The 58,116-nt window shown below is 34.7% G+C and overlaps 1 protein-coding gene across 2 annotated transcripts; it reads left to right on the top strand.

Annotated features, from left to right (window-relative positions):
* Nucleotides 1-17,845: 17,845 nt before the first annotated feature.
* Nucleotides 17,846-46,576, top strand: LOC126968716 (proton-associated sugar transporter A). Of its 2 annotated transcripts, XM_050813816.1 has the most exons (9): nt 17,846-18,316; nt 21,515-21,777; nt 22,668-22,907; nt 26,570-26,671; nt 29,335-29,567; nt 30,339-30,551; nt 32,910-33,040; nt 39,333-39,507; nt 43,325-46,576. In XM_050813816.1, the coding sequence occupies exons 1-9, from the start codon at nt 18,111-18,113 to the stop codon at nt 43,541-43,543; spliced, it is 1,782 nt and encodes a 593-aa protein (XP_050669773.1). In that variant the 5' UTR covers nt 17,846-18,110; the 3' UTR covers nt 43,544-46,576. The 2 variants fall into 2 exon arrangements, with proteins under 2 accessions (XP_050669773.1, XP_050669782.1); XM_050813825.1 differs by lacking the exons at nt 17,846-18,316; nt 21,515-21,777; nt 22,668-22,907 and adding an exon at nt 23,586-23,633.
* Nucleotides 46,577-58,116: the final 11,540 nt, after the last annotated feature.

Raw genomic sequence — 58,116 nt, 5'->3', positions numbered from 1 at the left:
ATCATTTGGATTATTATGGATTTCCGCAAAGTAACGCCTACTTCAATAAAAACAGATCTTAATTACCAATTTTATTTTAGGTATGTATAAGTAAAGGTTCAACTTGCACTTTCCGCTTGTTTTTTTACTAAGCCTTATAAGGTTAAGGTGTAAAAATTGGACAATAAGCAATTCACGTAATGTGTGAGGAGGGTCGCGACGGTCGCGAGAGGAATACGTTAACGACGGAGGAAACAAACAACATGAACCTCGACCTCCTTACACCTTACGATACATTCATTCACTACTATATAATATCTCCTTAACTTAGATAATTTGTACGGCTAAATAGACTGTGACAGCTGTGAACACCTCGAAAATAATAGCGGTGAACTGTCAACCTCTATTAACGCGCGCACACTATAACAAAGTGACATATATATACAAACACTAAAGTAATAAACCTAGCCTGCTGTCGTGCGTTGCTGAAAACCATGAGGCTCTATCTAGACGTTAAAATTATCTAAGCTTAAATAATCTTTATTGAAGTAGGCGTTACTTTGCGGAAATCCATAATAATTATCCAAATGTTTTGAGTTTTCTTTAGTGTTAATTCTGCCAATATTTGTCTCGTGCCAGAGTTGGGAGAGTAAACATGTCCTTAGGATGCCTCGTGTAGAGGCGAAACACGTGTCGAATTGTTTAAAGAGAAATATAGTCGGAATTAACACTAAATAAAACTTAAAACTATTGATTTGGATTCAATAATTTTGTATAAAATTAATAGCAAATTTAAGGTCTTATTAAACCACGATGTAAGAGAAACAAATAACATTAATATTAGTATAATAAGCATTCGGGGGGCTCTGTAAAATTTTCTCGTCACCAAAATACCACAGTGTCTGAAGACGAAGGTTTTCAACCAGTGTCTGTTGCCAGTGATGACTTAAGGTACGCAGACGTGGTCGTTAATTATGGGCTTTACGTGAAAGCTTATGGTCGCTCAGTAAGCAATGGAGAGGGCTGATTTCCCTGCAAGATCGAATCAGAAATGAGGAGATTCTTAATTAAAGTTACCCACATAGCCCAAATGATTGCGAAACTGTAGTGGCAGTGGGTAGGGCACAAGGCCGTTGGAGCAGTTCTCGAATGGCGACCACGTACCGGAAGACACAGTTTTTAGAGGGCCCCCTCAAGGTGGAACGACGATCTGGTGAAGATCGCGGCTTGATGAGGGCAGCGCATAACCAATTGTCGTGGAAATCTTTGGGGGAGGCCTTTGTCCAGCAGTTGACGTCTTCCGGCTGATGATGAATCGAAACAAAAACAAAATATATGTATGTATATATATATAATATAAAAATAAAGTGTGATAACCTTGTTCAGAGTGTGGTTTTTATTTTCTCTTTCTCGTTCCAGCTCTTAGCCAGTGTAGATGCCTCGTGTAGAGGAAAAACATGTGTCCAAGTCATTTCATGAAACTCAGCGGAGTCAACTCTAATAATTATCGTTTAAAATAGTAATATTTTATTGATTAATTGTAGTTGTGTTATAACATAAAAACAATTATGAAAAGATTTTCATAATTAACATTAAAACCTGATTTTCTACATTCTAATAATGACCAAAGAAGCTCATAGTCGAAACATGGAGTTAGATTTATTTTAGACTTATTTTCAGGAGGCTCCTTTGCACAGGATGCCAGCTAGATTATGAATACCACAACGGCGCCTATTTCTGCCGTGAAGCAATAATGTGTAAACATGACTATATTTAGCACTGAAGGGCGTCGAAGCTAGTGAAATTACTGGATCAATGAGACTTAACATCTTATGTCTCAAGGTAACGAGCGCAAATGTAATGCCGCTCAGAATTTTCGGTTTTTCAAAAATCGTCATCGTCACTGCATTGTAATAGGCAGGGCGTATTAATTACCATCATCTGAATGTCCTGCTCGTCTCCTCCCTTATTATCATAAAAAAAATGGTTAGATACAATAGATAGCTTAATCGATTACTTAATATTAAATTATAGTCAAGTAGCTATTGACCTTAAAATCGACATTATATTGTGTCAAGTTTATCCCCGCGAACGATGTCCCATCTAATGAAGCCATAGCGAGGTAATCTTATTAAACGTATCGCTTACACAACTTCAAAAACCTTACGCGAGTATATTTCAATTATTTTGTTTGGTATCTCAAGGGTATTTGTTTGTATATTGCATAGGAAATCATGAAACTGTTTGGTCTTTCAGAGATAATGGATTTACAAATGTATTGTGTAATAGTACTATATGCCATTAATAATATACCACCTTATTCATAATGGTCCGCTAACTTTAAACAGCCGCTTAGGAGTGTTTTTTCTCATTCTGACTTAGGTCAATAGAAGAAGACAGAGTGAGAATTAGCAATGCTTTAAGTTAGCAGACTATTATGAATAAGGGGGATAATGTTTATCAATTAAAGTTAACAACTATTACACTTTAACGCAAATTATCTTGCCCTAAACTAGGCGTATGCTATGGGTCAGCAACGATATATTCAATACGATATCTTATATCTTTAAACGAGCAATTCTTGCATATATTCTGAATCTCGGAATCGGCTCTAACGATTTTAATGAAATTTAGTATACAGGTAGTTTCGGTGGCGAGAAATCTATATAGCTAGGTTTCAATTTAAAAAATGTAGTTTTATTCGTGTTTTAATGAGAAACAGCTACAATAACATTAGAATACAAGGGTACTACAAGGGTAAATTTCGCCACTATATACAAGACTATAATAGCTCAGATGGGACATTGGGTGAGCCGGAAAGCAGAAGACCCCGCTTCGAATCCAGATGTCCTATCAGTTTTTTTTTTTTCAAAAAATTCGACCAAGGCTCGGTCGTCCAGATATAACATACTTAAACATACAAATACGAATAAACATACATGATTCGAAAAAAAATGCGCATTCATCATATAAATGTTTGCAGGCATTATTGAAACTGGGACCTCTATCTCAGTAGGCAGGGTCACTAACCACAAGACTATATATATAATATGGCTTACGAGGGTGCATTTTGTGCAAATGTACAGTCCTTGACTGATACGTATTACTTCATACTACATTCAACTAAATTAAAATAAAAACAATTACAATCTTAACAAAGAAAAAGACGTATTCGTCTCGGGATGCCCGACAGTAGTGATAACTTACACTTATCTAAGTTTAACTATTAAATATTGAAATTGTTTAACTTGAGGGAAGCTTAGGTTATTACTGTATGTATATTAAAATGATAATGTAAGGAAAGGTTATTTATTAATAAAGGATTTTATTGATTATAAAAAAAATATTCTTGATCAATTAAAATCTGAAATTTCATATTCTTTAGTAAAAAAAAATTGTTAATTTCAATTTCCTTTCAAAACTTATATTCAATATTAATCAAATCTATACTAATCAAACAAAAAACACCATTTCAACAATGCACAGTATAAACACTTTGAACTTTTCACGAAATCCATTCAATTTCACTTGTAAGACATACAGACCTAGTATGGTTGCACAATACGTCAGCTGTATAGCTACAGATATACTGCTATAAGCATTTCGGTGACGCGAACTCACTAGATTCCACCCATTCAAAAAGTGTCTAACAATATTTATTTTTTTCATTAAATACTTATCAAGTTCAAATTCAAATATTTTTATTCAAAATAGGATTCAAAATCACTGATTGAACGTTAAAAACTTCCACCCAATCAAAAGAGGCTGCCTCAGACCTGAGAAGAATGGGCGCAAGAAACTCAGCGGGCTTTTTTTTAAATATAAAGTATGGATTACAATGTGATATCGTACAATAAACATTTATAATTAAAGAGCCTGAGGGTGTTCTCTTTATTCCCAGTCCGTGGTGTCATTAAGAAAATCGTTTATGCTATAGTAACCTTTCCCACACAAACGTTTTTTAACAATTCTTATAAATTTCGTTACACATCTGTTTTGTACATTTTCTGGGATCATATTGTAGAAACATATACATTGCCCAACAAAAGACTTACTAACTCGACCCAACCGAGTAGTAAGTATCACTTGTTCCAGTCATGAACGTGTCGGTCATATAAGATTTTCCCCAACCAAATGCTGTTAGGAGATTTCACTTCAAAAAACTACGCCGAAATTTCCCACAATTGTGACACAAATAATTGAATTAAAACATAACACAGCAACATTCAGATAAGAGTCGACATTGATCTCATTTCTACGATTATTTTCACATACACCGTAACCTACATACATATATAATTATCTATCGAAACAAACAGACAGACAGACTCACAGGAAGTATAATCCCTACGTCAATATTTGATCGATGCTATTGTTCTTTAGGAAGCTGTTTGTTGGTGATAAGACTGATGAATTTATCATCTGCGACTGCGAAGTTATTAATAAACTAAATAAATATAGACGAGTCAATAGTATTTATATAAAATAATTCAAATAATAACATTACTTTAAGTACTTAGTCCACGATGATGCCAAATAAATAATTGTTATAGTTAAATGTATATTTTGAATGTACTGGGTTCCCCATAATAGACTACCCATTTATTATTATTAATAAATTCCCTACGAGATAACTATATAATTCAAATGCAAATATTTTTATTCAAAATAGGATGTGACATCACTTATTGAAAGTCAAAAAAAAACTACCACCCATTCCAAAACTTTTTTTTCATCAATAAAAATGTTTACAAAGTAATATTGTACAATTAAACTTATTATTTAATAGCCTGAGGGCGGTCGCTCCATTCCTAATCTGTGGTATCATTAAGAAAGTCATTTATGTTATAGTAACCTTTACCACACAAACGCCCTTTAACAATTCTTTTGAATAACGTAATACTTTTGTTTTGAACATTTTCTGGGATCTTGTTGTATAAGCATATACATCGCCCCAAATAAGACTTACTAACTCGACTTAGCCGAGTAGTAGGCATTATAAGCTTATGTCTATTATAGGTTGTTCTTTGTGGGGTTATCTACTGTAGTCTTTGGGATTTAAGTAAATTATTAAGCAAAGTAGGTGTCTGTCACAAATAAAATTTAAATTAATAATTTCGTGTAACGTTAGTTTTTATCAATATTTATTTTTGGTTTGCGCCAAATCTGCACAATTTTGTACAGAACCATTTTCACGCCAATGACGAACCCATAACAGTTTTACAATTTGGCGAGTGACCCCGCTAACTTCTTCTATCGAATTGCTTCTTATGTTGGACTGAGTAATCTATGAAAGTTCAAATTGAAATGTCTCAGAACCCAGTATATTAATCAAACATACGTGAATATATAAATAGTTTATCCTCATTATCATGTATTTAAAATCCAATTAATCATCATCTCATCAGCCGGACGAGGTCCACTGCTGGACAAAGGCCCAAATATCTCCACGACGATCGGTCCTGCGCTGCCCTCATTCAACCTATTCCGGCGATCGTTACCAGATCATAGGTCCATATTTTGGGAGGACACCATTTGATGACTTTACTGGCCCAACGGCCATCTGTCATTCGAAATATGTGCCCTGTCCATTACCACTTCAGTTAATCGCAATCATTTGGGCTATGTCGGTGACTGGTTCTCCTACAAATCTCCTCCTGATTCGATTTCGCAACTCCGAGAATAGCCCTCTACATTGCAACCGTGAGCTTTCTCATCCGGCCCATAGTTAGCGACTATGTTTGCGTACTAATTCAATTATTATTACTAAAATAAGGTTTTCATTACCATGTCCCCTAATGGGTTAGACCACCCTAAATAAGAAAATTCTCGAATTCTCACTTTCTTCGGGCATGTATGGCGACGTCGAAGGGACTCCATAGAACGCTTAATAGTGCAGGGTAAAGTCGAGGGCACTAGACCACGAGGCAGGTCCCCGATGAGGTGGACGGACCAATTGAGGCAAGCTGTCGACGGTACTCTGCATGAATGCACGAGAAGAGCGGCAGTTCGCGACGAGTGGCGTCGCATTGTGAAACAGGCCACTAACCTCGACATGACGACCACGACCACTCTGACAAGAGTGTAACGCCGAAGAAGAAGAAGAAATAAGAAAAAGTGACTATAGGAAAAGATCTTCTACGTGATGGTAAAACATACGCCCTATCAGGATTCTCGATTGAACCCGAAATTTAGAGCGGTATTGCATTTGCACTCACTCTGAGAGATGTTAAGTCTGTGTACAGTACTGCTGTTATGTGTAATAATTATTGTGTTCGGTCTTCTGCTTTCCGGATCACCCAATGTCCCATCTGAACTCTTATTGTCTTATATAATATAGTGATGCAATTTACCTTTGTATTCTAATGTTATTGTAGCTGTTTCTCATTAAAACACGGAAAAAACTACATTTTTTATATTGAGTACAGTTATGTGTAATCATTATTGTGTTTCGGTCTGAAGAGCGATGTAGCTAGTGAAATTTCTTGGCAAATGAAACTTAACATCTCATGTTTCAAGATGACAAGCGCAATTGTAGTGCCGCTCAGAATTATGATCAGAATCAGGTTTATCAAGAATCCTAAGCGGTAATGCATTGTAATGGGCAAGGCTTATCAATTACCATCAGCTGAACGTCCTGCCAGTCTCGTCTCTTATTGTCATAAAAGTAAATTGGTAATAGTCGAAATCTGTTTTCTCCGTCAAGCTTAATAATAATTGGAGCATTTTATTTGGAAAATATTCTGAAACAAGAAACAGCCATGATAATAACTATCAGTTTGTCAAAGATAGTAGTGATACATAAACTTGAAAATGATAAAATTTGTGATAAGCATGATGAAATACCAAATGTTGTTGACAAGTAAATGCAAATTTACTGAATTTTTAAGATCTTACGTAATTTTTATCCTTGAAATACTAGGCATGGTATGGCATAACATCAGTGAAGACTTTAATCCATGAATAGCTAACTTGGGCGGGTCTAAATAGGACCATTTTCTCATATATAATTAATATTATATTTTAGGGTTGTTTGGGCACACTATTTCATGTCGTGCGGGCATTCACAATATGTATATATTTGCAATTGAGCCTGCACTAGTAATTTCATTTATATTACAGTAATTGTATAAATACTTTTTTTTTTCTTTATTTATTTAGGGGCTTTTATATGTATTGTACATGTCAGCTCCATTATAATCTAAGTACATTAACACTAAAATAAAATAAAAACATTTTTTTTAACTTGACAAACTAAAAAAAAGTTAATAAATGGAAAAGCAAGTTATACAGTCTTCAACGAATAAGACTTATGGATTCAAACAGACTTATGGCATCCTTAGATATCCAGGACGGGCAAGTATATTTACAAACATGCCCGTATCAAATCTGTTCAAACCCATAAGTCCTACGTACTAGAAGTGAAAAAGATTCACTATCGTTTTAATTTAAAGGAATGTACAGAAACGCCTAGTTGTTAGCGCTTATACGGTATGCGGCTTAAACAGTTATAAAAATGACGTTGATAACGAAAACAATCATTACTTTAGTCCTACTCTCATTCAGGGGCGTGTATATCATTGCAATTAGACAGTGCCTACCTCGTTATAAACCTTAACAAATATAGCACTAGTGTTAAAGTTACTTTAATTTGGTTCCGTTATTTTATAATCAAACTCTTATTGAACAACCACTCATAAAAAATTTTCCTAACGCTAGAAAATAACCCCCTTATTCATAATGTTCCGCTAACTTAAAAGTTTTAAGTTAGCGGACCATTATGCCGTTAAGGAGTGTTTTTCTCATTCTGACTTAGGTCAATAGAATAAGACATAGTGAGAATTAGCAATGCTTTAAGTTAGCAGACTATTATGAATGAGGGGGTAAATACCTACGGTAAGCAATCTTTTCATTCCAAACCTCAACAACGACTTGTTAGATCCACAGTGGATACCTTACTAGAAAACCAATGCACGCACCTGCTCTCATTTGACAGTTTGGTATATACTGATCTCAAACTTGTTTACGAAAATAAAGGAAGTAATAATCATTTAAACTACAATGTTACAAGTTATGACGAAAACAACCTTAAGTATTCTATAGTGCAGATTACACGCTTCTTAGTAAAATAATGTATAAAATATTAATTAGCTCAAGTAAAATGTGTCAAATAAAAGATTTTATTTTATAGTCAGTCACGATTTCATGTCGAGTTTCATCGTGCGGAAACAATTCTTGTTGTATTTGCGTTGTTAAGCATTTCTAAACTGAGTACTACTTTCATGTAAATACTGTCATATGATTTACAGTTCGTAGTAAATTATGTTCACTATTTATAAGTTTGATTATACATAAGCCTTTTATAACTCCATGTTACGGAACTATTTTATGAAATTCACGCTAAAGATAAGTTAGGCTGAAAGCAGGATTGTAAATAGAGGCGGGTTAAATGTTTTTTTTTTGTTTTATGATTAAATTAATACATACAGGATAAAGAAGTGTGAAAAATAGATGCTCCTGGTCCAACTAATAATAATTCTTTATAATATTAAGATTGTATGATCTTATGAATGTAACATGTATTTTTTTTTGTTTACATAAAATCTACTGTAATTGCATTATATAGAATCGCTTAGTGGTTTCTGAGCATTATTTTTGTATACATCACGGTTCGTCATGCTCACTAAAATAGCGTTGCTTGCCGAGGCTTCGGGTCCTTCATAATTTTGGCTTCAAGATAATTAGACGAATGTTAAATATCGGGAAGAGGATAACTGTAGGTTTTAGTAGTGATCATAGTGATACAAGATTTGATTATTATTTTACATTTTATTCGTAAAGATTACATATATTTATAGACTACTCATTCATAGCTTACATTTTCGATAAATGATACATGAGGCTTGTATGGTAACTAAAGTATGAAGTAAATACTTTGGTCCTGATATGTTCCATATATCTTTGAAATACTGCGCCAATCACTGTTTTTGATCTTGTTGTTAGTGTGAAAGCTCCACATTTTCAAAACTCAATCAACGGAATTGCTGTATCCGACGCAAAATTTATATTAAACCTCTAAACTGCATAATGTGAAGTCCTGGTACATGTTGCGAGGATCACACATGATTTCAACCGCTATGACATACATTACTATCACCGCTACCATATTTATGTTCTCCTCTTGTGTATGTAGTAATACGTCGTGCCCATGTCGTCAGAATATATTAAGGTATACTCGCGTCATACATAAGACAATCTCTTCGTCAACTATGATCGCCTGGTACCAAAACACTATTTATTATTGCACTATTATTCAAACAAAACAAACCTTATAACTATATTTACAATACTACGACTACATAAAATGAAAACTATCATTACGTGGAAGCGTACCAAGAATACTGGCAGCATTACCGCGTTCGATAGCAAGGCTGATCCGTTGACCGAAATATTATATTTAACTATTTATTATTAATTTAAACGTGTTACGTATTCTATCTCATTCTCTCGCCGGCTGAATACTATATATTTACCTGTTTGTTAATCTATCGTCTCGCTTTTTCGTTTCATAGAGTTTCAAATCACAACGATTCTGAAGAAGTGTCACTTCAATAACAAAAAAGTTATAACGATTGTGGTATTTCTGACTGGATAGAGATTTGTTTTGTTTTGTTTTATTTTATTAAGAAAACCAACAGCATATTACAGATTAGATAAATAACTAATAATATTTTACAATAATAATGCCAATAACAGGTTTCCCTTATATTATATTATATTAAATTACGGTTTCCGAAAAATTTCAACATGGTGCGATACCTACTAAACAAAAATGAGATTTATCTTGAGATTATATAGATCGTTTCATTACATAAAAAAAAACTGTTACTAAATATATACATAAAAGGTAATACATAAATATGTATACTATATGTGGTAAAATAAATAAACTATATTAATATATTATGTTAGTGCATCAGTTACTTAGATGTATCATTGAAAGTAGCTATGAGTTGAGATATCCATAATAATATGTGACGTCACATTTTAGTTTTGCTTGCTCCAAAAGTTTTAATGTCTATTACTATATATTTATTTGTTTGATTTAATTTTTATATGTAATAATAATAATAGTTATTTGTTCAACAAGTGAGCAAAGTTATTTTTTGCTGTGAGTGCTGACTTTAAATCACGAATTGGTGAAGTAGTCTAGAATTGAATCACGAGCGTAGCGAGTCATTCTAATATAGACTATTGAGGAAGTGGAAACATACAACTTTTCACCTCGACTAGCGAGAAAAGGGTTAAAGGTTAAGTGAAACAATTAAGGTAATACTTAACAATATTTATTATATATTTAATATCAAACCCTCATAAAAACGGTTTCGAAACACACCGGATCGCAATGTTTATTTTTTTAACGCGGAGAAATTCCCGTATGTATGGTCACGTGGGGTTCGACTTTAAATCACTTTGCCTCATGCTCGCAGCAAAAACGCAGTAGCAATAGCACCCTTTTAATGCTGGAGAGTTGAAAAAAAAAATAGTCAAATCTCACTCAATCGCAAATTTGGAAATTGATTTCCTTATACAATTGCACAGTGGAAGTAACTGATTACTGGAGATTTATGTTACCAGTAAAGAATCAATTTGATCGTTACAAAGTAGGGAAACGCAATAAGAATGAGTCTGTTATTTATATAGGGATTGGAAGACAATCTGTTGCCCCCGGGGATGCAATAAGTGTAATCCCTCATGACGATGATCAATAGTAGCTGGAAGAGACACAAATAGGAATTAATATTGACATTTTCACAGTCGCATTCTCGTTTATATATTTTTTATATTTATTAATTAGAGAACGAGTTAAACGTGCGAACGGGAGATATACAGCCGATTAGTGATTTCAGTATATTTTTTTGGTGAAATTTGCAGTTTGGATGAAAACTATTTTCAAAAAATTTTGATGTGAATCGCTTGAGTAGAATATAATATAGGCTTATATTTTTTTGATTCTTTCAAAATATTCTGTTTCTGTTAAATTGCATTACAATGTACAAATCTTATTTTACAATGGCAATTTAACCCGTAAAATCGTACAACTTCTATACTTCTATGAAATTCAGAAATGTATGACGAACAAGTGTAGTTGTCTGTTATATTAATCAAAATCTAAAAATCATCCAAATTGGAGATTATTCGGGGATGTATAAGATTTTTGCGTTTTGTATGAAAAAGTGAAATAGTATAAAAAGCGGAAAAGTGTTTCATACACATTCAAAGTAAGGTCTGATCTGTTTAATAAAACTATAAGAAAAAATAATATTTAATATTTTTTTTTATGAAAATAAGGGGTGAGACGAGCAGGACATTCAGCTGATGGTAATTGATATGCCCTGCCCATTACAATGCAGTGCCGCTCAGATTCTTGAAAAACCCCAAAAATTCTGAGCGGCACTACACCTGCGCTCATCACCTTGAGACAAAAGATGTTAAGTCTCATTTGCCCAGTAATTTCACTAGCTACGGCACAAATATTACATGGCAGAGAGAGTTTGCTATCAAAATTATGACAGGCACCAAATGACTTGCGTTTAAACTTTAACAAACTTATGAATTTATCAAAATAAATATGTTATTTTCACCCCCTAGGGGGTTTAAATTTTGAAAAATCCTTCCTTAGTACGTACGAGGCTATGTCACTAAAGGAATACACAAATAATATTTGAAAACAAAATTTTATGAACGATGCGGGGCTCGAACCGTTCCGGGAACGTTTAGCTCAGTTCGGAGAGCACTGGCAAGGAACACCAGAGTTCGTGGGTTCGAGCCCCGCATCGTTCATACAATTTTGTATTAATCCGAGAAGTGAGGGTATCAATTTCAGTGGTTTCAGCTCATCAGTCAGTCAGTTTCTGCTTTTATACCAACAATTACCAAATACACTCTCTCTATGGGTAGTGTCCTATGTTTTGATTTACTCGTAGTTTTAAAATATTGTTACGTGTCAGAACTACAGATGTAGACAAATACCATTATAGTTCCTAAAATAATTTAAAACACATTCCGGCAGTCAGTAAAATAATATTAATCAATCATGTGCCCCTCTATAAATACCGCTAAGGATTTTACTCTGATGATCTCGAATAGTATAGTAATAAACAACAGAAAAGAAAGAATAATCATGTTGTTTACGAAACACCTTGTTATATCATACTCATAAGGTCGAGATTTCCTTACACTGGTGGAAAAAACAGAATTTTATGACATTCGCGAAAATTCGACATGACTTTTATATAAGTACTTTTAAAATAGGTCGTCATAGCTAGATTTTCACAGCTTCAAAAAAAAATAAGAAAAGTATTTAAAAGTAATTCAATTCATTTAAAAAATTATTTCAACTCCATACATCCATGCATGCGGTCCTCTGAAGAGGGGTCTTAACAGAAAGACGAATAACTTTAATACTACTAATTTGGTATTTTAAATTATATTTTTTCTCGGAATCATGTGCAACCAAATATTATTATTATCATTTATAATCGAATAAGTATTGGGAGATCCCCCTTAAATTAATTAATTAATTAACCTTCTTATAGTTTTCCAATTCAAAAAAATACAGGACAGTTCTAAATAAATTTTCCTCATATATGCTATAGTATAAGGTAAAATAATTATACCTGGAATTTGCTCTAGTTCAGGTCACTCAACGTTAAGATTCATAATTATTATCGTCCTTCAAATCAATTTAGCTATGTGCTATTTTTTGTGCTATTGAAGTATGTGTGGGGTAAGACTGACTGATAGAATTCCGAATGCGGTAATACGAGCGCGCTGTGGTTTGAAGGAGGATGTTGTGACAAGGACTGAAAAAGGAATGCTGAAATGGTTTGGACACGTGGAGCGAATGAGTGAAGAAAGAATGACGCATTAAATTTATAAGGCAAGTGTGTGTGGGCAAGTCGGTCGCGGGAGACCTCATAGAACATTCGTCGACCATATTGGGGACTTTTTGAGAAAAGGAGAGGTCCGAAGCACCCGCAACCGGCGAGCATGTATGAAAAGAGTAATGAATGTAGAGGAAGCGCGTGAGGTTTGTAAGGATAGAAGCAAATGGCATTCTACTGTCTCTGCCTACCCCGACGGGAACAAGCCGTGAGTGTGTATGTATTTATGAATGTATTTTAATCCACTTGCTCTATAAAATGTCAAAAATATTTTTATTACTTGGTCCTTTTATTTATTTTATAATTATACAAGTCAATATACTCTTAACGCCAGAATGCTACCAAATAAATTCCTAGCAAACATTCGTAAAGATAAAAAACCGTAAAACAATATTTGTACTCGCTCAGACATGTGTGTATAACCTGATTAAATTGAAACGTGGTTTTGTGTCCAATTTGTTATGTTTGATTTATTATTTTGATGAGATTTTCCTTGATAATATTAAACAAACCAGAACAAATGAGTGATAGTTTAATTGGCGCACGCGGGATTATGTACTGTTGTAACAAGACGAGAAAAACAATGGTAAGTATATATTTAGGATGTCACGATAGAAGTAAAAACTTCATCTAGCAAAAAAGTATATAAAAATATTCGTGATTGAAGCCTTTTTGAAGTGAAACTTCTTTAGCGGCGTTGAGTTTCTTGGGATGGGTATAAAATGGTAAACTCGCGTCAGGACACGTGGCCTGATTGAGAATTCGTAAGACAGTCGTTAAAATTATAGTTGTAAGATTTATACTTGTGACTAATTATTGTTCGGCTGTTTCAATTTATTGGACCAGTGGTTGAATCATTGTGATTGCGGAAGCCGAAACGTCGCGAGGTTGTCGATCGAATCTCAGCCGTGAAATATTTTTACATTTTAATTATTTGGTTTTTAAGCTTTGTCATTAGCGAAGACTCTCCCTAAGGCGATAGTTATACTTGTTTTTCTTTGTTACACATAATTTTGTATAATTTTTATTTAAATATTTTGTTTCTTACTTCACCTACCATAAACCTATTGTATTAGTTTTAAAGATTGGCGATGATAATGCTGGTAATGAAAATGGTGAAAGAGTCGTTGAAATTATGGATGAAATATAATTTTTCTAAGAGACAAACATTCAACCGTAAAATAATTGTAAAAGTTCTAAAGTGTTAAATTTTTAATGTAATATAAATTGTAATTATTGTATACAATAGTACAATAAATGTATATTGTATTTAACCACGTAATAAATAGTACTTTTATACTGATAAATAAAGTAATTCGTGCGAAATTACTCCCTAACCATTCCAAAATATTCAAAAATGTTAATGTTAAAGTTTTCAACTTTTGCCGGACTCAATTTTTTGCAATTGCAAACCCTATTTTTTATACCATTATTGGCCATGTAACAAAATCCCTTTACGAACTAATATAGCTTCATGACCAAGTTATGTTGCAATATGTTATGTTATTGTTACTCCCTATGATAAATAAGTATATTTCTATTCTACTCTACATAATATAGCAAAACCACCAGGGATTATTTTTTAAGATTTAGCCTATATACGTACGTTTTCAAAGTGCTTCTAGAGAAGTAGGCACGAAGTTGATATTGCTATGACTTCTTCAGTTAACTGGGCTTATGAAGACTGTAGATTTATGTGAAACAGACATAAAGGCTGGTGCCTTATTACAATATATAGTTGTTTTATTAAATTAAATGCTGGAAAGTTGGTAGGTAGTCTACATTACGACAACAACCTACAAGTACATGGCTTAGCTAAGTTTCCCTGTGCTTAGGATATTAGAACTCCCCGTGTATCGGTGATAAAAGTTCTCGCTCTTATTGAAAATATTTAGTATACATCCGTGATCAATATAGATATTTTATAGTATTATTTGAACTATTGACCGTGCAACGCATAGCTGCTCCAGTTGTCGCCGATCCAGTGCGCTGTGAACAGCTAGATAACTTGGCGTTGCATGGAGACGTCGCTTGTGTCGCATTGTGTCTTCTACCGCATTTATCACGGGGAGTGTTTCGAAGCTGTTTGCCCGATTAATGCCACCGAATTTCACCGTCGCACGACAAGCCACAAATTAGGATATGATCCCAACCATCTGGATGTGTGGCGTTCCTCCACAGTGCGGTTTTCAAGGAATTTTCTTCCACGTCAACGAAGTTGTATGTCCGTGGAATGTCTTCCTTGTGCAGTGTTTCCGGGACGATACGACATGAATACCTTCAAAAAAAGTGCGTAGGTACACTATTCTAAATGGCTGGCGACGCTCCTGTCATTTCTCTGGTGTTGCATTAGAATGTGGGCGGCGATGATCACTTAACATCAGGTGACCCTTACCCTCGTTTGTCCTCTCTTCCATAAAAGAAAATATTTTATCAGTAACAGCTATATAATAGTAATTCGTTTCATATATTGATATGGTTGAACGTGGAATAGTGTCTTGAAAACCTCACTGTGCTCTTTGTTTGTTTGTTTGTTTGTTTGTTTGTTTGTTTGTTTGACTTGTTATTTATTAATATTTGTACGCCACAGCATGCGGGAAAGGGATGGAGAACTTCTATTGTGAATTGTAACATCTTATGTATACACATGACTACAAATAAATGATGAAATGAAAGGAAATGAAATGCACTACAATCACCTCGTTGATATTATAGTTCGTGGCGTATGGTGCGACATTGGAGTTCGCTCGCAAAAATCAGTAAATTGCTCTGAACGACACCTCGATTACGCCAGTCACGTTGATATAAGTGAACACCACACTCACATAGGTAACTGAGGATAATAATATTTTTGAGTTCACTCGTACCGATAATGTTTACACAACGGGCCTTTTGATATTTTCTCAGTAAGTGCAGTAGAGATTATCATTAGAGTGTTGTTAGCAAGTTGCGCTTTGTACGACATGATATAAACCTCTTGAAATTATCTAATATTAATCTTAGCATTGAGTAACTTCCTATTCAATGTGTTATTTTTAAACTAATACTCCTCACTTCTGATTCTCTCGTTCTATAAATAATCCCAAAAGTGAGGGATATCAATTGTTTAGATTTCGAGAAAGAGCGACATCGCAAGTCAATTTCCTATTGGGATTGAGCAGGCTATCAACTGTAGAGTAGATCCTGTAGATGGAGCCATAGCCGGAGAGTTGACAAGCATACCAAGGATTTTAGATTATGCGTTAAGAGGACGGATGGGTGGCTTAGTTGGTAGAGCGCTGGGACGATGCCTGAGAGGCACGGGTTCGAGTCCCGCATCGTCCAAAAATTTATTTTCTTATAATATTTGATTCTTATACTTTTCGAATTAGTTTTGTGCACTAACACCGCTTCGGAAACTATTTTAAGTTGTATAACTTTCATTACATTTGTGATTTGATAACTTTAAGGGAACTGTGTGTCTACAAGCAAAATGTCGTTTACAATATGTGTCACGATAGGTAATAGTGAATAAGTTATCAATTGATAGATGATAATCCAAATTACAGCGGCACTAGGTCTATTTTATCCTTAAACACTGATGAAAATAACAGGGGCAGTGGGGCAAACATAATAGCAATCCTCTCTTCAAACGTACTACTGTTGGCGAACCAAAATATTGATTTCTGTGTTTCCGGTTTGTTGTAACGCCATTTTAATGCTCCGTCCAATCAGGAGCGAGGATTTTCAAATCTACGCCGGAAGAGCATGGTTTTGATTCTAATTTTTGACTTATATATTTAAATAGTTCAGCAAGGGCAACGCGTTCTCCCTTATCGCTATTCAGATATATTTATTGTGTGAATTAACTCATAATAAATATTTATTTATTTAAAGATTTCTATAAACTGTAATTGAGTTATTATTAACCCGAAATAGAGTGCAACTAGAAAGTACTCTTTAATTTTAACTAAATATTATGATTGGAAAATAAAACGATTAAGTCATAGAATTTCAAGACTTTTCAAGACGTTAAGAAGCTTGCAAAACTCACGACAAAACAATCGAATAAATCAAAGCGATATGTTACAATTGCAAACAATCCTAAATGATAAAATTAATTGTCCCTACTTATTAGCAAATGTTTCATTTAACTTCACATCCTTTAGAACTCGCACCTTCTCTCTGTACCTAAAGCCAACCAACGACACACAGAACTCTGTTCTGCAACGCGTGGCTCTCAACTACAACAAAGCTTATTATAATTCAGACATGTTTTACTTATCCAAAGTACAGATAAAGAAATACGAAATATTAATCTGATGCAATAATCAAAAATGCACACACACATGCAACCACATTTGGTAAATACTTAGTTATATATTATAGCTTTGATGATAATAAAATAATCATAACTAACTGTTACTCTTTAGCTGAACACCTATACTCTGGAAAAAGTTTTGAACTTATTTTTCTGTATAATTTATAATAATGACGACCCGTACAGCCGAGTGGTTAGCGATCCTACCTACTAAGCTAGAGGTCCCGGGTTCGCATCCCGGTAGGTGTAAGCATTTATATGATGATTATGGATGTTGTTTCCGAGTCATGGATGTTTATATGTATTTATGTATGTTTAAGTAAGTATATTGTATTAAATATATCGTTGTCTTGCAACCCATAACACCACACAACAGGCTATATATGCCTAATTTGGAGCATGATAATTTGTGTAAAAAGTGTGTCAATATTATAATTATTATTATTACCTACTTAAATTTTGATACTGTTAATTACTTTAAAAGAAATATGTCATTATTCAAATTCCGTCAACAGTGAACTATTTATTAAGGAAGCCCCATCCAGTTCTGTTATTCAGTGTAAGTTGAGGGCGGGTGTGGATGAACAAGGGCGACAATTGCTCAGTGTTCCACTGTCATTCCAAGTAGAACAAACTAAACTGACTTAACTCAAAAGTATAACCCATAGTAAGAACCAATCGGTATAAAAATATTGACTTAATATGACTTTAGAATAGTGAAAGTTAATTTAAATATTGAATAAAAGTGGCACAATATGTTATAATGGAATATATTATAGAGCAGTAGTATTTTAGATCGAAGATTAACAAGTTTTAACATTTGAATGAAGCGGTAGTTTTAAAAGTTTTGTATATATACTCTAGTGTGTTAAGTGTTAGTAAATATGACTGAAAAGTTAAATGAATATCAAGGTGTGACAGGAAGGTTCCATGGAGTGCGTGATAAATATAAGGAGAAGTGGAATCAGTGGAAAGAAGAGCATCCAAGAGGTATTCGGGAGGTGATCAGGGATCTACTGTTTGGTGTGCCATCATCTGTCGAAGGGCCAGATCGGGAGTATGACAATAGCGAATATAGAGATATATTTAGGTTTGTTTCGATACCAATATATTGTACTTTAACGGATTATATCATCATATTAATTAGGCTATTTTGCACAGGATCCGGCTAGATTATGGGTACCGCAATGTTGCGTTTTTCTGCGGTGAAACAGTAATGTGTAAGCATTATTGTGTTTTGGTCTAAAGGGCGCTGTAGCTAGTGAAATAACTAGGCAAATGAGACTTAACATCTTATGTCTCAATGTGACGAGCGCAATTGCAGTGCCGCTCAGAATTATTGGCTTTTACAAGAATCCTGAGCCGTGAGCGGCACTGCATTATTATGGGAGGGACGTATCAATTACTATCAGCTAAACGTCCTGCTTGTCTCGTCTCTTAATGTCATAAAAAAAGACAAATAAACTGATTTAAATGTGAAAAACGTACAAAAAAAATCATATGGTGACGGATTAAGAGTTTCTTTATGTGGCGCTAATCCTATTTGTTGAATTCCTGCTTATCAGATACTAATATTGCCTTCAGTATCGGACAGACGGACGAACATTTCTTTTTAATTTGTATTTTTGTTGTTAAAAATATCCAATGTACTGACACATCGACTCAACAGTATTATTTAAGGTAATAGTACCTATATAGATAAGACCGATCCATTTTTATCTTTTACTAGCCGTTCTCGCCCGTTTCGCTGGGCGAGTTTTAAAAGGAAATAAATTAATGAAGGAACGTTGGAATTCGAAAAATAAGTAGCCATAAACCATCTAGGATAAATTTCGCATTGAATGGTGGCAGTTTTATGTCGATACGGTCAGTCGTTTAGGCGTGATTGAGCCTCAAACAAAGACCACTTTCAATATATATATATATATAGAAGATAGATATAGATATTATGTTAATCGAATTCAAATATTTTTATTCAAAATGGGATATGTTATAACTTATTGAAAGTTATACATTACCACCCATTCGACAAACTATGCCTGACCTGAGAAGAACGGGCGCAAGAAACTCAGCGGGATACCTTTTTTTCTTTATAAAAATATGTTTACAATGTAATATCGTCCAATAAAATTTATTATTGCCCGAGTTTAATTATTAAATAATGAATACGGCTACATGGGCTTGAACCGTTTGCCTGTCCAAATAATGAACGAATAAACCAAAAAAAAAAAAAAAAACAAATGACACAAACGTCAAAAAATTTTAGGAACCAACTTCAACCTGTTACTTTTGTGTTACAGTGATGCGCGCACATCTTAAAATTTCACTCTCATCATTTTTTCATAACGCGTCTAAAGAAGTATAACTAAAAAAAATTATCCTGGAAATAATTAATATCTATAAGCAGAATTAAAATTACAAGATATTTTAACGAAGAAGTTATTCGGATTTCTCCATTCAATTTAAGAGTTCTTAGTAAAGTTTGTTTGAACACACGGAGTGTATTGAACAAAACTTAGCACTACACTAATAGTTGAAATTTAACGGAGATTTCATATCATTAAAACTTATAAAGTCTGTAAGTGTGGTATTTATGCGTCTTTAGAGATGATGAGTGTGTGGAGATTGAATAAAACAACTGCTTGACTGTGAGGAATATGTGGAAGATGATATTTAATTGAGTTACATGATATATATACAAAATCCTTAAGACTAGTTAACCAATTACAATTGTTACTTAAAAAATATTTACAAGTTTCGAAAATACACACCAATACTAAAGCTTACATTTTGACCAACAGTTAAACGTTTCATCCAGTAATAATTGAGAATAATAGTTCTGATATTGGCTCAGTTTAAGTAGTCTTTTTCATTCAAGAGGGTTATGTCTTTGGTAAACCTTTATAAGTTGAATAGAGGTTGCTTTGTACCTAAATAACTTCTAACGTTGTTAAAGTTTGTCTGTTTGTACGATTTGTGCGGGTAAAGCTTAACATCGCTCATACAGACTGTCCCGTAAATGGACCAACCTTTAGTATTTACCTCTACCTATGAGGAAAACAATATTTAATTGTCCTGATGCAGAAAATTTGAAATTATTGTGTAAACAAAATTGGTGTTTGCAATATTTTTTTGTTATAAGTCTAATGTGGACGTTTGTTTTTTGAAAACTTTCTTATTAAAAATTTCATAGCAATTTTAAAAAGGGCTCAATATTTTAAAATACGTTACACGGTTACCTTTATTTGTATAAGAGGGGGCAAATATGCAAGAGGCTCGCGTGATGGGAGGTGGTAAGGTATACGTTGTCGGCCTTTCATCATCATCATCATCAGCAGGAAGACGTCCACTGCTGGAGAAAGGCCTCCCCCAATGATTTCCACACGACGATCGTTCCTACGCCTTGACTGACGATCTTGACCAGATCGTCAGTCCATCTTGTTGGGGGCCTACCAACACTGCGTCTCCCGGTCGGCCTTTACATACAAGGCAATATTATTTGTATTTTCAGGATTTTTTATCAGAGAAAGTGAATTTTTCTCCATAGCTCACGTCATCAGATAAAGTTGAACTTATACAGTTTGTAAATTTAAAAATATTTTTGTTTTAGCTTCAAATTTGGGTTTTGGCTTTTGGTTACGTTACGGGACACAATACAGAAATAGAACAGTATTTTAACTTCATACTAGAGCGCAAGAATCGACGCACGCACACATACGTACGACTTACACGGGCGCTAAGCAATCTTGGAAAGTCAAACTATTGAGTGACACGCCGTGCGCTTCCGAGACTGGTTGCCGTTCGAGTTAAATTAACTGCACCGCGCCGTCGGCATTGTCAATCTTATTATATGTACCAACCCTAGCGCTCAGACCACACGTAGGTATAAATTTCAAGGAGACCGCTGAGTTACGCTACTGTTATATTACTTGTACTGTGGTTGTGTATACAGTTTTATTCTTCTGTGAGAACATCTTGGGCAATTTTTTCCTATGGAAGCTATTGTTGAATTCAAGGTCACTAGTTGCTCCGGTGTATATGTCGCAGGCAAATGATAATAACAGAGATTTGGTCAATTCCCTAAATGATTTGATCAAATCACGCAGTATGCTTAAAGACCAACACGATTTTATCATTTCTCTAAACAAATCTAGTGATTTGATCAAATGACAGGGTTCGTTCTGTGAAATGACAATGGGTGACGCTACTAGAAGAACTTCGGATGTAAAAGCAAGTGATTTATGTTTTCTATAAAGCCTCAGTAAAACGATATAATATCTTTTCGTAGGAGAAAGAACAGAGTGGAACTAATGAGGATATCAGCAGCGGTCATGGGCATAGAGTTCTCCTACGCCGGAGAGACAGCCTTCGTCTCTCCAACACTGCTGCAGATTGGAGTGCCCCATGAACAGATGACGCTATTCTGGGCGTTGTCACCAATTGTCGGATTCTTTATGACCCCACTTCTGGGTTCTTTGAGTGATAGATGTAATTCAAAGTATGGAAGAAGAAGACCGTTTATTGGCTTACTTTCACTTGGTGTTTTTCTTGGTGAGTTAGACAAATAATGACTCAGATATTAACACAGTTACAGCCATTGTAAAAGGCATAAAAGGCATTTATTTTCTCAAAATTGATTCCTGTAGAATTCTTTTTGATGTCATTTCGGTAATCGAGTATATTCGCTCTGAGAGAGAAAAAGCGACGCAAGAAACTGTTCTAGCATTCTTTTATTTTGCGATCTTTTAATCAAAATATACAATACTGTACTGTCATTGCTATTGCTATAAAATAATCATTATCTAGTCCCAGGCTGTCGGATCACTTAGATATTCAGCTGTCGAGTGGTAGGATTTACGACGGAGCCATTTTTAATAAAACATTTAAATTTATTTATAGATAATGCCTGAACAGTGCCTGGGACTTTATTATAAAAGTATATACATTTACCCTTAAAGCTATTATGTATCTTATGAAGTCTACTAGAATTAGTAACAGGCAATCCCTTATGTCTAGTGTTATAAGTTTTAAGTAAATTTATCTGTATGTGTGTGTTTTTTTCGGAACTAAAAGTAGATTATAAGGGCTTCGAGGGTTGCTCTTGAAATAAAGGAATTCAAATTGAAAATTACACTTTGATCTCTGTATTTGTTGGGCTTAGTTAGTTTTTTTTTATAAAACAATATCAGAATATTGCTTAGACATAAATTTTTCACACAGATCACTCTTGGTATATTTTTTACAATACATATACATTAGTATACTATTTATTGCACATTTGGTATAAAATGCATTTCATCCATTCAAGTTTTCTTGGATGGGTGAAGATCGCTTCCTATCCGTATTTTTGACTAGTAGAATACCTTATTTTAATGTAGTTAGCAATCCAAATGTATATGAGTGTGAGGGATAGCTTCGTACTAATAGCTTTGACATTACAGGCCTCATTCTTGTACCAAATGGAGAGGATTTGGGATACATGTTTGGAGATTTACCACCCATGAATCGGACAATGGTCCCACCATCTCTGGGTCCCAGGAGTGCAGCTTTGGACAAACCAGGAAGCAACAAGCATCCATGGGGAGTGTTGTTTACAGTTTTAGGAACAATCTTGCTGGATTTTGACGCTGACGCGTGCCAGAGTCCTGCCAGAGCATATCTTCTTGATGTTACAGTACCAGGTAAGATAGAACAATGATACAGAGTACTTAGGGTTAAGGCACCATTGTGGTACCCATAATCTAGCTGGTATCCGGTGCAAAATAGCCTCTGATAATGTCCAAGATTAACAGCAATGAAGTCCAGAAGTATATTAAAATAAAATTCTGGATAGCCTTCCCACATTTAGAGGCCATATATATTAGGTAAATCATTGTGAGATTGTGGAAAATTATCTTGGCGGTACCGTTATCACTATGTTGTCAATGATTGATCATGTTAGGCGAGCTCTAAAATAAGCCATTTTCCGCTAGAAATATATTTCACGTAAAGGTTAATGTCAAGAAAGATAAGATTAAGGGCTGCTATGAGATACTATATATATATTGACGAGTACCTTGGACAAACAATCCAGTATCCAGTAGGTATAATTTTGCGGAAGAGGAGTGATGACTTACGGTACGAAGACGTGGTCGCAAACTATGGGCCTGATGAGAAAGCTCATTGTCGCTCAGAGGGTAACGGAAAGGACTATTACTTTAGTGTGCGTGACAAGCTACGTCTAAACACTCGCGATTTTTATGTCCCTTTGTGTGAGTGTGCGTGCGTTGCTCAAAATAGAGATGAACTGTCAACTTCAATTTTTTTGACGTTTTCATGGCTGTCACAGTATATCTACATGTATAAATGATCTAAGATATAAATATAATATACCGAGTGGGCTGGCTGAAAAAAGCTGACAAGACTATGTGTAATTAATTAAAAATCAATAATATTCTTTTTATACATTGCACTCATTCGTTTAATAACTCACTAATATTATCAAACCAATAATAAATTGACTATTTCTAATCGATCACAACGATTGAGTATTACATTATTGGTAGGTATAAAAACTAGTAAGCCAAAACTAGTAATATCTTAATTATAATAAATACCTCATCTGTGTAAATTAATTTTATTTGTAAACAAAACAAATCTTTTTATTATATTTACAATACTATGATTACAATAAATTAAAAGTATCGTTACGGGAAAGTGTACCAAGAATACTGGTAGTATTTCCGCGTCGGATAGCAGCAGCTATTTCGGTCAACGGATCAGCCTATCCGTTGACCGAAATAGCTTCCAGCGCTTGGGTTTTCAATAGCCCTATTGTGCCTCGTAGATAGTACTTTGTACATTCTCCGCGCCTCTGGCGACCACCGGCCAAGTGTCTTGACGCCAAACGGCACAAAGATGTGACACTCACTGGACCCGACTTGTCTAAACATATGTAATAAATAAATGTAAATGTAAGTTTGTTTGTTATGCTCTCACGCCTATACCAGCAAACCGATTTTATTAAAATTTAGTACAGAGATAGACTAGAGCTTGATAAAGGACGTAGGCTTTTAGACATTAGACAAAAAAATAAATAGAGGGGTTGAAATAGGAGATGGCAGTTTGTATGGAAATTCGTCACTATCGAAGATAAAACCATGAAACTTTGTATTTAGGCTATTGATAAGAGATAACTTATAAACATATGTTCAAGCATTTTTGAATCTTTTGACCTACATGGGGATGAAAATGAAATAGACGATTAAATTTACCAGGGAAATACTATTACAGGGTCTAAAAACTGTCCACAATGGTAAGGGATATGCGCTGTATATGCAGAGCGCTGCGCTGCCAGCATCGGAAAGAGAATTTTGTGTGTGTATTATTTGTAAAGTATCTTAAAAGATAAAAAAAATGCCCAAAGTAACTATTCAACGCGGATGAAGTTGCGGGTAGAAGCAAGTAATTTTTTAAATAAGAATCAGCCGAATAAACAGAAATCATAAACTGATATTGCGTCGCTTAAGTACTTTAATAATTATATAGATGCTCCCATTTTAGATCATTTTCTATATTGACGAGTATTATATTATGTCTGTCTAAATAGACAGTAATAGACCAAATGGTCTACGGCTAATCTACCTCTTCAAATGTGTTAGGATTTATCTGACGGTGAAGGGGCATATTTTTTTATGACAATAAGGGACAAGACGAGTAGGACGTCCAGATGATCGTAATTGATACGCCCTTTATATTACAATGCAGTGTCGCTCAGTATTCCTGAAAAACCCAAATATTCTGAGTGGCACTGCAATTGCGCTCGTCATCTTGGGGCATAAGATGTTAAGTGCCATTTGCCCAGAATTTTCAGACCGAAGCACAATAATGCTTACACAATACTGCTTCACGGCAGAAAAAGGCGCCGTTGTGGTCCATAATCTGGATTCTAGACGGCATCCTTTGCAAAGAAGCCGTGGTAAATGCCCTCAGTCACCTCTTTCGAGACAATATGGCCTGGGACTTCCCTGGAAAATCTTTTTATGCCCCGGGGAAGAACAGGGCATTTCCCTAATATTCTGAGTGGCACTGCAATTGCGCTCGTCACCTTGAGGCATAAGATGTTAAGTCCCATTTGCCCAGAATTTTCAGACCAAAGCACAATAATGCTTACACAATACTGCTTCACGGCAGAAAAAGGCACCGTTGTGGTCCATGATCTGGATTCTAGACGGCATCCTGTGCAAAAAAGCTACTGGTAAATGCCCTAAGTCACCTCTTTCGACACAATATAGCCTGGAACTTCCCTGGGAAATCTTTTTATGCCCCGGGAAAGAACAGGGCAAATCCTTAAATTAATCCTGGAACAGTTCCCTAAAAGTGGACTGTAGTAACATTATTATATAACTGAAATACAAAGATCCTTTCATGTGACTACTTTAAAGAGAATGCCTTATTATCTTTCATTATACTCAAATGTATAAACAACGTATCCTTAACCCCATTTGTTAGATATGGCCATTTATAATTATATATTTTATCGTGACGTGTTCGCATGTGACTGTATTCTAATTTCAGCCCAAAAACAACTTGACCGTGATTGATTTATCTCGGCGTTATTTACATTGGAATTTCCCGCTTTATTGGTTTAGATAAGTTTTGTTGTAAAATAGCTTTGTATTTCAATTTTGTCAGTCAAACAATTACCTAATTCAGAGTTTATGAGTCGCTAGTTTCCTTATGTTATCTGGTAGTGTTTTGTCAGTATTTGATATCATTTGTCTAATGATTATTTTAGTTATTATTTTTTATTCAATACATATAAAATTGCATGATGGTCAGAGATCACGTCTGCCTACCACATTTGCTATATCTATTTCTTTAAATCCAACGAGGGTAAAGGCCAGTATACAGCTTAGATAAATGTATAAATTTTAATATCTCTAAGTCTTCCAAATAATGGTACATGAAATGTGCTTAGTTTTTTTTGACAAGTGCCAATCAATTCACAAATTTTCTATAATTTCCGAAATTATTTCTGGTTCCCTATAAATACAATATCTGTCAACAAAATAACTATGTTTATGAGTATTTCTCAAGTGCGTACTGATATCTTGTCAACACATTGTAGGTGATTCTGTACGTGTTTTCATCGTATACAAGCACTATTAAATGAGATACAACCACAATCTATTTTATCACAGATTTAATTTTATATTTCATGCTCCCTTAAAGTTGCCCTTCATCAATGAACTCTGTATATATTATTAAGTTACCAAATATGTCTTGTTCTTGATTAGGTTTACTAAGTAAAGATAACTTTTCCATTAAAACCTTTAAGTGGTTATTTGTATTTTAATTGCAGAGGACCACGCTAGAGGGCTCAGTACGTTTACTATTATGGCAGGCTTGGGAGGTTTCATGGGATACGCACTTGGTGGAATCAACTGGGATAATACAAGCTTAGGTAACCTACTACCCTACTTAGAATGACCCTTATTTTACTATGTTTAAGCAATGTTAGAAAATTTTACGCAAAGATATCTATAAAATTATCTTTTAAGCTCAGATAATGGATATTCTATTGATATGTCTGGCCGTTCACGCCGATCACACAAAAATTTATAAGGGCTTTCGAAATGGTATGCCACCAGAGTCTGCTAGACATCAGCTGGACCCAGAATGCTAAGAATATAGAAGTACTCCAGCACGTCGGCAGAAATCGTCAAATGAAAAGAAAGAAGAAAAGTGGCATATCAGTCATGTTTTACGACATGAAACTACAATGCTCCTCTGCGCATCGACAAATATCCTCTCATTGGTAGTCCTACTTCTCGTGAAACAAAACAGGATGAAGTTTTAATCAATTTTTTATTTTTAAGTGATCTCTGTACTTCCAAACCTACACCACATGCAATCCTGCATTGTCCATAAATTTTGGTACAAATGAAATTTATATATTTAATCCCAGAAGTGAGGGAGATGGTATAAAATTAACAAGTTGATTCGATTTGAAAGAGTTACCTCTAAAGTCAATTTCTATTTATGCTACTATTGAGGTTGAGGAGGCCATCAACTGAAAGTAGATCCTGTAGATGAAACCACAACCTGAGAGTTGAACAAAGACATATTATTAAGATTTATGAACTTTACGTCACTCGAACGGTTGGCTCAGTGAAAGAGCGCTCGCACGGAATGCAAGAGGTCACGGGTTCGAGTCCCACATCGTTCATAAACTTTGTTTTTAAAATATTAATTTGTGTAAATTAATCCCAAAAGTGAGAGTGATCACTTTAATAAATAAAAAAATGGTTTTAAGCACACTGATCCTTTAAAACCGTGAAACAAAATAGTACATCTTCGTTCTATCATCATGAATTGTACGGTATCTGTTTCGTACAGTGCTGAATCACTCGTCTCTTTCCAAACAACGCGTAACCGATGAGTGCGAGTAAACAAGACGATGAGATCATCGAACAAACTCCGCCATCTTACTGAAACCTTCAATGAAAAGTTTTCTAGCCTAGACACGCTACAAACTAGGATATCAACCTCACCGTCTGGATATGTGGCGATCTTCCGCTGCGGTTTCCAAGGAAATTTCTTCTACGCACAATCAAACCATGGGGATAGACAGTGGTTCCGCTGGTCTTCCAGGAGAATGTCGACTTCGCGACGTATCCTCTTTTGTCTAAATAAGAAAAAATCAAATATAAATAATATAAAATTTAAAACTCGGTAAATTCTACAAACGCCCGCTGTGCGATAAACTTGAGGATGAGGATATCAAGCTCACCACCTGGATATGTGGCGTTCTTTCACTGCGGTTTCGAAGGAAGTTTCTGCTACGCACAACCAAACGATGGGGAAAGACAGTGGTGCCGCTAGTATATCAGGAGAATGTGGTTCTTTTCTCTTACCATGAAAAAATCAAATACATATAATATAAAATTTAAAACTGTGTCAGTAAGAAGTTGCTCAGATTGATAGCAACAGCGGAATTCCACCGGACGTGACGTCAAAATGCGAAAGTCTAACCGTATCATGTTGACGTTTGACATTCTACAAACACCCGCTATGCGAGAAACTTATTGCCTCGCACAGCCCAATATAACTTTGTGGAATCAATTGCCAGCAGCAGTTTTCCCGAACACAATCAGCTTAGGGATCTTTAAGCTTAGAGCATACTTCTAACTTAAAGACCGGCAACGAATCACTGGTCCCGTGGTGTTTTAGATGTCCACGGGTGATTGCCTTACCACTTCCTACCACGTGAGCCTCTTATCCGTTTGTCCACTCTCATATAATATAAGTAAAGAAAATATTCTTGCTACAACATTTTTAATTGATCACCACCTACAACCTCCTTTTGGCTTTTCAGAAGAGTGTACGATTTTTGAGGTAACATTTGAAATACCACCTAAAGAAGCTCATTCCATACATAAGTTGTACGTTGAAAAAAGATCTCCTTTCCTAGAAAATCGTATTGTACAGGAACACTACACATCCAGATGGTGGGGTTGATATCCAAATTTGTGGCCTATTGTGCTTAGTTGGAAGTCGGCGGCAGAAATCAGGTCAAACAGCTCTTCGGGACACTCCGCGTGATAAATATGGTAGAAGACACACAATAAAGCGACGTCTCTACGCAACCCCAAGTGACCTCGTCGTTCACAGAGAACTAGATCGCGACAGTCAAAACAGCGCGTTGCATGCGGTCAAATAGATCCAAGATGATACGAGGGTGCACCTGACCAGCGATGAGAGCAATACTGTGTAAATGTAAATGTAAATTGGCAATCACTAATTTCCACTATTCCGATACTAGGCGAGGCATTAAGGGAAGTGTTGTCGAAGAACGGTGATACGACAAATAGTTTTTCTTTATCAAACATGGATTTTTTCAAAACTGATTCAAAAGTCTCCGAGCAGTAATCGGCTTACTATTTATTCTGCAATGAAGTCAGAAGCCTGACAATAAAGCCATATTTTAAATAAGACCGTTATAGTTTGTAATATTTAAATAAAGATAATGAATGGCTGGCAGAACAGTGGCTGGGACCTTATTATAATTTTTTTATACATTTTTCCTATCACTAAAAAGGGGCGTTAAATTGAATAACTTTTCAGGTGATTTCTTTGGCGGCCACGTAAGAGCAGTGTTCTCCCTCATCACAATAATATTTATTGTCTGTGTGTCAGCAACGATTACCAGTTTCAAAGAAATACCTCTGTATGAACTGCATCAGTACGAAGAGTTCAGAAAGAGCACAGAACAGCCAGTGCAGATGGTTGATGAGGGACAGGGGGAGACCGATGGGTTCAGGAAGGATACAGCGGGGTACGGTGCTTTGGAACAAGAGGTATGTATGTACTTGTTTCAAGTAATTTTGATTTGATTTGATTTCATGAAGTGGTTGGGCAAACGTTTAGAGAAATTATTCCCTTGCATAATCGGAGTTCTTAATTGTATCTAAATCACATCCTCCAATGACGGAGAAGCGGAGTATCCTCAGGACACAAGCGGGGTAGATCCTCTGCCTGGAGTTTGAGGGCTTTGAGGTCGCCCTCACTGTGGCAATGGCCTCACACTCCAGAAGGATGAGCTTAGGATCTTCGTAGGCTTTTTGGCAAAATCTGCATAGTCTGTGTTCACTGGGGCATATTTTTGCTAAGTGACCTTTAAGTTTGTAAAAAGGAAACCTTTGAGGGTTCGTAAAAAAGGGCACCATAGAGATATTAATGGGCTTATGAGACTTGACACCTTGTCTCAGAGTGACGAATGAGATTGCGATGTCACGCCTCTCAGAATATCGGATTTTTTAAGAATTCTGAGTGGTAGGGCGTATCACTTAATTTCGTCGAGGCAGAAGTAATATCGACAAGGCTAACCAGTTTATCACTAGGTATTTATTCATGATAAGCTCAACTAGTTGCCCATAGACTGATATAAGAAACTTGTTTGACCTAGTCTGTACCGGTTTATCCTATCGCCTAAGGGATGAAGTGATTTGGCCTAGGAAAGACCAGTTTGTCCTTAAATCTGGTTTGGCTGGTAACATATGATATAAAAAACGGTCTCACATATCTTGAAGTGTCACATAACAGAATACCTAAACGACTTTCTATTGCAGGAGTTGCAGTCACAGCCTAATGGATTACCAATGCCAGAAGTTGGCCATGGGCAGCCTCTCACTTTGGGACACTACCTGAGATCTATCGTGGTGATGCCCATCTCTCTCCGTATCGTTTGTCTGACAAACCTATTCTGCTGGATGGCTCACGTCTGCTACTCTTTGTACTTCACGGATTTCGTGGGAGAATCTGTCTTTGGAGGTGACCCAGCTGTAAGTAATTATACCTTATTCCATAAATAAACTTTTTAACTGTAAATTAACTATTTCTATACAAAGTAGGATTTTAAATAAGTTGTAAATCGCAAAAAGGTAGCAGAAAACGTGAAAAACAAGGTGTTTTTAGACAGGTTTTGTGGTGAAAATATAGCATTTGGTGCTATAATCAATACGTTATCCTGTAACACGTACCTTTAAGTCTTATTTGCCAATCCTTGCTGTTGCTTATATTTAACACTCTAGTGCTATTTTCAACTATCATTTTTCTGTCACTCACTCAGACTCCACCTTTATAATTAATTCATCTAATTCTTATTCTATTCCACCTAAAGTTTGTGATTAACGGGCGTAAGTAACTCAGCCTCTTTTTACTAACATTTCACATTCAAGTATCGTGGTTAAATTAATTTAAACTGCATTACCTTTTAAGCACATTTTTTTTTTAATTTATTAATCATTGTCAACACATGTATTCTATAAATTTTCTGGGAACCCATTTGAGAATCACATATTTATTTATGGATTAGGAGGATAGCTGCAGTATTAACGAACTAGGCATTTAGGCACCTTCAAGCTATACCATCAGAATAATTTCCCATCACAAAGGCTGGCAACGAATTTCTTGATTAAGTTAGGCTATTGAGAGCCCATCCATGGTTAGCCTGCAGACTAGTCATATAGTAGAGTAAAGTAAAAATAAGCAATTATTCATGACACAACATAACAAAACTAATACATAATAAAACTAATAACAAAATCAAAAAATATAAATATGATGTCATGAAAAAGACACCCACTCAGCAGTTTTGGAATTGTTATTGGGTTCACCACAACTCCAACACCAATTTTCAGTGGGTACCAGTACCAGTTGACCTGTTGATAGCAGTCCTAGAAAACAAGATTCCTTTTGTCATAGAAAAAAAAATCGTTATTAGAGTTTAAAAAAAATCTTTTATTTTACTAAATAGAAAATATTTTTATTTACTGATTATTTTTCTTTATACCTCTACAAGAGGGTTCAATTTTTTTACACATATAAACGAATGGATGGTAGTTTTTGACGTTCCATAAGTGATTTATAATTTTTGTATTGAATAAAAATATCTGAATTTACACTTAAGATCTGTTGGATCTCAATGCAGAATCGGCTAAGCCTTCAATAATAAGTGAGTTAGTATAAACAGCTAGATACCAAGAATTATTATGAGGTTCGGATTACCGATTACGTAGCCTACGGTTATATGACTTCATGGCTGTAAAGATTTTAAAAGATGATGCGGAATTATAGTCATGAGTAAAATTAACATCTTTTGCCTTAATATGAGTTAAAATGAAAGACAAACTAAAACGAAGGAAACGTTTGGAGGTGTTAGTATCTAAATTAATCATAATGCAATGAATATACTACTCTATTAAAAAAGTACCGAAAAAAGATCAATTCTACACAGAATCTTAGTAATTAAACCATAATTTATAGCCTTCAAAGTATACCCCAAGAATAATCCATTCATAAAACCACCGGAAGGGAGTTTCGATCTTAAAATTCAATTTTAGAAGAATAGATGTAAATAGAGATTTATATGTATCCTTATTTATATGTACATTACATTTTTCTTTTATTTATCATATTACATATACCGATATAAAACTAGATCAACTTAGCATCTAAAAAAACCACAAAGGTTAACAACTAATGCTAATAACACTTAATAATACTTCACAACTTATGCTATAAATTAAATGAACAACAGTGAAAATATTTTAAAAGACAAAAAACGAATAAATTTAACTTATACATATGACTTAGCAGGTTCAAATTCTCTTAGCTGCTATAATTTTTGTAATAGATAATCTTTTATTGTGTAATTAATGTTTTTAGTATTTAAATTTTGCCGCTCAATGAAGGGCAGCTCATTTAGCAAGCGAGGTATTAGATATTTATTTTATACATTTAACATTATTTATAACATTTATCATTGCTGTTTAATGTTTGATATTTAAATAAGATATAATAAAAAATGATATAAGATATATTAATATATTCAAAGCACTATGTAAGCTACGTTGCTGCATTTACTCAAGTTATTTAAAATATTCTTGTTCAGCATTGTACATTTGTTCAGTACATTTATTCAGTTCAGATTTGGATTCGGACGGTGATAGTGGGCTCACCACTAAGGAGAAAAGTGTGCGTACATTGTCTATATAAGCACACTTTTGCCGTTCCGCTTTCAGACTGCGAATGATATGTCCCTATATGCGTATAGACCGTTATTGATATAGGTAGAATATTGCAGAAGAAATAACTAGCAAATACACATATCAAATACATTGCTCCTTAAATATTTTCAGGCGCCAATTGGTAGCGAAAAAAGAATAAACTACGAATCAGGAGTCCGCTTTGGGTGTTGGGGAATGGCTATGTACTCGTTGTCCTGTGCATGCTATTCTACAATAATTGAAAAACTGATAAGGAAACATGGGTAAGTAACCGAATACAATTGATGTTTTTTTTATTGAAAATAAGTGACGAGACATGCAAGAAGTTCAGCTGATAGTAATACGCCCTCCCATTACACTGCAGTCACCTTGAGACATAGGATGTTAAGTCTCATTTGCCTAATAATTTCACTAGCTACGGCGCCTTTCAGACCCTTCACGGCAGAAATAGGCGCCGTTGTGCTACCCATAATCTAGCCGGCATACTGTGCAAAGGAGCCTGCCACAATTGATGTACATACCACAGCCTACACCATCACTATTCAAATTCAAATTCAAAATAGGATTTATAATCACTTATTGAACGTCAAAATCTACCACCCATTCAAAAGAGATTGATAACAAAGATTGTCTTAATATTTTTTCTTTAGAAATTTAAGATATCTATTCTCAAGTTATAATAGGGGCTCCTTCATAAGTTTTGGTATTCAAATTACCAATTAAATACCAGACAATAATATCAGACTCATTGTGCAGAAATTTAAGAAATAAAAGAAAGGTAAAGTTTTAGCAGATTATATAGAACGTAATATTTGAGCGAAGCGAGGTAAATTAATTATAATAATTGAATCAAGTCGAAAGTCAAAATTATGTCTCGACAATACCTTAGAAAATTTCGAAAGCTTTCTATGAGTTCAAAAATTCTTAAAATCGGTCAAGTAATGGCCGAGAAACAATTTGACACAGAAATCAATTGGAGTCACCCGGTGGGAGCTCCGCTCAGCTTCGCTGAATTAAGTAGGCTAAGTTTTTATATAATTTAATATCCATCTTTTAAATCATATAAAAAGAGAAGAGGAGATGGAAGGTTCTTATCAGTTGTTCTCTCCATATAAAAAGCCCCTTTACGAACTGATGTATCTTCATGAGGTTCGCCAAGATTTGTTTCAATATGCTGTATTATTATCACTTCCTATGATAAACAATTGTAATTCTATTATATTCTATCCGTCATTCTTAATAAGATTTCACTTGTTTTACGAATCGTACATTAATCGGGCATTGGATTTCCGTCTTGCTTAAACTAAAAACTACAATTATAATAAAAAACCGGCCAAGTGAGAGTTGAGAGTTTTAATAATAGTGGTAATATTCAAATATACTTTATAGGTATACGGTTTACGAGATACAGTCTGGTAACAAACGGACAGACAGACAGATGGACGGATAACGGTAATATTGTTCCGTTTTTAGCCTTTGGGTACGGCACCCTAAAAATCATTCGTAGCTGAAACATATTGGCTGCATATTTTCTTACAGGCGTTAAATTTACTCTAGTGAGTGACGTGTATTAATCTACAACAAATGTTTAATTCCTTCATTGTAAAAGTCATATTCAACTTTGGCAAACTGGGCACGGGCGTCTGGTATATAAAAATAAGTGTTAAGGTCAGACACTTAAATTTTAGCCAACGTAAAGTCATATTCAACTGGGACAAACTGGGCACGGGCGTCTCTTATATAAAAATAAGTGTTAAGGTCAGACACTTAAATTTTAGCCAACGTAAAGTCATATTCAACTGGGGCAAACTGGGCACGGGCGTCTCGTACATAAAAATAAGTGTTAAGGTCAGACACTTAAATTTTAGCCAACGTAAAGTCATATTCAACTGGGGCCAACTGGGCACGGGCGTCTCGTATATAAAAATAAGTGTTAAGGTTAGACACTTAAATTTTAGCCAACGTAAAGTCATATTCAACTGGGGAAAACTGGGCATGGGCGTCTCGTATATAAAAATAAGTGTTAAAGTCAGACACTTAAATTTTAGCCAACGTAAAGTCATATTCAACTGGGGCAAACTGGGCACGGGCGTCTCGTATATAAAAATAAGTGTTAAGGTCAGACACTTAAATTTTAGCCAACGTAAAGTCATATTCAACTGGGGCAAACTGGGCACGGGCGTCTCGTATATAAAAATAAGTGTTAAGGTCAGACACTTAAATTTTAGCCAACGTAATATACGTTGGCTAAAGTTAACTTTCAAATTACGAAATAGTTTTTTCGGTCATTAACGGTCATCAATATTATAACCTATAGTCTATGAATAGCGTCCTAAAAATATATACTCACAATCAATGACGTTCTATTTCTATAGAAATTAAGGACATATCATTCGCTGCTTTTTTTTTTAAATTAAAATACGGGACGAGACAAGCAGGACGTTAAACTGATGGTAATTGATATGCCATGCCCATTACAATGTAGTGCCACGATTTACGAAAAACCCAAAAATTTTGAGCGGCACTTCATTTGCGCTTGTCACCTTGAGACATAAGATGTTAAGTCTCATTTGCCCAGTAATTTCACTAGCAACGGTGCCCTTCAGACCGAAACACAGTAATGTTTACACATTACTGCTTCACGGCGGCAATAGGCGCCGTTGTGCAAAGGAGCCTCCCACTGGTCTGTGTCAGACTGATAAACGGACGGCAAAAGTGTGATTAAAGACAATGTAAGCACACTTTTCACCTTAGTCGTGTGTCAACTATCACTGTCCGAATCAAATTCTAAATTCAACACACGTAATCTAAACTGAATGAATGTTTAACATTGCACCTTATTAACAAATAATATTTAAAACACCTGGATTAAATGCGGCAATGTATAGATATAACAGTCGAAGCTTACTATGTTGTAATTTGTGGCATGTTCCATATTTCGGCATTGTCTACATGTATAGAGTGTCATTGTTAAAAATGCAAACCAGAGAGAGAATTGAAACACTACGTTCAATGCAAACTGTTTGTTCAACCAACGGAGGTGAGCGGACGTGCTGTACTAAAGATGTGTCAAATGAATTAAAAAAGTTTTTGTGGTAAAGGTTACTGTACGTTATATGACTTTCTTAATGACACCACAGATTTTGAATGGGGTAAGCGCCCTCAGGCTAATAAATAATAAAATTATCAACACACTTGCTCGTATAGTGCGCCTAATAAATCGTTTTTAGGGCCATAAACCGAACTATAACACACACATGCATAATAATATTACACTATTGAATAATATAATTATCCCTAGAAAGTAAAGTTAGTACCTAACTGCATATTATATGAGAGTAAACAGAACATATTCAATTTAACTGGTTAATACAGGTTGATTTTGAACAACAAAGAGGCTATATGCCGCTGAAAATCCATTTGCATTGCATCGGAATAAATAAATGTGTCCCCAATTAAGACGAAAATACATTTATTACTATCATTTTTTTGTTAATTCACAATAATTTGTTATAAAATATATATATATACATTTTATCACTAAAATTATAATTTTGAAGTATATATTGTGATCAATCACCCTACATTTGGCGAGTGCAAAAAAAACTTGCCCGCAATTTCCCATAATTTTCATATTTTATTTGTTTCGCATTTGTTGCTGTTTGGTTTGTTTTTTCCTCGCAAATGTGTTGAAAAAGTGTGTATGAAACTCATAAGTATCTTACTAGACACTCAGCTGATTTACGCCCTCGCCTACAGCTTGGGCTGCAACCCACGGCCTGGTGTATAATGATCAATTTTGCCCACATTCGACCAGGCATTTCATAATATACTATTATTGTACCATATAACATTATAAAGACATTTTATTTACAAAAAAGGAACCCCGCTGAGTTTCTTGCGCCCGTTCTTCTCAGGTCTGATTCATACTTTTCGAGTGTGGTAGTTTTTGTCATTCAATAAGTGATTTTAAATCCTATTTTGAATAAAAATATTTAAATTTTAACTATTTAGATCGGCTTTCGAGATTTATTATAGCATATACTTGGACACAAGACCGTACGTCATTTCTAAATTATTTACAAAGTGCCTTTTTTATCGTAGTGTAGTTCAGATCCTCAAGGTCCATTTTATATATTGGTGTATAAAACATACTTTTACTTAATATGGGTTTTTAAGAAGTTTTTTTGTTTGCTTTTGATTAAATAAGATTTAATACTCTATTTGATTAAAATAAGTGGCCGTTGAGATACTTGTACGTTCTTCTCACGAGCTCAACTTTTTACGAATAATTTTGGTAAATTCAGTAATTTAAAAGAAATATTGAATAAAGTTTATTTAACTTTGACTTTGACTATTTAGCAATAACCATGCAATAACAGTGACAGTACAATATTGTATATTTATTTTACGATGAGGGACTCGACTCCGCGCCTCTCGGGTTCCGTCCGAGGGGTCCTACTTACAGAGCCAACCGCTCGATTAACGCATCGACCGAGATCTCAAATCAAATTCCTAATATGAAATTATTGAGATTGACAAGGTTATCGACTGTAATGTAGATCTTGTAGATGGAGCCACGACCTGAGAGTTGAACAAGACATACCAAAATTTTGGTCGATGCATCACTCGGACGGTTGGCTCAGTTGATAAGAGCGCTTGGACGGAAGCCGAGGGGTGCGGTTTGAGTCCCGTATTGTCCTTGAATTAAATTGGTACAAATTAAATTTGTATAGAAGTGAGGGACATAACATAAAAAAAGCAAACTGTTTACATATGTCCATAAAAAAACTTATTTAAACCATTAGTCATTGTTCATTATTTCAAAATGATGATTGACATTTCAACCCTTCAACTTGGCCTCAATATCAGTAGTAAGTCATCTCAGCCTTGACTTTCAGTTTTATAATCTGAGACGTTTTCGTATGGCTTCTAAGTTATAAATCGATACGGTTGTTCCTTGAAACGAAAGGTTACTTTGTAACTTAATATCATTAGATCACATTATACTTAAGCATTAGATAATTAAGGGTTTGAAATAAGCTGTATTTTTAACTCAATATAACTTTTAATTAAAACTCTGAGGGCAATGGAGAGAGTTATGCTCGGAGTTTCCTTGCAAGATCGAATCAGAAATGGGGAGATCCGTAGGAGAAGCAAAGTCGCTGACATAGCCTAATTGATTGTGAGATTGAAATGGCAGTGGACAGGGCACAAAGTTCGACGGATAGATGGCCGTTGGGGCAGTAAAGTTCACAAATGGCCCCCCACGGTAGGCGGCCCATACGACGGACCGATGATTTGGTCAAGATTGTCGGAATACGATGAGGGTAGCGCGTCGCGGTGCAAATTTAACTCAGACAGCGACGGCGTGGCATTCAATAGTTTTGTTTTCCTAAGATTGCTTAGCCGCCGAGTAAATCGTATGTATGTGTGCGTGCTTCAATTCGAGCGATGAAATTAATGTACTCATCAATAATATATAAATGATTTGCGGTATAATACTGGTGATTTCCAGACCTCGTAGTCCTGACTTCGTGTACTTTAATAAAATACTTCCATTTAACATGCTTATGTTACTGCGTTTTTACACTGCTCGTAAAAATAACGTAGCCATACCTCAAAAGGAAAAAAACATAACCTTCACAGGATAACTTTGCTGCCCGTCCTTCTATCTGTCAAGACTTTATCTCGAAAGCGCGTGGAGGATCGAGTTGACATAACACAGTCTTTAAAAGCTGTGAAAAAATCAAACTTCTAACTTAACTTAAAAATAAGATAATGCCGATAACACTGCCACACACATAGTCAGTGAGCTTCGTAGGACTATAAAACGTCGAGATGTGATGAAAACTCGATATTCGAATAACGGGGTACACCCAAAACATATCCGAATTTTAGATAATTTTCAATTTTCTTAAGTTAAAAATAGGATTTTTATGCAAGAAACAGCGGTCTAAATGTTGAATTGAGTTAACTGTGTCATGTATGGGTATCGTATGAAAGGACTTCATTGGCACAAGCTTAAACAGATTTTACTATATATTTTTAAGATGATTTTATGATGAAGAATGAAAAAACACCTTTTCCCTTTATTAGAAATATAAGTAGGAACGGAACTCGGTGAGCGCATCCGACTGGTACTTGTCCAGTTATTTTAGTTTGGACAGATTAACATCAAAATCACTTTGTTCAGGTCAAGGAAATGACACTTATGAATGTCAAAAGCAAGAAAATCAAAGTCACTCTTTTAAATCAACATTTATAGCTTCATCTTTTTACAAATCATTTCAGTTACAATATCATATGTAAAGTGATGCATCAAAAATACTCAAACGTCAAATACTCAACGCCTTACATGGTAACTCCAAAACGTAAATGTAAATTAATACGTAAACACAAGAGTTATTGAGAACAGTAACCAATCCACACACACCGTAAATAAATAAAGCTATTTTCCGAGCAGTTTATTAGCGATTATAAAAGATATATCTGTCATCAGGTCAGATAGTTTGAATGTATAAGAATTTAAATTTTCAATCTGTTCACTTCCAGGGCTAAAAAGGTTTACGTCGGTGGTCTCTGCACCTACAGCTGTGGTATGATGCTGCTGTGTATCCTGCGAGCACCTGCCGCCGTACTGCTCTTCAGTTGGACAGCTGGTGTCATGTACTCCACACTCTTCACAATGCCCTATCTCCTAGTTGCGCATTATCACGCTACAGGGATGGTAAGATTCAGGCGTTTATAGACCGTACTTAGACTTTGCTTAGAGTTTACTTACATAAAACTTAACTTAGGGTGATAAAAAGCGAACTTGACTTTTGCATTGGGCTGTCTTAGTTTAATTTAAGGCGCCAAATGACAGAAGTCGTTTAACCGCGTCGTCCCTTATTCTCCAATATCAAGTAAAATTCATAGAAAATGCATAAAATAGCAGATTAGTAATGATGCTTTTTATTTGATTGAATTTGATTGTCGTGTCGCGAAATTACTTTATTGCAATATTTGTGATAAATTCTGTATGTCTTTATTTCATAAACGTTTTCTTGTGAAAAAACAATTATTATTCATCAAATTTAAATATATAAACAACATTTAAAAGCATTTATTAGATTAAAAAATATGCAAATGCTTTGCTATTTTCTTATATTTTATTAAAAATCATGAATAAATAAACTAACTGTTGACAGAGCTACGTGTTGACAGCTTAATAGACTAATAATTAATTATCTGTTGTATTTTTATTTTATGATTTTAGAATGCGCCATCTTGTATCTAATTACGATAATATTTTGTAGATTAAAATGTTATAAATTAAAAACATTTACTTATACATGCTTTTTTATTTTATGTTAAAGTGTGACTGGTCTAAATTAATTCATATTAATTAACATTGTCATTTGACAATAAAGGCTATTAATTTGGCGTAAACAGCATCTATATCAATCAAATGTTCACAAATTTAACAATATAATAATTAATGAGTATGTACCAACGCTTAATTGATAGCACTTTGTAATTAAAACGCATTGTAATGAAAGAGCAATCGGCGGTGATTAATATTGCTATGTGTTTCCATTATCATTGTTTGAAATTCTCGTTCCCTAATAAGATAAAAAGAGAAAGTTGAAAATAACATCAAATAAAATCTTTTGAAAAAAAAAACTGACGGTTTTAATTTTTTGCGTCCCTCACCAAAAGAGGTTTTAATCATTTGAAAATATTATTGGCACAGTTATGAGGTGTTATTGTGCATAAAAAAGTTTATTCCAAATTCAAATTATAGAGTTAGTCGGACTTTAACAAAAATTGCAGTTAATTGCGTATCGTGGCGGGAATCGTTGATAGATCGTGTTAACTCTAAATCATTTTTAGATATTCATTGTCAGATTGCTCTATTTCCATGATATTTGTAAGTCTTGATACCATTATCTAGCGGTCTCTAAAATGGTTGATAGAACGATAACTGCGAGCAAAATTATGGCGCTACTTGATGAAGGGTGTAGTAATTTTACATGTCCCAGACGCTAAAGGTGAGTCGTTACGTCACTGTCCAGAGGACTTGGCAACGATATCAAGAGACTGATTCGGTCAGTAGAAGGGATGGATCTGGAAGAAAACCATGCACAGAAGCTCGAGATGACCGCATCCAGGTGAACCAGGCATTGAGAAATCGCAAATTTTCTTAATTTGACCTCAAAAAGACTCTAGAGGAAGTTAGAGGTTTGCAAACCTGCTAATGGACTATCAGGAGGAGGCCTCTCGCTGTCAATATATGCAGCTGCCATCCAGCCCGTGGCCCTTAATTACTCTACGAGCACAGAGTTGCTAGACTTATCTTCGCTCGAAATTGTGCGACGTGTACTCAACAGGACTGGGGTAGAGTATTATTCTCAGGTGAAGCCTAAGAAAGAATATCACTATATGATGAAGACTACTGTGAAGGCAAGTGGAACGTTTCGCAGAAGTTTGCTTTGAAGATATACCCCTTTTGGTGGAGGTTCAGTTATGTTTGGGTAATGCGATTAATGTATTGGACCGTACGAAGTTATTCTTCATAGAAAACGGCACTTTGAATGCACACCGGTATATCAGAAGTCCTAATTCCTTACGTACAAACGTATGAACAGTTCTTGGAGAAAATTTGTTTTTTATGGACGATAACGCTCGCGCTCAGTGTTCTGGTGATGTGGAAGCGTATATTCAAGAGGTAGGGACTCGTCGTTTGGATTGGTCAGCATGAAGTCTCGACTTTAACCCCATAGAGCATATTTGGGATATTCTAAAATCAAGAGTAAGATCGGTGCAGTCCGCTTCGCAAAACATCAGGAAGCTAAGGAATGAAATTGCTGCGCGGTGGGAGAATTCCAAAAGAAGCAATTAAGAATAGCATTGATCTATGCCTGGACGAATACAAGCTGTGATTTTAGCAAGACTCTCGATATTAAACTTTTACTTCTATTTTTTGGTGTGAAAAAAACTGAAGTTTTTAGCCTGCTCATTTATTTAATGAACAGATTCGCAACTAGCTGTTTAGATTCTGGGATCATTTTTCATTAATTCCATCGAAATCTCATGACGAAATTGACTCAAACAATTTCTCGCTTATTTATTTAAAGTATTATGATGATACAAGCTACTTAGAATTATGAAGTGATGTGAAGATGACAGTGAAACAGGTTATTTACCATTTTTTTTGCAAAAATGTATGTCATCCTTTGAAGTAAAAAGAAATATGTTTCTTAAAAAATCTTTAATTTAAGAACAAAACCACTGGTAAATTAAAACCTGCAGCACATATTGAGTTCAATAGGAAAGTGCCCTCGATATATGAAATTTGTCGAGTACGTTAATTCTCACGAAGTCGTTAATATTTATAACCCACAAGGTCTGGCGGCTGGATTCATCACAAAATGTACCAAATTTCATTAAAACAGTTAAGCATTTCTATGAGAGATGTATATTATAAATATACAAGAATTGCTCATTACACACTATATGATTATTGTATGTTGATATCAAAAGTCATTCCTTACATCACGTCACTGTACTGTTTTTCTTTAATATGTTATTATTTCAATTTTGTGTGATTCAAAGATTTAGTGTGGGAGTCAGACTTGTACTTGTTCGTTTACTTGTATTAAATGGGGAATGATTGAAAAGAACCCCAATTTTAGCAGCTCATCCAGAAGACCGTTTTCAATTAATTTTGTAATCTGCAGCTTAACTAGGAAATCATCATGTCCAATGCTAAATTTAGAATGCCGTAATGGTGAATTTTTTCGTTTCATAAATTTTTCGTGTTCAATACAATCGAAAGCATTTGATAAATCACAAAAGTAAGCGCATCTCGAGACTCCTTCCAGGCTTCAAATATATTACGTTTTAAGTCAACACCAGCATCGGTAGAATATTATCTTCGTAAAAGTGCTGAAGCAATTGACTTTGATGAAGATTTTATTATATTTTCTCAAGGTGAATAGTTTCATTATAGCTAATAGAGGTGCTATACACCAATCAATACCAATCCATCCAACAACTATTACTGATATGACCCAAAACTTATTTGTCTTCTAATTTTTAATAGATTTGAAAGTTGTTAGAACATCAGAGCCAAATATTATAATTATACTAATAATTAGCAAATTAAAAGATTTTTATGGCATTCAAACGCATAATCCTTAAAGAAGAGAGGGTGGGTACTGGTGATGAATTTGTTAATTGTGGTCGAAATACATTTGCTTGTATAGGTTTCGAAAATTTGTTGCAACTTTGCACAACACTTCATAAGATGTTAAGTCTTATTAGCCCAGTAACTTTACTAGATAAATTGCCCTTTAACTTCAATAACAAGTAGAGTTTGTTCACTGCTGCTACGGTAGAAAAGGTGGCGTTGCCGTACCTATCATCCGCAGAATAAAGCAACTACCGATATCTGTTTAGGAAAAGTGCCTTATTTTATCAATTTTAACTATCAAATTCAACTCGGGTGGAAACGGTAGAGGCGGCAATATTATTTTAATTAACTTGACCGAAATTCGCAGTGGGACAGTAGCGGAGGAGCAGCTAACGAGCAGCGTGGTATCGGCACCGACGTGGCTGTGGTCAGCAGTTGTGTCTTCGTTGCACAGCTCCTGGTTTCCTTCATAATGGGACTAGCGTTAAAGGTCACAGGATCTACAGCTGCAGTGACCGCTGTTGCATCTACTTTAGCTGCGGTAGCTGCTTTCACAGCAACTAAAATTACTTATTTAGATTTGTAAATTCATCATAATAAGCAAAGAAAACAAACTCTGTTCTAAGTTTGATCAAAATGATTGAAGTCTATCAAAAACGGCGTTAATCTGTTAAGGAAATTATATCATTCATTAAATATAGAACGCGCAAAAATGTTGATGAAGCTAAGACGATTCCTGGCCTGATCACTAATAATTGTCGTTTATTTTCGCAAGTTAACAGCGTTTGCTTGAAAACTTAAATGTTTTGTTTATTATCTGAATTTGAATTTGAAACTCATTAGGATATTCTAAAATAAATTTTTAAATAAGGCTTTTTGAATTTGCAAATATTACACGCGCTGTAATATGTGTGTAGAGCCATAGTTCATGATTAACAGTTAGACCAATTAGCATTTTACCATTTAGATACCTGTACATTTTTTACAGACAAGGCACAAAATATAATCCATTTTACTTGATGATTATTGATTACTACACAGTATGACTAGTACACAGTCAGTCCTAAAAGGAGATGAAGTACCTCGCTAGACTGGCAAATTACATACAAGTACCACATTAAGCAGGGAATAATATTAAACACAGCTAAAATCATCAATAATTTCATCCCTTACCATAATAGTAAACAATTTGTTTTCTCAATTTATTTTTAATATTATTTTAAAAGAGAGTGACGCGGGATTATCGTTAGGTAAAGAACCCATGAGAAGATTCGATCTGATAGATCTTCATATTAAAATTCTAACACAATGTGTTAAGAAAGAAAATCAAATATAAGAAAGACGATCTGTCTGTGCCTCTTGCCCATATTCAGCAATGATGTAGTTGTTTTTTCTATCCATTTATTTTAAGTAGATTTTAAATAATCGATAGGTTAAGACAATTCTGTACTTTATTTACGAATCATATTTATTTATACTGTGGTTAGTACCTTTAGCAATGTTACTTAGTAGTATAGCTAGATGGTAATATTTCAGTAAATTAGTTACGCATGAAATTTTTACTATAATTTATAAAAAAGATCTCATTTTTATATACTTTAGTGTAATTTTTACTACGTTGGTATATTAAATTAAGTCACAATTTCTCCTTAGTTTGTACTGTAGATTTGAGTTTAATATTGTTGTACTTAAGCAGTCTTTAAATGTATAAATGTTATAAAATTTTAAATTCTTTGTAAAGCTGTTTCTATAATTAAATCATTAGTTATATATGTAAGAAGATGTATTTCACTAATTATTTTTTAAGCTATTGCATAGCTTCTATCGCGGGCCTTGAGCGTGGAGACCAAATCCAGAATTCCGTAACGAAAATAACCTAACACCTACTTACTAGATGTATATAGATATTTCGGCACGGTCATTACAGTTGCCGCGGAACAGCGATTATCACGTATGCTTTTTGTGCAGAAGATCCCAGGTTCGAGCCTGGGTACATCTTGATTTTTTTTAATTTCTTTATTTTTTATCACGTTTTTTTAATTTTTAGTATTATGCCAAGCATTTTTATTTAGTTTCACCTGTCCCGTTGTCTGTCTGTAATCAAATCTTGCAATTTAAATTTTACCCACTTCCCGTTTGCTTTTTTAAAATTAATATTATCAAAAAAAAAATACTGCATAAATAAAATAAATAAATAATTATAATTGCATAAGTTGATAAAAAATGCTATGCAATAGCTTTACCGCGGCGGACCCGAGTGCCACATGTCTTTTTTTTTACTTATTGGGTAAATACGCCCTATGTCTAAAATTGAATCAGCATTAAGTTTGTATTATTCATACATGTACATAATATATATTATCATTAGATTAAATTAAAATTAATTAATGTATTATAGATACATAACTTTTGATAGTTTTAGGCAAACGTCTTAGCAAAGTGTATATGTGTATAAATATACGTTATATTACAAGTAAAAGTTTGATCAGACTGGTCAATAATAATTATTACTATGAATAATTATGTTCATTAAAAAAAAAATTATTAAAGTATTAAAACTCGTAGAACCTGCTGTATTTCTACATAACGGTTTGACGTAAAAGTTACATTTGCATTCATATTTATTTAGCCCAACTTAAAGGTATTTTATTTTATATACATAACACTCCCGCTGTTGCATTTTAAAATAAGCAATGTCGAAACTTTGTGTGATTGTACCATATTATTCTGTTTAATTATTATTCGAATTAACTGTATGTAACGTACGTTCTTATGAAATAAAGATAAATTTTTAGTGGAAAATATTGATATTGTTAATGAATTCGTATAATATAATATGCTTCATATAAAATATATATTTCATAGATAATGAAAATTATATTAATAATTAGATAGTGTACTTGTTATTACTGTTTTACACTGTTTTCATTAACCGGTGCATGTTCAAATAAACCTCTTATGTTTTAATTCTATAGTGTGAAATCTATCCCACTTCTGATTTCTGAAAATTATTGGGCAATATGCTATAATTAGAGATTAACTTCGTGTCGGGTTTTTTGGTACGTACGACCACAAATATGTGACTGTGACAAAGCAATTGGACAGATAATCCATCTGCTCAGAAAAAATAAATAATTTTTAAAAGATATTTTATTTCTTCCGCGATGACAACAAACTAGATTCAAGTTTACATTGTTTCCCTTCTTACATAATTATTACAAATCTTATTAGACTCATTATATTCTAGAACAAAATCAATTATTTGCATTATTATAATCCTTTGACTACTGTTCATGTCTAAAACTGTCTTAGTACCTCGGTGCCCGTTTTGGTATTTTTTTTTAATATGCTAGTACTTGTACTCCGGATTCTTCATGGTTAATGTGTGTAGTTTTTGCTTTGAACGATCCGAAATTCAATGTTTGTGAAACGGCTTAATGTATATAAAATGAACTTAGTTTAAAATGATTAAAATTGAAAATGTTGCATTTAAATTAATTAAAGGTTTAAAATGATTAAAATTGAAAATGTTGCATTTAAATTAATTAAAGGTTTAAAATGATTAAAATTGAAAATGTTGCATTTAAATTAATTAAAGGTTTAAAATGATTAAAATTGAAAATGTTGCATTTAAATTAATTAAAGGTTTAAAATGATTAAAATTGAAAATGTTGTATTTAAATTCTGCAAACCAATTTTACTACTTGCGGATTACGCTCTGCCGTGTGAAAAGCTCATCCAATTGAAGATATAAACTTTTAGTATTTTGTTTTCTTTAAATATTATATTGGCCTATTCCTCCGATCTTGACCACATCATTGGTCCATCTTATGAGGGGCCTACCAACACTGCGGCTTCCAATATAATTTGATCAACTGATTCTTCCCTACTAGTTTTTTTACATGGTGGAAGCGCCATCTAGTTAAATAAATTCGAACAAAACATCATATATTATTTTTAGCGCCAGTCGATCATATATTATTGAAAACTGCAGCTTAATAACCACGTTGATTAACGGTCATTTTTAATATCCGATCTGATATTCAATATTACATAGAATTTATTGATTATTTCATGTCTTCAGGCTTAGGTAATGGTTTAAAGAATTTCGTAATTTTTTCTTGCTTTGCAGTTTTAAAGCTTTTAACAGGTTGTAATAAAGTCTATTTTACTTTTTTAATAGTCCATTTCACGTCGTGTTTACAAAGGATATTGGGTTAGAGACCTATTGGAATTCTTTTTATTAAAAATATATGTACCGATTATATCCGCGAATAAAATAAATCTATACCCGCGAATATAGAACTTGGGTCGCATTGCTACAACTGTAGTATTTAAAACGCTTATCCATCACATTTACACGAATACTAGTATAAGCCGTATCCCATAGACGGGTTAAAAAAAGAGGTATTAGCGTTTAAATTATCAATCTCGGATAGCCTATATAGGATTGATTGAATGTTTATAGTTAAATAGGTTTTAGCTTATAAAGTGGGCCAGACTGATTAAATTATTGTACTGTCGGCGAATATACCAAAGATTTTAAGATTATTATAGTTACCTTAACTACTTGCAGTCTCTTCTACATTGGAAACAAACTCGTTAACTCAAACAGCTGTCACCGAACATAAATAATAGACACCGTAGAAGCGGCAAGGAGCTCTATTTCAAAGGACTGTGAAATGCCTCTGTGGCATCGTGTTTGGCTTAAATTAACAGCTACGAGCTCTGTGGCGAAATGCAGCGGGAAACCCGAGGAAATGTTCTATGGTTATATGTATCGGCTTTCGTATATAGCTGGTAAGTATATAAAAGTATACCAGTGGCTCCTTTGCTCAGGATGCCGGCTAGATTAAGGGGTATCACAACGGCACCTTTTTCTGCCCGAAACTGTAATGTGTAAGAATTATTGTGTTTTGGTATGAAGAGAGCCGTAGCAAGTGAAATTAATAATAAATGACGCGTGAAATGTGACGAGCGCAATTGTAGAGCCACTTATAATTTTTGGGTTTTTCAAGAATCCTGTGCCGCACTGCATTATAATGGTCAACTCGTATCAATTACCATCAGCTGAACGTCCTGTTCGTCTCGTCTCTTATTGTCCTAATTGTTTGTTTTATATTCTGTAATACAATGTATCTGTATAGCTGTAGGTTTTCCTTTAATAAATAAATAAATAAAAAGTATTAATGTAAGGGCATTGACATACAATTTACCACTAGACTCACAATCACGCTCAAAATTATCTGACGCAACACTCTGGATACTCGTCTTTTAGGCAGTGCTTTAGTTCAGTTGTGTTTTGACCGCGCTTTGAATACATCGCCACGCAATGAAAAAGTGTTCAGTGAAAATCCGTCCAAATAACAGCATATCCAAACATTAAAAGGATGGAGTATTTCAGGTAAGTGCCCCATTAAATTTACAAAATTATGTAACTAACTTGACTTTTCAATGAGCATCTTAGGAGCGTATACAATAAACTTTAATCTTTACTGCCACACAACAACTACAACTACACTTACAACAACTTGTAATTTCCTGACTTACCATCCAATGCTGAAATAGCAATATTTTACGAGTCATAATGTGTAAATTTAACGCATCTTAATAAGTTTTCACTTCAACAATACAATGCAATAAAGATTTATCATGTTGCATTTATTACAACAAATAACAATAACATTACAGAATGAAATAACATTAGATGATATTGACTTCTGGCTCCAACAACTTGTAATTTCCTGAGTTAACAACGAAGGCTGAAATAGCAATATTTTACGAGTCACAAAGTTTAAATTTAAGCTCCCAAGTCCCAAGCGAGCGCAGATGTGAAACTTGGAACATTAATGTTCCGTGGAACGTATAGCCGCTATTCTGAAACTGTTATTGATATTTATAAGTGTAACTAGACGGTATTGTGCATTTTTCTTTACTTGAGTGCAAAAGACTTTGAGATGAATCTATACATACCTATTTATTTATTGAATTAAGAGTTATTTTGCGGAAATCCATAATCACTTAAAAGTAATGAGTTGTCCTAAGTGTTAGGTTCGCTACTATTTGTAAATCTACACGTGGAATGCACCTCTCGCCCGCACGGTCTAGAGTTAATAATGGCTGAACCTCCGAACTAACGACCGGGCTAGACGTAAAAGTAAAATTTTGCTAAAACAAATCCAGCACGTGTTTCGGCTCTTAGCAAAGCATTTCCAGGAGATTTAGATTCGCCAAACTCTGGAACGTCTAGTGGTGACAGCAAATCTTAGCGGATTTAACACTTTAGATAACTCATAATTACTTTTTTTTTAATGTTATATGTTCATATATATAAATAAATAAAATGAGCTTTATTATTAAGATACACATATTTATGCTAAAACACTAAATAAAACAAATATTTATTTTTTAAGTCTAAGTTAACTAAAATATAGGAGCCAATAAAAAAAGTTAAGTATAAGTTAGGTAGAAGCTAGGTATAAGTAACAGCCTCCTCCAAGTTTCTCCAATGGTGTCTATTCCTGGCTTCTCTCTGGCAATGTCTCCCTGCCACACCTTCCTTCTTTTTGTATCTCAAGGAACACAATTTGTGACTGCTTGAGACCACCAGTTTGTTTTAAATCACTGTAGTTGGCCAGCCCATTTCCACTTCAGTCTCAGTAATCGCTCTATCTGATGCTTTTGTTTTGCTACGAATAGTAATGTTTTCACTTTATATTTTAACTTTTTTTCTGGGGAAACGAGCGTACGGGTCACCTGGTGTTAAGTGATCACTGGAGCGTTGTGCGCCTTTAAGGAAGCCTTACGAGATTTTTTTAAGCTAAAGCCAATATAGCTTCTTATATAACTTCATAGTTTAAGTTTAGTTTTTGACGATGTTCTTGAATTTCTATGATGACGACAATTTTAGCTTTATTCAACCAAAGTTGATTTCAATAAGATTTGAGAGGCTAAGAAATTTAAAACTTAAATAACCTCAAATTTTATTTTTTACTTCATGCAAAAACTACCCTAACATTATTAATAACCATATTTTCTTGAAACTTATTCCTATTCCATTCTATTGTAATCGATTTTGTTGATTTTTGTCTAAAATTGCAAAATTGCATACTTGGCATATTCGATTTCTGTTGAAATTAATATTATTGTTATGTTTCGGGATTCGTTGCACATAAAATGTAGATCTATTGTGTCCCTTTGATATCTGACGCACGCATGTATTGTTAAAGGATTGAGTGCATGTTTGGAAAAATTAACACTAGTTATTTATTTTTATATTTATATATATTATTAGTTAAACAGCATGGGATCGATTTAAAGTCACAGACAGAAAGAACTATTTTTGCTACTAAGCCTGATTTGGTGTTGGTATATCTGTTGGAACGTCTGGTATTAATTCATGATGTCACCATTTCTTGTGATTATGATGTAGCCTCGCGAAAGCTGAGATAGGCAAATTGTTGACGTACGTAGACATAGCACACTTGGCTACTGACATGTGCGAAAAAAGAATTATCCCGATAGTCGTTTATATAATCGGTCTAATAGTAAAGATTTCAATCGCTATTTGACATTACTATCACCACTACCATACTTATGTTCTCCTGGTGTCTATGTAGTAGTACGTCGTGCGCATGACGTCAGAATATATTAAGCTATACTCGCATCATACAATATAAGGCAATCTCTTCTTCAACTATGATCACCAGGTACCAAAACACTGTATAATGCTTCCAATATCGACCTCTCTCGATATCTCGATGCCCTCGACCATTATCTCAAGAGGCTCTCGCTCATTAACTAATAATTTGCCGCAAAAAGCGTAGTACAAATGCGACAACAAAAAGCGAAAAAAATCAAAACAGTCTGACAAAGAATATTTCCTTCTCATTCAATTCCCAAAATTTTGATACGATTGCTTAATTTTTGGCGGAGGAAAATGCCGAGAAAGAAACCCTGATTTTTGAGCTGCAGTTGCCTTATAGCACTGATGTTTGTCTCGCCCGTGTTAGCGAGACGGTATGTTATTTTAGAATTCTTAAATCTAAAAAGAAAAATTACGTTAAGAAAACCGACTTTAAAAACTAAAAAGTATTAAAAAGCTGAGTAAAAATTAAAGGCTACCATGGAAACCCATTCTAAATTCAAACCTATAAATTTTAATTTCTACGACTTTCGCATCTTTTACAGTATTGGATTAATAGAATACCAAAGCTCCCCTAGCGGATTTTAAGGAAACAAATTCTTATTGCCCAAATTCCGTACATTATTAAGATTTGGCGTAAATAGTGCTCGTATATGGGATTTGTGACCTTAGCAATCTACCGATAGAAACTTTTGAAGAATGTGATGCATCGCATCGTAATTAAGTGGAGTCATGACTTTAGATATCAGTTCCAGATGTAGTTCTAATAACGAGAGCTTGTCCCGTTTGACATCTACGCGTGATGTTCAGACGTTTCCAGAAATAAACTCTTCCGTCATCTCATAATTAACTCCTGGGCGATCCGCTTGTTGCAGTTTTTTTGGGAGGAGTGAATCTTCATATATTTTAGTTTTAATTATATAAAACTAGACATGTTTCGCTATTGCGTATTTTGTATCATCAAAATCCAACTTTTTATGATAGACAATTTGATTTCTAATGTTAAAAGTAACGCAAATTATTTTTCTAAATTACAGTGCAATCGTCGCTTAGAAATCTGCAGCTCTAGAAAACTGCTCAAAAACTACATCTTAAGGCGACACTAAATGCCAGCGACCTTGACCGATATGAGTTCACGGCCCGCCATCTATGTAACAAAGCCAATATTTTCAAAATGCTTGCGTGGAAAACAGTTTATATGCTTACAATCCTTGTTATTCACTACTAATCTGAATAAATGAACATACACAAAAAAGTACAAGCTACAAGAATAACTTTTCTGAGAGAAGTACCAAAAAATGCGTCACGCCATGCCAAAAAACTTGTTTAACTTCAAAGAATAGTGGTAGTTCAAAAAGGCTCGGTTGTTAACTATAACCAACAGCAAGCATTAGGAACCTACAAATTAGACTTAAGGATACGTGTAACAGGATTAAATAGTGTTCATAGCTCGAAATGCTATACTTTCACCACAAAACTTGTCTAAAAACATCATGTTTGGGTGTTTTCTGCTTACTCTTCGCCCATCCTCTTAAGCTCGTACGATTTTGAACCACATTGCGAGTATAAGTGTGTGATTCTAAATTTACTTCTAAACAGATAGAGGTATTTAAAATTTAGTATGTAATTTCATCACGGGCTTCATTACAACCGCCCATTCCGTAGGCGTGTAATTTCCTAAAGCTTTTCTTAGTGCTCATTGACGTCATTTTAGAAATGTTTGTGTAAATTTCTACTACCCGGTTAAATTATCTCTGAACCTGACGTCGATGACGTCACATCGTCACTTTGTTATGGTGTGCAAAACAAGCATCACTAGGATATTATTATTATTATTAATAAATAAACAACGATTTATTTTTTCAGTATAATAGATTGATTTAAAGGTGTTGTGTTGTGATGCTGGTTATTATTGTTATAATGATGAAAAATCATTGATAAAATCTGGGTTAAGCAAAAAAAGTATTAATTTTCTGGCAGAACTAATATATACATTATAACAACAGAAACTACATAGCTATTGACAACAAAAGTTAAAACATAACATCGAAAACTATCATACAAAGCAGTGATAGCAAAAAAATATCAAGACATGTACCTAATGGTAGTGAAACTACAAGACGTACTGACGCAACAGGATAAGACGTTAATACATGCCAGTGACCTTGTTCATACAACAACAGCAGATGATTAAAAGAAAATTGACCATCCGATGTTATTTTCTTTTTTGCATTTTTGAAAATAAAAATTATGTTATTTAGAGTAATATTAACCAAAAATTTAGGTTCAAACTGAAATTCCGAGGTCGATTGATGATTTTTTAGTCACAACATGTGATTTAAAAAATATAAAGTATGACAAATATCCGACGTATTATATGATACACTATTTTTTTTATATAAGAGGAGGCAAACGGGCAAGAGGGATGGGGAGTGGTGAGGCTCGAGAGTATCGATTCGGGCAGCAGCCGGTAATTGACTCCACAAGGTGGCTGTGCGTGGCAAGAAATTTCTTGCTAAAAGCGTGATTGTGGAATACCAGACGTCAACTCAATTCAATTCAGCCACTGGGATCAACTTCAACAGCTTCTCTGAGCACTCCCCGTGATAGATGTGGTAGAAAATGCAGAAAAAACCCATATCTCTACGGAACGCCAAAGAGCCAAGCCGATCGGGGATGAGCCGAACTTCTTTGTATGCTGGTACTGGGAAGTGCCCGCCCAGAGCCCAGAGGCGAGAACAGTACGCCAACTGAGGCCGAATTTGTGCCTTATATAGTTGCAGGTGGTGGCTTAAAGTGAAGTACTGTCTCGTCTTACTGAGTACACCAAGCTTTTGAGAGGTCAGTTTGGAAGAGCCAAGTGACCACGGAACTGAACGACACTCGATATATCGACGCCAAGTATGCCGACACAGGCTGTGGCAGTTAAGGGGTGATCTCGAATCGAGGGGATAAGACAAAGGGAGACATTTTAGTGATAAACGCACAAACTTGTGTCTTTTTGGGGTCAAATTGGAATAAATTATGTCGGCCCCATTCCGAGACTTTGCAAAGCATAGTCTCGATTTCAGGCACAAGTTTGTTCCGGTTCTCTTCTACACTATCCCGGGACATGTTAGCTATAATACTTTTGGACTTTTATATTATGTTTTTAGAACTGCTAGTTATATTAATTTGGAGCAAAACTGTTGTAACTAGAGTGAATTTTCAGTATTCAAAGTCAATTCAGGCCTAAAAGCACTCAGTCAGTAAGGAAAACAAGTTAAATATGATGTATAAGATTGACGTTTAATAATACGACTTATCAAAATTTATTAATATCGTTAACAAAGTTAATAGCATATTGATTGTCTGAGATTAAATGGCAGCGTTAGAAATCATTGAGAATATAATTAATACCCTTCCCCTTATAATTGACAAACGATATTGATTCCCATTTGTCTGCCAAAACGCTGTTAATGGGAAATTGTTACTTATGGATCATTTGATCAAACTATTAATTGACTGTAATTAGAAGTTACTAGTCTAGCGTTTTCATTTAGATATTCTGTTATTTTTGGGAATATATTTGTGAGTGAATTAAATAAAATTTATGAAGTGAAAACTGCTTTAACCGCGTTGGGTACTATTTGTTATGGGGGCTTGCATCACCGACATACTCATGACTAGTGCACGCGATAAATAAATAATTAAAAAATAAATATATGTAGTTAGCCACTTTTTGGATGGGTGAAACGAAGTGCTGTGTAAATCTTATAAGTGAAATTGAATGGATTTAGTGAAAAGTTAAGTGTGTATATAGTGTGCATTGATGAAATATTGTTTGATTAATATATTATTGAAAATAAGTCTAAAATATAAATTGATTATTGAAAATATTTTTTTTAAACATTTTGAATTTTAATACTAAAACTTCTAAGTGTTCATTTCTATCAGCAGTCTCAACAGCTGCCAATTTTATTATTTTTTTTTGGGATTATGATGAGTATGATTGCTTGATGCCAGGGTGCTGTCAGTTTGTTTCCAATTGACCGCAGCTCCTCTCAAATCCTTGTTATTGCCTAAGCCTTAAGGCTTTGAAAAGTAAATTTTTAGTGAGATTCTATCATGGGGCATGCAAAGCCTCCCATAGATACACTACTTATGTGAGTATCTGTTGAACTCAGTAGGCGTTGAGAATTGAACAGCACACAGAATTCGGGCGCATATAATGCGCCACTAACTAATATTTTGGTTCTTTATATAGCATCACCATGTGGGTGTCTCCTTCACACTTCCACGAAGTATCTCTTCCTCGTCCACAAATGTCCTCTCTCGCTCTCTCTCTCTCTATACATAATCTCAAAGCCAGTACTCGATACAATTTTTCCAGTCTACCGCAGACATCTCTTCTACGACCTTCTCGAACGCTGTTAGTGCATCTTCCGGCGATGAAACTGGATCGCTTTCAGTTGAATTTTTATTTTAGGGAATAAAAGCAGTTACATGTTGCTAGATTAGGACTGAAATGAGAGTGACCCGTGACTTTGACTGGTGTACATGAAGTCCCTTGTTTTGAGTGCTGGGTGCGTGGGCGCGTTGTTGTTGTAAAGCAATTGCTAGAAGATTTTCCTCGGTAACAGCCGTCAAAGGACGGCCATTTCTTTCTTCATCCCTCAACGATATACGATCGCTCTTAAATTCGTTATGCCAACGATTAGATTTAGATTGATTTAGACGGGCCTCCATCCATAAGTGCCATTTGAAGTTGATCAAATGTTCCCCACGCAAACCCATTTTTCAATAAGACATGATAATTCTGTTAGTCTTTAAAAAAATATGGAGGGTTATTTGAAATTCGAACGATAATATTTTTACTCGTAAATAACTAATCACATATTTTTTTAATAATTACAATTAGCCAATGTTTCACACATAAAAACTTTTTTCGAAAAACTTTTTGAATGTCTTGGTTTATATGAGTAACCATTTTATAAACATTACTAGTATGTCGTAAGAACAAGACAGTGCCATATGTAAAATAAAGACAAATAGTAACTCAACTTGGCAGAGCAACGATGGGCTGCAGTAATGTAATAATAATGTAAATGTAATAAAGTGTGCCTCTTTTGCCCGCGTCGTCTGCAGTCGTACCGATTTGTTCCATTGCGATTTGGTACTCAATCTTAGAGATGTCAACAACACAATTATCTATGCCACACCACTCATGCCGCAATACGATTTTACTACTTATTTAGTGAAACCTATTATCTAATTAGTTTTCAAGGGCTAAACATTAAAATTTCGTCATACCTACTGGCTAATTTGGCTTGAAATAAAAATCTCCTCATTACGAAATTTCAGAGTGAAACTTGTTCAGATGGCATAGCTGTCATCTGAATAAGTTTCACTGCTGTAGCCAGCATACTAGATTTAAAAAATGTAAAACATTGTATTATTAAAATTTCCATTGTTTTATAATTGGGCTTCAAATTTGATGGCAGAAACATATAGACAATAAGGGTAAATACAAAAAAGATATATATTTTGAATTTTTCTATAAAATGTCTGTGAGTCAACATGTCTACGGGTCACCTGATGTCAAGTGATCACCGCAGCCCAAACTCTCTTGAAAACCAGAGTAATCACAGGAGCGTTGCCGGCCCAGAAAGGTGCACGTTTTTTAAAGGTACACGGTAATGTCGTATTGTCTTGGAAACACCACACAAGGAAGCTCATTCCACGGCTTGGTTGGAAGAAATTACCATGCTCTGTGGAGGAACGTCACATATCCAGATGGTGGGGATGATATCATAATTTTATCACCAAATAGAATTAGGTCAACAAGCTCTTCGGAACAATCCCCGATATAAATGCGGCAGAAGACACACAATATAGCGACGTCTCTATGCTTTTTTTATTTTTTATATATAATATATTGCAATCTGTATAGTACGACACTCATCAATATAGGTCATGAATTTATGTCAGGCTTGTGCGATACTCGTCCATTGATCAAGTCCGTTTCATTACGATAGGTCTTCAGTAGAAGAGGAGATTCCTTGCAAGTACATTTGGATGGTGCGAAATTCTCATTTTGCCCGTTATTTCTATAACTAAATTTTAATAATAATTAAGTTCGATAGTTTCAGTGTAGCTAAAACACCACACACAAGTCCACAGTATTTATTATAAACAAACATACATACTGAACTCTTAACAACAAAATATGTTCACGAGTTTTGAGTTGCCTCCGTTCATTTATTATTTACAACTAATCTTAATGGTTTCGGTGCTTATAAGGGGCGCTAAAACCATTTAATACACATATTCATAAAATGGGTCAGTGTATAGTTCAATTGCTGTTAGCAATAAGTAATACAAATGCTTTAGCTGAATCTAGTGGAAAGCTTGAGAAGTATTTTTTTGAAATTGGGTACAGAGCAACATATTTGGCAGGTATAATAAGCAATATATTCAAACAAAACAAGTCTTATAACTATATTTACAATACTATGACTACATAAAATTAAAACTATCATTACGTGGAAGCGTACCAAGAATACTGACAGCATTTCCGCGTTGGATAGCTAGGCTGATCCGTTGACCGAAATAGCTGCCAGCGCCTGGGTTTCCAGTAGCCTTATTGAGGCGCGAGGATAGTATTTTGAACATTCTCCGCGCCTCTGGGCCCCACGGGCCGAGTATCTCGACACCGAACGGCACAAAGATGTATGAATCACTGAGACCAACATATTTGCGACGCTTGCTGTCTTCGGCAGTCGAAGCAGTAGCCCCAGCACCAACTGATTTAACTTGCACATGAGAAGGAGCCAGAGTGTAGACGCAAGTCGCGTCCCATACCAGCGCCCTTCCCCGTGCCTAAGCCACCAGCGTCATTCCATCAGGACGCTTGCCATCGAGTCGGGTAATACCATTTGGCTCTAAAACAGCTGGTATATTAAGAGCAGCAAATGCCCTGCGGATGACTTCATTATCGTTTTTATATTTTATTTTTAAATCCGTCATTAAAAACAATATGGTTTTCAATTTGTAATCTACTATAGCGGACAGAAAAAATGCAAATCTATTTTTTATGTACTATAGCGGGCATAAAAAATGTAAATCAATTTCTTACGGGTTAAAAAAAGTGTAAATCAATGCATCGTGTTCTTCTATGACATTTTTGTTTGGCCATTGAATGTTTTAATACAAACTTTGCAGGCTGTCGAATTGTTTGCAAGTAGCTCATTATTTTGATTGTGGATGTAGGTATGTATTCGTGGTATGTATTCGTGGGCTATTCCATTATTCGGCGTCCACTGTGCATCATTTTTGCATGAAAATGCTCTCATGGGTTTCAAGACCTTGTATGTTATAACATATAAGATTTACACGATGATTTACTTCACAAACTTTGGGGGAAACTGCCACTGTGGTCCACTGCCTATGCACAATAATACAATAATCATGCAGTATCTATAATTTTTTTTAAACTGCTAACTGTTATATAAATTTAGGGAAAAATATAATAG

The sequence above is a fragment of the Leptidea sinapis genome, chromosome 1 (genome assembly GCF_905404315.1).
Source record: "Leptidea sinapis chromosome 1, ilLepSina1.1, whole genome shotgun sequence".
In the NCBI taxonomy this organism is placed as follows: Eukaryota; Metazoa; Arthropoda; class Insecta; order Lepidoptera; family Pieridae; genus Leptidea; species Leptidea sinapis.
The sequence above is the reverse complement of the archived record's forward strand: the minus strand, read 5'-3'. Positions and strand labels throughout refer to the sequence as shown.

What these genes read in the sequence shown, in the direction of transcription:
- LOC126968716 (XM_050813816.1), top strand. Translation starts at nt 18,111, where the DNA reads ATGACTGAAAAGTTAAATGAATATCAAGGTGTGACAGGAAGGTTCCAT. An exon ending in CTGGGATAATACAAGCTTAG is followed by an intron (nt 26,672 to 29,334) that starts GTAACCTACTAC and finishes ATAACTTTTCAG; the next exon opens with GTGATTTCTTTGGCGGCCAC. An exon ending in TCTTTGGAGGTGACCCAGCT is followed by an intron (nt 30,552 to 32,909) that starts GTAAGTAATTAT and finishes AAATATTTTCAG; the next exon opens with GCGCCAATTGGTAGCGAAAA.